The following is a 72,089-nucleotide window of genomic DNA, read 5'->3' as shown; positions in this document are numbered from 1 at the left end:
TTAAAGCATTTGATATTTATTACAGTATCACAAGTTCTATGGCCTAATAGATCACTTCTTGTTATCGACTGGTTTACCAATTAGCTACGCATCTTACATCGATACCCTCCAAACTATTTTGTTGAATCATACTCAAATCAGTCTTCATTAGAGTCCAAACAAATTAACAAATCCATATTAAAATTTTAGGTAACAAGATGCCTCAAAAATATCATTGTCTATTCCACATATCCAAAAGAGCTGCAAGACAAGAATTCTTCAATACATGCAATCTAATCTTCTCACCTCAACCAAAGTTTCAAGATGGTTAACAATAATATTGCTGAAGTATAAACAAGATTTTACTCCATTGAATCATCAAAAAATTTCACAGGTCATTATACATATATCCGCAGCCTTTATCAATTACCCAAACACAATGGTGTCTTCAAAACTAATAATCGAACTAACTAACCGCTAGTCTCACTCCCCAAACTAACGCAAAATACACATCACCGCCTAAAGATCCTAAAATTCACCTTGCAACTTGAAGACCAACTCCATGCACTAACCCAACATTTAATACCACAGAATATTCCCTTGTCATTCCAAAACCATGTCTCTAAATTATCCCCAAAAGTAAGAGCCTTAAAGTTTCGCTGCAAATAAACTAAGAACCCCAAAACTACTAATGATCAAGTCAGTAACACTCCATATTTACTTTAAATGGCACGATAACAACTCTAATCTCATATGTTTACCCACACAAAATTTTCTCCTTCCTAGACTTCCCATAATTCCACAATAGCGATACCGTAATGCATTAAAATTTCAAAGCACCATCAATGCACTCCATAACCTCTCCGTCTAATCACCAAACGTACTATAACAATCCTTTTCCATAGACTCAAACCAACCAAAGTACTCACATGCTGATACAGCCATAACCTAATGCATGCCAATACCAATCAAGCGACCGTACCCTTGCCAAAGCCTATCTATTTTTTGTCAAACCCTCAAAACCGAACAACTAATACTATGTTTAGAAAAAACCCCCACTTTCAACGATCAACTACTCCCACTTTATATCCACCTAGTCATCTAAGTTTATTTATTTATTTTTTTTTGAATTTTTGAATGAAGCGACGAAACACAAGAATCCTAACCATCAACGAGTTCATAGGGTATTCACCTAATAATCATCAAGGAATTCATGGGGTAGTTCCTTAGGCAAGCATAATTATTGACCTTTCCTAATAGAACATAACCAAATCTCTATTAGAATCTTAAGCATAGGAACAAAGGACCGATCAATCAACAACAATTCAAGTATATCCGGGATGTACTGAGTATTACATATAAGAAACTCTTAGCACCCTCACACAGTTAAACTAGCCCATCCTCAATACCAAATTGAAGCAATCCGCTAAGTTACATTCTTAAGTCAATATTCTCCAAGTAACTACCACCAATACTAATTCTTCTAATTCTTCATATTCAACATCGTCATACTCCAACTACATTACGCCACCAACGTACATGTAAAATAAGTGTGATGATCCAAATAACAAATAAAATTACGTATGCCACATTCTCCTCTAATACCCTATCCAAAGTCTACAAAAAAATAAAGTTCCCAGCGAAAGACTATTACCTCAATAATACTATGCGGTACCGATGCGCATCAAATGACAAAAGCTCTTACAAATGGTAGTAGGACTCCAGGGACTCGAACCTCCTTTAAATGGACATGATAGAAAATGAATGCAAAACTTTTTCTCTTTTTTTTTTTTTCAAATCAAGGCTCTGATACCACAATTGTCACACCCCAAAATGGTAAATGACCAGCCATGAACCATGAGACTAACCCATGGAACATGTAGCGTAAAAAGAAAATAAATTAAATGTCAAAGCTTTGAATCACTGAGTAAATTTTATTCAAAATAGTATAAGCTAAAATGGTTTAGACAAAAGCATGGGGTACAAACATCCCACAAACCAAATAATACCAAGTGATCCACCAATAATAAAAAGAATTCAATAACTAACAAATGTTTCAAATGTAGAAGCGATTAATAAAATAAAAATATGACGAGACACCCTAAGGAGGTCAAACTAAAAGAAGTTCCAGAGATACCGCCAAAGTCATTGCCTAAATCCCTGTAGAGACCCGTGTTAATTTTTAATTAACTTTATTATTTTGTAAAAGTTGGAGTTATGAAAAAAGAAAGAAAGAATAATGATGTGGAAGTATATTGGGGTCCTTGTGATATTACTTGGAATTTGTGGGAACCAGCTTAATGTTATGATGGATGAGAGGTTGAGTGTGAATAGCATTATATAGAGATAGGGGTGGAGTACCAGGGAAAGAATCACTTTCCCTTTTCTTTTATTTCCTCACGTGTCTCGCTCTCACCATATCTCTCTCGGCCTCTCACCTTCTCACTCACTTGGATCTTGTTCTCCACCCAAATTCCTTGCAAACCCAAACACCTCTCATCGTTATTAAGTGACCTCGACATGTAGAGTCGTGGGAAGAGCTCAAGAGGAAAGTTCTTGGTGAATTTCAAGCTTGGGGCTAGGGCTTTGTTTGATCTTGGGGTTTTGCTCAAAACCCTCGAGGTAGGGATTTCTAACTACCTCTATATGTTATTGAGAAGATTTCGTGCATAAAAATCGCATTTGATTGTTTCCTTTTTGTGCTTGGATAAGACTCTTGAAATCTGGAAAATTTGTGCAAAAAATCCATAGGTATCGATAGCCCATAGAGAGGTATCGATACCACATGTTCTCCCTGGACTTTACATGACCAGGTATCGATTCCCACGAAAAGGGTATTGATACCAGCTTGCTCATTGGACAGTTTTCTTGTGTTGATATGCAAGGAAAATTATTTGATGTTGGTATTACTTGATTGGCGAGATTAAGGGGTTGGTAAAATACATGAATGATTTGATGTATTTATACGCGCAAAGGATTTGGGACTTTTATATTCTTCTTATGGTGACTGTGGTGATGAGATTGTTTATCCGTGTTTGACCTATAAGTCGAGTTAATTGGCATACTTTAGTATGCGTTGAGATTGGAGAAGTGTTTGATGATGAGGTTGTGCAATTGATGCGATACGAGTGGTGATAATTTAGAATTGGAAAGTAGAAGTTGCTGCAACGCAATGGGTGGTAATGCAGACTGCAATGAAAAGGGTGGTAATGCAGAGCCCCAAATAATGAGTGATGTTGACTGCAACGCAAGAGGTGGTAATACAGATTGCAAGGCAAGGGGTGGTAATGCAGAGTGTCGGAATTATGAGTTCTTGATTTAAAATTATGAAATGATGTCATTGTTCATACCTTGCTAACATGTTATTACTGTCAAACATGCAGTTTATGGTTTATGAAGAGATTTGAAAAAAAAAAAAAAAAAGGAGTATTCATATGAGAAACAATTTACTTTGAATTTGAGTTGGCTTCATAGACTTTCTAATTATTGTGGCTTGTTCTCCTAACATCGGTGTGGTAGCTTGTTCGATATAAGTGTATATTGGATACTTTGTGGTAGGACTTGTATTGTAAGTGGTTTATGAGGGGTATTTGCATGTTAGACTTAAAAGGGGAAATCATAATGTAAGAGGTATTGGGTAGACGATAAACTTGAGACTATTATGAAAGACTTGGGCGCGTGAGAATGTGAGACACTCATGATGGGCTGTCAATGAAATAAAAATGTAATAAAAAGGGATACGACAGAGGATACAAGAGCTAATAAGCTTGAGATTTTTTTCGGATCTAGTTGGGTAGACGTGTGAGTTACTTTGATGTCGTGTTATGGTATTGTATCTACATGTTTATGCCTGCATTACGTTCTCCTTCCGTTGTGAATCGGGTACATTTTTGAAAAGAAGCTAAGTGTTAAAGTGTAGAGACCCGTGTTTAATTTATTTAATTTCAATGTTTACAATTGAGGGAAATAGAAAATATGTTTGAGGGTTTGATGTGCATGAAGTTGGAAATTGTGAGTGTTAAGAGTAATTTGAATAATTGTAGGAATATATAGGAGGGTGAGAGGGTAAAGGATCATTTTTCCTCCTCTCCCTTTCCTAACCCTTTCTCTCCCTCTCTCGGCTCCCTCTCTCTCTCTCTCTCTTACTCTCTCTCTCTCCAAATTTCACCCAAATAACCCAAAAGCTACTCAAAACTACCTCCAATCCTTCACTCCTATGCATATTGTGGCCCGTATTTCGCTGGTTTGAGCTCGGTGGAGGCATATCCCATCCAGTTCCAAGGTTTGGGGCTAGGGCTTGGAGAATCCTTTGATTTTGTTCATCAATCTTGAGGTAGGGAGTTCTAACTTTCAATATATGTTTATGACTTGTTTCCTAGAGCTTGATCCTTGCCATTTGTTGAGGTTGATGTTGTTGAGAAATCCATGAAAACCTGCAGAAAATCTGCTCAAACACCCAGGTATCCTACCCTTGCATTATCAAACCCAGAAAACACATTGGTATCGATACCATTCTTCATGGGTATTGATACCCTTGCATTTGGAAAGCTTCTTAACCCAATGGTATCGATATCATTTTGCTAGGTATCGATACTTGTTGCTTATGAATAATTTTTGCTGTTTGGTTCCCTACATGACCATTTTGGTTACCAATCATTTCCAAACCTACTCAAACACCACCCGAGTGACCCTTATCTTGATTACTTGTATTGGACGACTTCATTGAACGTTTCCATAACTTTAATGCTTGTTTGGACATCATTTCACAAAAATACTTTATGGATCCCGGTATGAACATGATGGTAAAAGGATTTTGAAACTTTACGGACATGACTAGAACATTCAGGACTCATCAATGGGTGAGTGCCTGGCAGAGGACATCGGGGTTCTTTAATTGGCTCGACAGGAGTATATGCTCATATTTGATACTTCAGGACCTCCCAATGGGTAAGGTGCCTAGCAGAGGACATCAGGGTTCCTTACAACTCAAGACACTTGTACGAGACACGATTGGACACATGGTATTTCCAAAGGTTACTCTTTGAGTCATATGGTTGGTTTCGAAAATGAAATATTGAACTATCAATTATTGTTACCGTCCATTCTTTGAATCTTAACATCATTGTTTATTATGAGATCATCCCTACATTTCATGTACATATATTGTTAGATTAGAGTTTCATACTGGGCTAGTGTAGCTCAAACCTTACATCATTTTTAGGTACTAACTCAAGACAGTAGTCGCATGCTTGGGAGTGCTTGGATGTGGAAAATTCTTTTGAAAGCTAACCTTTGAGAAGTTACTTGTTCATCTTTGCATGTCATCTTTTTGGAAGATGTATTAGTAACTTTAATTGTAAATCTTTTGACTATGGACGTTGTAATCCTTAACTCTTTCGATACTCTGTACTTACATTATTTGGGCCGTTGGGCCAATGATGTAATTTTTGAGAAACTTGAATGACAAAGTGCAATTATGGAGGTGAAATGGTAAATTCTTTTGGGGTAATGTACGGATTATTGTGAGGTTTTATTTATGAAAGTCCTTTATATTTATGTTGAAAATCAAGGGCGTGACAACTTGGTATCAGAGCATAGGTGTAGAACACTTGGAGACCCTGGGGAGACATTTCGTCTCATGAGTTCAAAATGTCGCACCTTCTAACACAACTTGTGCATGCTTGTGTGACTAACATTCATGTGACTACTTGGCATTGTATTTTCATCATCGTAGAGTAGTGTAGAGTTGTTAACCCATGTTGGAAAGTTGGGGCTTGACCTCATGGTAATAGTATTGTGGTTAATAGTTTTCTTTTCTTATATCATGTAGTAAAATGCCTCTGAGGACGTGTGATAAATGAGGTGGGGCCGGAAATTGGGGTGGTCGTGGCCGTGGGGTACCTCCTGAGGATGCATCTAAGATCAGGATCTAAGGAGACCCAATAAAATAGTGAACCATCCACTGTAAGAGACACGCTATGTACCATCCCTGCAGCAACCACATGAAGCCTTCCATGCGAAGAAACTTCAAATCTGTTGTGTGGGTGGAGCCTCTTTTTCATTTGAATTTAGAAAAAGCTATCGAAGCTCATTTCAAATTCTTCTCTAGTCAGCATGGGGAGAACCCAAGTGGAAATCTAGGGATTGGGGTCGGTCGAAGTGCAGGAATACCACCCAATTAGACTCAATTTGCTAGGGACCTCGTCGCAGCACGTAAAGCTGCAAATCTTTTAAACCAAGGTCCTAGGGAGAATGTCGAAGATCGAGCCATGGTGGCAATGAGGGAGTTTAGCCATAGGAATCCTCCGGTGTTCGACGGGACTAGTAGCGACCCTTTGGTAGCTGACCACTGGCTAGCTCAAATTCGAAAACTCTTTAGAGCTCTCAATATCATAGAAGACAACATCAGAGTACGTATTATGGCCGTTCAACTAGTTGGGGAGGCTGACGAATGGTGGGAATCCATTCTAGAAAGTAGGAAGGATGCGAGGAGGGCGGCAAGAACCGCGGCTGAAGCAAACGAACCAGATGTTGAAAATTTGACATGGGCTGAGTTTGAGGCGCTCTTTGAGGATCAATACTTTTTGAAAACTTCACGTGAGAATTTGAGGGATCAATTTGAGAAACTGGAGCAGTGTAATATGACTATATCGGAGTACGTGCAAAAGTTTCAATCTTTGTCTCGTTTTGCTATGGAGTTGGTGGCAATGGAGGAGAGGAAATGTCGACGGTTTGAGAAGGGGCTACATAGCATCATGAGGAGAATGGTGATGGTCCAACGCAAGATGAAATTTTTGGAAGTTGTGGAGTGTGCAAGGAGCATTGAGATTCCGATGGAAGCTCAACGACATGCAAGGGCTTGGGAACCGAGGCAACCAGTGGGAAGTTTGAGTTCTTCTTTAGGCAGTTTTAGGAGTCAAAGAAGAAAGAGGCAGAGAGAATCATCTCAGCAACCATCTAACCAATCCAACTTTAAGATGCCTACTTCTTTGGGAACTCGGGGTGCCTCGTCTAGACCTCCGATCGTGTGCTACAAGTGTAATCAACTCGGGCACATCCATACTCAATGCCCGCAACTCATTAAGGCATGCTATAATTGTGGTAAGACGGACCATCTTGCTTGGAGTTGCCCTCAAGGGGGAGAGCATAGTGAGTCGGGCTCTGTACAACAGCCGGGGGCAGGGCATAGTGTTGGCCAGTAGTCCTTTAGAGGTGCTCAGCGGCAACAGCAGCCTCATTTCTGCCAGACTTTGTCGATTTAGAGTTCTGGGGTCGATCGGGGAGCGAGTTTGTCTGCACCTTCTCAAGGTTCCAGTCAGGGAGGAGGTCTTGTGCAGGGTCAAGGTACCCAAGGGCATGTTTTCAATATCAACTCAAATGCTTCACCTTCTGTCTCTCAGGCTCTAGAAGCATCTATTGTAAGGGGTACTTTTCTTCTATTTAACTCTTTTGCTAGAATACTCTTTGATTCTGGAGCATTGCATTCTTTCATTGCTGCGTCATTTGTGTGTGCATTGGAGTTGGACGCCGAGAATCTTGATTCGCTGTTATTTGTCAAGACACCATTAAGGGGAAAGTCCTATCTGAGTCGTATTTGTAGAGATTGTGAGCTCGTTATTTGCAACCATCGCTTTGTCTTTGACTTTATCGTTCTGGACATGTCGGGGTTCAACCTCATTTTAGGAATGGATTGGTTGTCTACATTCCATGCTACGATTGATTGTTTCAAGCGTCGTGTTCGTATATGTCCGCCTGAGGGTGTTTGTTTCGAATTCCATGGGGAGCCTCGAGAACCATTAGCACCTTATCTATGTGGGTCACAGGAAAGATAGTCTATTTACCTTATGTTGGCGAGTTTCACGTTAGATGAAGATATGTCTACACGTGGGGAATTATCTCTAGTGGTTCGCGAGTTTCCCGATGTATTTTTGAAAGAGCTGCCTGGTTTGCCTCCCGAGAGAGAAATCGAGTTCATGATAGACTTGCTTCCAGGCACCACTCCTCTATCAATTCCTACTTATCGTTTTGCGCCTGCCAAACTTAGAGAGTTGAAAGTTCAATTACAGGAGCTAGAAAATTTTGGGTTTATTCGTCCTAGCACATCATCGTGGGGAGCACCGACTTTGTTTGCCCAAAAAAAGGATGGTTCACCTCGTTTGTGCATTGATTATCATAAGCTCAACCGTGTGACCGTTAAGAATAAGTATCCTATGCCAAGCATCGATGACTTGTTTGATCAACTCCGAGGTGCCATTTGCTTTTCCAAAATCGATTTGAGGTCCGGTTATCACCAATTGAGGGTTCGTAGAGAGGATATTCCTAAAACCATTTTCTGTACTCACTATGGTCATTACGAATTCGTTGTGATGCCATTCAGTTTGACAAACGCTCTATCTACTTTTATGGACCTGATGAATCGTATTTTTCGTGCGTACCTCGATCACTTTGTGGTTGTATTCGTTGACGATATTCTTATCAATTCATCCACGGAGGAAGAACACCAAACTCACCTTACCAGTGTTCTTGAACTCTTGAGGGAACACCATTTATATGCCAAGCTTAGTAAATGCGAGTTTTGGTTACCCGAAGTTAAATTTTTGGGTCATGTAGTTTCGAAAGAAGGTGTGTCCGTTGATCCAGGGAAGATAGAATCCATTATGAACTGGCAACGACCGAAGAACGTGTTTGAAATTCGAAGCTTCTTGGGATTGGCCGGGTACTACCGTCGTTTTGTTCTTGACTTTTCTCATCTAGCGGCACCGATGACTAGACTAACTTGCAAGGGGACTCGTTTCGTTTGGAGTGACTCGTGTGAAGCGACTTTTGAGGAATTGAAGAGGAGGTTGACTACCGCACCGGTTTTGATCGTGCCCGAACGTGGGGTTGGCTACTCCATGTATTTGTGATGCATCTAAGGAAGGAATGGGGTGTGTATTGATGCAAGTGGGATGAGTAATAGTGTATGGATCGAGGCAATTAAAAACTCACGAGCAAAACTATCCTACCCATGACTTGGAACTCGCGGCCATCATTTTTGCTTTGAAGAGTTGGCGTCACTACCTTTATGATGAGAAATTTGAAGTCTTTTCCGACCATAAAAGCCTAAAGTATCTCTTTTCTCAAAAGGAACTTAACTTGCATCAACGTCGTTGGATGGAACACCTAGAAGATTATGACTTTGAATTGCATTATCATCCAGGTAAGGCGAACGTCGTGGCAGACATATTAAGCAGGAAACCGACACACTTAGCGAGCCTAGCCATACGTGGGTAGAAGATGATGAACGATTTAGGCTGTTATGCTTCGCACTTTAAGGAACTTCATGAAGGGGTTACATTATGCAATCTCACTGTTCAATCGACCTTATCGGCACGAGTAGTAGAGGCTCAACAAAATGATGGAGAAGCGGAAAAACTTTGTACCAAATTCCTTAGCGGAAATGCTCGAGATGGGTGGATGATTCACACCAACCAAAGTTTATGTTATCAAGGGAAGTTATTCGTACCCGTTTCGTGTCAGGAAGAAATCCTACGAGAGTTTCACCATTCACCGTTAGCCGTCCATCCGGGAGGAACAAAAATGTATCATGACTTGCGTAGACAATTTCGGTGGCTTGGGATGAAGAAAGATGTTGTGATCTTTGTGTCTAAGTGTCTAACATGCCAATAAATAAAAGCCGAACATGAACGACCCGCAGGAGAACTACAATCGTTACCGGTGGCCGAGCAGAAATGGGAAAATATGATGATGGATTTTTTTCACGGGTTACCGAGATCGCCGAGGGGACATGATGCCATTTGGGTTATCGTGGACTTTTTGACCAAGACCGCTCACTTTCTACCTATCCATATTACTGATTCTGTGGAAACACTTAGTCTTTTATACATTCGGGAGATCATTTGACTTCATAGGATTCCTGTATCTATTGTGTCTGACCGAGAACCGAGGTTTACCGCACGTTTTTGGCAAAGTTTGCAAGCCGCTCTGGGCACAAAGCTGTTGTTTAGCACTGCCTATCATCCATAAACCGATGGTCAGTTCAAGCGAACAATTCAGATTTTGGAAGATGTGCTTCAGGCTTGTGTTATGGATTTTCGGGGTAATTGGGAAGACCACCTACCGTTAGTCAAATTCGCGTACAATAATAGCTATCAATCGAGTATCGAGATGGCACCATATGAAGCCTTGTATGGGAGACCATGTCGATCACCCGGGTGTTTGATCGAATTGGGAGAGGCTACGCTAGTGGGGCCGGACATGATCAAAGAGACTACTGAGAGTATGAAATCGATTTGCCAACGACTTTTAGCGGCTCAAGAGAGAACAACCGAACATGTCAAGGTGATTCGCCAAAGGTTGCTAACCGCTCAAAGTCGACAAAAGAGCTATGCCGACCATCGCCATCGCCCATTATCATTCGAAGTGGGAGATCACATGTTTTTGAAAGTATCGCCACATCGAGGCTTATCATGTTTTAGGAAGAAGGGAAAGCTTTCACCGCGTTATATCGGTTTGTTCGATATTATCAAGAAAATCGGGGAGGTTGCTACCATCTAGCTTTGCCACTAAAATTATCGAATGTGCACGATGTGTTTCACGTATCCATGTTGAGGAAGTACGAACCAGATCCATCTCATGTGTTAGAATGATCCGAACTCGAATTGGAAGCTGACGCATCATATGGGGAAGAGCCGATACGTATCCTGGATACGCGTGATCAAGTGTTGAGGGGTAAGACGATACCACTAGTGCGAGTATTGTGGAAAAGTTAGGGTAGCGAGGAGTTGACGTGGGAACGCGAAGATGAGGTTAGGGAGAAATATCCGCACCTTTTTTCAGAATAAGTCGATGTGTGTTTAATATCGAAATTTCGTGCTATTTGACTTGTTGCATATCTATGTGATGCATGACTTAGTTGAGCATGGTTATTCAAATTTCGAGTATGAAATTTCTTTAAGGAGGGTAGAATATAGAGACCCGTGTTTAATTTATTTAACTAGGGGCCGGGGCACACGCGATGCGTGTGCAAGTCGGATTTTGAAAATGAATGCTTTTTTTTTTTTTGTAAGTTGGGAATTCATGCCTTCGTAAAAATATAGGTGTTTCAACTTTCAATGCTTTTTTTTTTTGGTTTGTGAACAAAAATTGAATTTGGGAATCTGTAATTCTCTACAAAAATAAAACTAAAAATAGAAGCCAATACAAATTTTGACCTGACCTCACCGCTGCCTTTCCCCTGTACCATTTTATGTGTAGCATAATTGTTCAAACAATTAGGAAAAAAGAAGGTTGAATTAGGTAATGAAAAAGGAAGAAAGTACTAACAGGTGAGATAAAAGTGACAGGTGAGTCCATTGGTGAGGTAATTGTAAACTGATATAGTATAAATATGGAAACCAACAAAAATTAAAAAAGGAAAGGCCATTATGGTACCTGAGTAGAAGCCGAATTCACATAAGTTGCAGGTATGGAAGCCACGTGAAAGGAAATTTTCTGGCAGAAATTGGGGAGAAGAACAAAGAAAGGTGTGGAGTTGGTGGAGTAAGAGGACATGTAATGGGGTGGCAATTGTTTCGGCATTTTTTTTGGATTTAAAAAAAGGGAGAAGGAGACACCAAAATGGTACTATTCGATTATATATTAGAATAGATAAAATAGAAGCAGTAAAAAATAAAAAAACACACCCTGGTTAGATTTTTTTTCTTTTGTTTTGGCAATTTTAATCTGTTAATTAAATCCTTCTGTGGCAAACCTACTCATCCTAGTTATTCGAAGTTTTGACAAACCTACTCATCATCACTGAATTACGATTGTTTTTGTTAATATAAGTTACTGGGTATTTTTTTTTTCCCTACCAACATAAAAGCAATGAAATGTACAAATGAAAAAAGGAAAAAAATGAGAAAGGGGACTACCTAGCAGTAGCCAACCGTGTGAAAGCAATGTGTTCTTTTGTCTTCTTGTAAGCAAAAGAGGAAGAATCCATTGTTTAGCACTGTGTTTTTTCTTCTTTTGATTGTGGAACCGAGACAGAGGACGATGACAGAGTTAATAGTGACGGTTGTATTTGTAATCTGACAATTTTGAGGGGAACGTGGGTAGGCAGTTCAGGGAAGGGTAAAATTGTTTAGGGTGGGTTTTTTTTTCTTAAATGTCCAAAATATCCTCACAATTAACTGTTTTGTTTTGTGTGTTTTTTTTTTGCTTAAGAGGGTATTTTTGGAAATGAAAAAGCATGACAAAAAAAGGAGACACCAAAGATTGCTCTCCCTTTATATATTAGAATAGATGTCAATGTTTATAATTGAGGAAAATAGAAAATATGTTTGAGGGTTTGATGTGCATGAAGTTAGAAATTGCGAGTGTTAGAGTAATTTGCTTAATTGTGGGTATATATAGGAGGGTGAGAGGGTAGAGGATCATTTTTCCTCCTCGCCCTCTCCCGACCCTCTCTCGGCTCCCTCTCTCTCTTACTCTTTCTAAATTTCACCCAAATAACCCAAAACCTACTCAAAACTACCTCCAATCCTACGCTCCTACGCGTATTGTGGCCCGTATTTCGCTGGTTTGAGCTCGATGGAGGCGTATCCCATTTGGTTCCAAGGTTTGGGGCTAGGGCTTGAAGAATCATTTGATTTTGTTCTTCAATCTTGAGGTAGGTAGTTCTAACTTTCAATAGATGTTTATGACTTGTTTCCTAGAGCTTGAGCCTTGCCATTTGTTGTTGTAGTTGTTGAGGTTGATGTTGTTAGGAAACCCATGAAAATCTGCAGAAAATCTACTCGAATAGCCCAAGTATTGATACCATTCTCCTTAGGTATCAATACCCTTGCATTATCGAACCCAGAAAACACACTGGTATCGATACCATTCATCATGGGTATCGATACCCTTTTGTCTAGAACGCTTCTTAACCCAATGGTATCGATACCATTTTGCTAGGTATCGATATCTGTTGCTTACGGACAGTTTTTGCTATTATGTTCCCTACTTCACCGTTTTGGTTCTCAATCACTTCCAAACCTACTCAAACACCACCCGAGTGACCCTTATCTTGATTACTTGTATTGGACGACTTCATTGAACATTTCCATAACTTTAATGTTCGTTTGGACATGATTTCACAAAAATACTTTATGGATCAAGATTGGGTTTGAACGGTATGAACATGACGGTAAAAGGATTTTGAAACTTTACAGACACGACGAGAACATTCAGGACTCATCGACGGGTGAGTGTCTGGCAGAGGACATTGGGGTTCTTTAATTGGCCCGGCAGGAGCTATATGCTCATATTTGATACTTTAGGACCTCCCAATGGGTAAGGTGTCTGGCACAGGACATCGGGGTCCTTTAATTGGCCCGAAAGGAGCTACGGCTCAAGACACTTGTATGAGACACGATTGGACATGTGGTATTTCCAAAGGTTACTCTTTGAGTCATATGGTTGGCTTCGAAAATGAAATATTGAACTATCGATTACTGTTGTAGGGAGGTATTCCCGAACAGATACATTTAGTTGCCGAACACGTGATGTATAAAAGACACGTGAAAGATTGGACAGGACTTATCGCCGAGCAGTACGTTTAACGGCGATAAGGGCCAAAAATATGAGAAGTCATTGGTGCAAACTAACTGTTTGCCAGATAGAGACATTTCGATTACATTAGACCAAGTTACATGTGAAGTAGCTGGTCCATGCAGACTGTTCGGCTACGATACAGCCAAACGAGGAAAAAGCTCCAATTAAGAGTAAGAGCAAAGGGAGTACTCTAGAAGATTCCACAGTAGTCATGGATGAGATCCCGAGAATATAGGATACGGGAAAGACACCCAATGGGAATGGGATGTTCGGCCAGTTACGGAAAAGAGTCCTAAAAAGACTATGGTAATGAATTGATAAGGAAAAGAGAATCCTTGATATCCGGGGTTTCTTATACGAGATAGGAATCCTAGGGCAACAGGGATGCTTGGGCAGCAAGCATACGCAAATCTATAAATATGAGGTAAACCTAGAGGGAAAAGGTACGCAATACGTTGTATTATTCGATATTTCCAACTGATAATTAGGGTTTCTCTAGTACGTGATACTAACTTTGCCATCGGAAGGCCTTTGCCACGAGAGGCACAAGTGCGTTCACCCCCTGTCTATTTTGCAGATTAGGGTTCCGACGACGAATTAGGATTCCGGTGAAAATGCACGAACAAACCGTTGCAATCCAATTGATCTGAAGCATCAATTGTTTTCATCCCCCTACAATTGGCGCCATCTGTGGGAAACGAACAATTTTTCAGAAAAATAATCATGATGGAAGAAGATCCAGTTACACCGTTTAGTCCAAAGGACCAGTTGGGTGGGGGAAGAGATAAATCCCCACCAGGTGCTCCGAGAAAGCCCACTGGTAGACATGACAGAGATAATTCCAAAGAAAAAGGAGATAAAACTGCTACTGGCTCCACGAGAAGGAGTAAGTCTCATCGAAGAGAAGAGTCAGTCACCCATTCAAGAAGTATACACAATGATAACGATGTCCTCGATAAAAAGAGAAGGGAAATCGAGGAGTACGCTCGTTTGATTAGAAAACGAGAGTACGAGATATAGGAATTGCAGCGGGTACAAGAGCACCCAGAAGATTCTGGACTTTCTCGAAGGAATTCCCAGAAGGACAGACGGACTCTGATAGTCCATAAGCAGGCTCATTCACATGGTAGAAGGAGCAGGAGTCCTAATAAAGGGCGATGCGAAGCTTCTCCACGAAAAAGGAGAAGTAGAAGTAAAAGCAGAACACCTGATAGAAGGGCTTCTTCACGAAAAAAGAGGAGCAGAGATCGAAGTTCCACCCCAGAAGAGGAGGAAACAAGGAAGCATCATCGAGACAGGTACGAGAGGCCTGATGCTTATTGGGTCAAGGCTACGGTTCACAAATTGAAGGAGCTCAAGGATGGGACAGTGATTGCACGAGAAGCAGCACGCAGGGCCCTAAGTAATATTGCAGCCTCCCCCTTTGCAAAGAGGCTACAAGAGGCTAGGTTGCCGAGCAGAGTGAAGCACGGTACATTCTTGCTTTACGAGACAAATACGGATCCCGTGGCTCACATACAGCATTATCAACAAGCTATGTTTATGCATGAGGGGAATGATGCCATCTTATGCAAGATGTTCCCCTCCAGTCTTGGCAAGGTGGCTTTAGCTTGGTTTCATAAACTTGCCCCACGATCCATACGAGGATGGAGGCAGTTGGCTGAGGAATTCACTGCTCGGTTCTTGACAAGCAGAAAAGCCCCAAAGACTTTTGAAAGTCTTTCTACCATGAAACAGGAGGAAAACGAACAGATCAGGGATTATGCAAAGAAGTACTGTGAAACTTTCAACAAGATTGAAAGCTGCAGTGAGGAGTATGCAATTGCCACCTTCAAGACTGGTTTGCCTGTTCGGGGAGAGCTGCATCGCTCATTGAATAAACATCCGGTAGCCACATTGGCTAAATTGATGGAACGGATAGAGCAACACGCCATAATGGAGGATGACATACTCCGTGAAGATGGCAGGACTGTTGCCGAGTAGCCGAAGGCACCTGTCAAAAAGGTGGATAAGCCAGAGCCCAAAACTTATAGAGAGAGAAAGGAGTATGGGCAGGCTAAGAAAGAGCCGTACAAGGATAAGCAAGCTCCTGACCCCAAATCTTTCTTTTCTATCACTACGGTTTGGAAGGAACCAATTTATAGGATTCTTTATCGAATAAAGAATCAGCCATATTTTAAATGGTCCCCCGAGTCTAGGTGGAGACAAGGATGCAAAACGTGCTACGAATCAGCACTGCAGTTACCATAAAGATTGGGGCCATATGACTGAGGATTGTGAGATGTATAAAAGACACCTTGATGATTTGGTCTCTCGAGGCTATCTCAAGGAATTTATCCAGGAGGATCCAAAGGAGAAAGGGAAAGCCATGGAACTGGGATACGAGCAAAATCCTAAAGGAGTAATCCACATGATACATGGGTTGGCCACACCTTATACGAGAAATAAGATTAGGCTGTTATAAAGGCAAGTCAAGCACGATCAGCATGTGATGCGACTGGGAAACAAGAGAGGGCGAGAGAATGATGCGTGCAATGAAAGCATAGCATTCACAGATGATGACCTGGGAGAAGTCCAAATACCCCACAACGATGCTTTAGTCATAACCCTACGAGTTGGGGAATATGACATTGAGAGGATTCTAGTGGACTCAGGAAGTTGTACAGAGGTGATGTACTACGATGCGTTCAAGAAGCTGGGGTTGGCCCAAACAAACTTAGAGCAATCCACAACACCTCTGATTGGGTTCGAGGCAGGAGCAGTCTGGCCTCTTGGAAAGGTAACGCTACCTGCTCAGGCTGGATCAGTGGTGTTGAGGACGAATTTTTTAGTTGTCGATGTTCCTTCTTCTTATAACGCGATTATAGGAAGGACATGGTTGCACAAGATGAGAGCAGTCTCCTCGACTTATCACCAGATGGTGAAATTCCCAGGATCGAATGGGGTTGAGGTACTTAGAGGCAATCAGAAAGTGGCACAACAATGTTTGATTTCTATCATTAAAAAAGCCCCAAAGGCCCATCATGTTCATACATTAGAAGTACCAGATCAACCAACTATCGAGGATGTTGGAAGAAGTCCGGTTGAAAAGGTGGTTGAAGGCTTAGAGAAAATTCAGATCAACGAGACTGATCCTGAAAGATATTTCTTAATCGGGGAATCATTACCAGCAGATGAAAAGGCTGAATCGATAAGATTTCTGAAGGAATATGTTGTATTTGCATGGGTGCCAGAGGAAATGCCCGGAGTGGATGCAGGTGTGATCTGTCACCATTTAAACGTTGATCCTCAGCATAAGCCGATCATTCAGAAAAAGCGGAGGGCAGCCGTGCAGCATGTGGATGCAGTAATTGAAGAGGTTGATCGTTTACTGGAGGCCAAAGCAATACGTGAAGTTTACTACCCAGAGTGGTTATCCAACACCGTTGTGGTGAAGAAAGAGAATGAGAAGTGGCGTGTTTGCGTAGACTTCACAGACCTAAACAAGGCGTGTCCAAAAGATAGTTTTCCTCTTCCAAGGATTGACCAGTTGGTTGACGCAACCGCTGGTTACGAGCGAATGAGTTTTCTCGACGCATATCGAGGATATCATCAGATTGCTATGTTTGGGTCTGATCAAGAGAAGACTTCGTTTATCACACCACGAGGGTTGTACTGCTATAGTGTTATGTCGTTTGGGTTAAAGAATGCTGGTGCAACATACCAAAGACTTGCAACCATCATGTTCAAAAAGCTCCTTGGAAAGACTATGGAAGTTTACATAGATGATATGGTGGTGAAAAGTCAAGATAAACTGGGGCATATAGCTGATTTAAAAGAAGTTTTTGAAATCCTGAGGGAGTACAAACTGAAACTCAACGCCTCAAAATGTGCGTTTGGAGTTCGTTCAGGAAAGTTCCTGGGCCATTTGGTGACCATGAGAGGGATTGAGGCTAACCCCTATCAAATTGCAGCCCTACAAAGGCTTCAAAGTCCCAAAACCACTAAGGAAGTCCAGAGGTTGACTGGAATGGCTGCAGCATTTAATAGATTTATCAGCAGGTCAAGTGACAAATGCAGACCCTTCTTTCAATTATTGAAAAAGAGGGAGGGATTCGAGTGGGGAGTAGAGTGTGAACAGGCCTTCCAGGACCTGAAGAAATATCTGGCAGAGCCCCCACTTTTGTCAACTCCACAGCCAGGTGATTCTCTAATTCTGTATTTAGCCGTTTCCGAGCATGCAGTAAGTGCAGTCCTGTTGAGGGATTTGGGAATCGAACAAATCCCTATTTATTATGTTAGCAAGACGCTACTGGATGTAGAGACAAGATATCTGCCCTTAGAAAAACTTGTCCTGGCACTTAGGACGGCCACAAGGAAACTGCCACACTACTTCCAAAGCCATAGGGTTGTGGTTTACACTGAGTTTCCATTGAAATCACTACTACGAAAAGCAGACTTCTCGGGAAGGATCTCGACGTGGTCCGTCGAGTTAAGTTAGTACAAACTCGATTATCAGCCACGCACGACAATCAAAGGCCAAGTGTTGGCTGATTTTGTGGCAGAGTTTTCTCCCACGGTGGCTCCTCTACCTCCTACGAGAAAGGAACAGGCGACTAAGACATCACCCATGAAGAATCAACCCTCAACCGAACAGGATCCTATGGAATGGAAGTTATTTGTTGATGGATCAGCATGTAATACTGGTTCAGGAATTAGGGTTGTCCTTTTTCCTCCTGAAGGAGTACTGATAGAACTATCTGTCCGGCTTGGTTTTAGTGCATCGAATAATGTGGCTGAGTATGAGGCACTCTTGGCTCGATTAAGGAGTGCAAAAACTCTAAAAGCAGAACGAGTTAGGGTGTATTGTGATTCACAGCTTGTGGTCAATCAACTGTCACTACAACAAAAATCACCTTTTACAGCGTTCGAAAAACGCTATAAAAAGTAATAGATAGCGTTCTCAGGAATGCCTTATTTGCCGATGCTGTGAAATGTCTGGACCTTTTGATAGCGTTCTTTCAATGCTATGAATTCTTAGTCTTTTATAGCGTTTTTTGAACGTTATATATTTGTACTCTGTTATAGCAGTGAAGGAACGCTGTGTGATTCTAGATCTTTAATAGCATTCTTTGTAAGTTATGGTCTCTACCTTAATGATAGCGTTTTTTGAACGTTACATATCACTGTCCTTTTTTTTGTGAGAGTTCAGCTCACTGTGTATGATTGCTTTAAATTTATTTCAACAAATCTAAATGATCCAATTGCCATGAATCCAACAACCATATATTCACCTAATTATGTACAAAATTAACATGGAAATAATAGTATTGCATCCGAATTGAAGTATATTATGTTAACATTGGAAAAAAACCAGTAGCTTCCAAATGCAAAAAGATATAAACATCCACATAGCCCACCTCTCTCATAGAAAAACAAAGAAGAGAAAAGGAAGTGTCAAAAGAAAATTGGTTCAACTAAGTTTCAACCCGCGGTAGCTAGATCACAATCTCCATCTTCATATGACAAAGCAATGATCTTCTCTCTTTTTTCTTTGATTGGCATCGATCTTCTCCTTCTACTTGAAGACCTACAACAAAAGAAAACATTTTTATTTCTATTTAGAAAATCTAAGTTTCTAATCAAATCAACTTTTGCACTTTTGCACTTTTGCAAAAGAAAAGACTAATCTCTTGGTCATAACTAAAGTGCATGAAAAAGTCAAAACTCTTTCAAAATCAGCAAACCTAATGGCAGGCTAAATATCCAAACCACACAAAGCAAAACCTATAGAAATATTTACCCCCTCCCCAATAGATATACTTTTGCCCCTTCTTTTAACTTTGAATCCAAGTCCAGCACTTGCCATACTTCATATAAAAAGACTTTAAATACCATATCATGCTCTAGAAAATAAACCAAGATCTTTCTAACACTTTCAGCAACCAACATACCTTTAGACTCCCGAAATAACAGTTCCAACTTCTATGCACCAAATTCAACACCTAATTTCCCTGTTTCAGCAACTACAACATTATATTCCAGCAAACAAAACCATTTAGCATATAGCATTTAACATCAAATTCTTGAATTCAATTTAAATTTTCAAGCTTCATGTTCTACAGTTCTAACAACAGATTTTCAACAACAAAAAGACATTCCATTAATCATGTTTTCACCAAACAAGGACAATAGACTAGAAAGAGTAACTTCAAAGAGCGTTCAGGTGACATCTAAGAAGAAAAAAGCTATAGCAAAAAATAACTGGTGTTTATTTAACCAGCATACTTTGACACACTCCAAACAGTGCGTGTCTGCTATTATTGCATCTCTATAATAGTATTTTTGCAAAAACGCTATAAAGCTATGTTATTAAAGCCCATATATGTTGAAGTGAGTTGCAATCATTTGGTGCCAATGGAATCAAGTGAAAGGTCTTCACTTGAAAAAAGAAGTAAAACACAACGTAAGGATAATCTCACTTATTAGCCCCACATGTAAGGCTAATATAGCATAACAACTGAGCAGGACAATAGTTAGCTTCACTAATGTTATTCTTAAAAGAACGCTATTAACTAATGCTATTAAAAGGCAGATTTGTTGTAGTGAGTCTAGGCGCAGTGACGTCACGCTACCAAGAGAGAAAAAGGAGTACGTAATCTTATTTTCTAAAACCACCAACCGATATTAAAGCTACTAAAGTATTCCCTTAAAAAAAAAGGGACCATTGTAGTTTATTCCATGCAAGAACAACATTGATGTGATCTATTATCTAAGATGAAGGAGATGTGTCGGTAGTCAAGCGCTAGACAAATGGAAACTTTACATCCAACCTAAAAAATTATGGGAGTACTCTTCATAAAAATTTCGCAAACAAAAGTATATTCCCTTCACAATTATGAAATCGACAAGTCGAACACCCATATCCTTGTTTACCTTGAGTATATTAGGTTGGAGGCCATTCGGACCCATGGAAGAGAACGCTGCCATGAACGGTGCTGGTCTACTGCCCAAGACAGTTTCCGGTGGGATCAACATCGCCGTTGGACTATTACTAGCTCTAATATAGTCGAGAATGGTGACTGAATCGTTAGAAAACACTGCTGTTCCGGGAAGCACATGATCATCAACGGATATCCCTATGCCATTCACAGGATTTTGCAGAACGAAACCAATCCCACCAGCATGTTTCACCTCCAAACCCTTCTCAACATTGAAGGAATACCCACTTAGGCACACGACAATTTTTCCTTCGACGAGAGCTGGGGAGAGAGTTCCATGGAGGCATAGCCTGGAAAATTCAAGTACATGATTAAGGCATTGGAAATTAGTACAAATACTTCTTCATACTATTTTCACTGATGCAAAAAGGAAGAAAATTACCCGGTCTTGTCTTTGGGGGTTGTACTGGGAATTTCTGAGTTTTCGGCATAAACTAGTGGGTACATCTTGCCCAGCTTAAATGGAGTCACCGTCTGCCCCTATGTATGGATCAGGGAAGAAAAATTAGACACCAGGAATCAAATTCGATATATACGTACCTTGTGGTTTCTCTCGGGGTGACCGATAATCCTGTGTGTTATTTAGAGGTCCATAATATGCCTCATATCCCTTTAGAAAGTATCTAGCTCCAATTATTTTCCTGCATAAAGTTAAAATAAAATCTCATTATTTTTCATTTTGAACTATGGGCAGGTATGAAAAACTGTACTTGAAACAATTTTGTTAGGTCTAATGAAAGCACTTTATTCACTGCTACATGCCATAAAGCGAGGTTTTCTTTTCCACTTCAAAAAAGGAAGTTATTTTTCCCTTCTTTTCCTCTTCAGGAAAAGAATTGGTGATCTTTTTATGCGATCGCACATACACCACAATCTAAGAAGGCCACAATGAACAAGAATGCAGGGAGATGTGATGGTAAGGAGTGGTACAATTTTTTCATCTCTTTTCTTTATGCCACCCAAGTACTCAACTGTGTTCGAAACAATAATTCACTTACGAAAAAGTTTTATGCAGGAAACTTGTCTTAAGAGTTTCACAATGTCAGCTTCAAAATTACACAACTCAATGGTGGTGGTTGTGGTTGTGGTTTGAAATGGAAGCACTATAGTCTACAATAGTTCGTATCATTTGCTTCTGTTCTAAAAAACAATACGAAGACCACGTCTGTATAGTGATCTCGTGATGACTTTATGAAATGGTCATAACTAAGAAGCAAGTATACTAAACAAACCAAATCCTAGGTTAATTTTAAAAACACAAATCATGAGGATAACCAAGCTAAAACTCAAGCAAGAAATCGATCTTTGGCATACTCAATTTTTTACTTCCAATTCTTGACAAGTTCGATCCTACTTTCTATGCATGAAAATCTTATTTCGACCGTGTGTCCAACAAAAGAGAACCGTAGAAGCTGTCAGGTCACGAGACATATGACTATGGAACAATGGTTCAGATATCAAGATGACTCATTGTCAATGGGCCATTCTTGGTCAGACAATTAAATAAGGGAACGTAGCAAAACCATGAGAGGAGGATTACCTACCATAGTATATCAATAAAACAATCAAAATGAAAGCATTTAGCCAACTTGATTCTTAGTATGCCACCCAAACCTGATAAAACATGCAAAACCAACAAAATAACGTATGTAAATCAATAAACTCAGACACGTCTCATGATAAAGGAGTGGATGAATACACCTCTCGCTGGCTCCTCAAAAAGGTCGAACACATTTAAAAACATGAATACTTGAATCAAATGCTACAGATTTACAGAGATTGAATATAGGTTTTTCTTTTTGTGTTAACTTCATGGATCTTCCGATGTCACGAAACATGGATGCAATTGATCATCAAAGAATCTATGCAACACACTATGTTGATATGTTCAATAAATGTAATGCACTGATTTTGATAAACGAGCAAAGATATTTCTAAGAGAACTTTTTGTTGTCCTGCTTCTTGGAAATAATTAAAAAAGCAAGGCAAAGGCCATATCAAACTATCAACCTATCCTCTGAAACTAAGACAATTCAACATATATTTAAGAAAGTCATTTCGGTTTTATTGCACTTGATCTGAAAATTATGGCCAAGAGTTTTCTTGCTGTTGATTCCGTTACAAATTAAAATTAGTCAATAATTTTAAACTAGCAATAGAATTGGAAGGATGAAGTAACCGATAGCGCCACAACATTGATAAAGAAATCAATAAGTGTTGCCCCCATCCACCTTCAAACATAGTACTCTTAGATTCACATGTTTCATAAGCAAAAAGCACATACATCTAGAATTTGAAGGCAGATGAACGCGCGTGCATAGAAACGTGGATGCCTGAGCTTCCAGCCTCACTTCTTGTGAAATTGGCAAAAGTAATTAAAAGGGAGGCATCAAACATATAAGTGGACCTTTTAAGTATATGAAAGAGGAAAAAGGGCAAGGGAGATGCTTTCAGTTAGATTAAGAAGTTGGATAAGTGGCCACTATAGCCTAAGGGGTCAACATGAGATTCCATGGGGCAACATAGGTGGCTCGATCATTTCCTAGCAAAGTGCAGACATGTAGGATGAGAGACCTGAGAGAGAATTACAATACAACTTTCCAAAATAGCCTGTTCGCTATCGTTTTGCAGCTTTTGCTTTCTATTGTGTGCGCAATTGTCAAAAAATACAAAAAACTTTATTGGTGGACAGATTTTGAAACTTGTAACAGGAAGAATGTTTCAAAATCGACTTTAGGCAACAATCAAAAAGATGTTTCTGAGTTGTTAAAAAATGAACCTAGTGCCGCTAGAAACTGAATACGACATGAAGACGGAGATAGTAATTTGTTCCCAAAATCAGGATCTGAAATCTACATTTTTGCAATACGGTATTTTCAAATGGCAGCTAAATAGGGACTGCAGATTGGAAAAACGTACTCCCCATTGTACTAAGGTTCAAGACACCGCGCACTTGAACCTTTAGCATCTCAGGTTTTACTAGGATCCATGTATGTAATAATACTACAGAATGAGAGAGCCCTAGGTCAATGTGAACTTGTTTATTGGCAATGCATGTGCATAATTAATAAGGAATAAAGATCAATTAATGAAAGGAATCTGTGAAATTAACCTTAACTCGTAGCTGCAAAGTGAAATCGAGCCTTAACTTGCAGCTGCAAAGCAAAATCGAGCCTTAATCTCGTTGCAGCGAAACGAAATCGAGAGATTAAATGCCGTTAAATGTTAAACCTATATAAAAACCAGATATGAGAATGGGGTAACCCAGTGAAACACATAGGAGAGGAGAGAATGAATCAATTCAAAAGCTCAAATATCTAGAATCACAAACCCCAAATCACAAAAGAAAAAAACCATAATTTGTAACAAACAGTGCAGAATCACAAACCCCCAACCCTAAAATTGATTAACCGTAAATAAATGTCTTTCAAAATCGAAGTGGCTGGGTTTGTGCATGTTCAAAAACTTCTCACTCTACAACTAGGTTTCTGGCTGGGTTTGATTAATCGTACATGATCGAAAGCTTCTCACTCTAAATTCGAAGTGGTTGAGTGTGTGCGATGGTTCTATCTGCTAGTTGATGGGAGAACGATGGTGAGAGAGAGAGAGGAACAAACCCTTTTAGATCATATTATTGGAAAAATAGAGGAAAAGGACCAAACCTTTGGGTGGAACATAGAACGAAGTGGGTTATCGGCTCTTCAACCCCAAAGAAAACGACGATGCCCCTTCTCTCCGAGAAAACGATGTAGATTTTCCGGCGACAGCAGCGTGGAGGGAGGAGGCAGTAGCGGTTGTGATGCCGGAAGGGATCATTTTCGGGAGGTTGTTCGAGGATGTGATTGATAAGCTCAGGGCACCATTCCCAAATCGATCGATTTTGAGGACAGAGTTCAGCTCCAAAGACGGAGCTCTTTTACTGCGCCATGCGTGTTGCAGTTGAAATCTATACAGAGAGAGGGAGAGAGAGAGAGAGAGAGAGAGAGAGAGAGAGAGAGAGAGAGAGAGAGAGAGAGTTTTAGGGCTTGAAATTGAACGCGGAAGAGAGGAAGAAGGGATTTCCCACAAAATCCCCAAATGGGGTTGCCGCCTTCATAGGTGCACGCTATAGTTAAGTTAATGAAACGCTATCAAAAACCTTCCGCTTCCCTACAGTACCGCGTACGCTATCTTAGCCTCAATATGCAACTCTATTATAGCATTTGTGAAAGAACGCTATCATGTTATGCTATAAAAGGCCTTCTTTGTTGTAGTGTGTCCGGGGAATATGAAACCCGAAGCGAAAAGATGGTAGCTTACGTAAAGGCAGCCAAAGACCTGCTTAATACCTTCGAAAGGGTATATATTGAACAGATAAGTTCTGGACAGAATGCTCCTACAGATTCATTAGCTTGGTTGGCTGCAGCTGTACCAACTAAGTTCAAGAGGAAGGTGCCTGTAGAATATCTGAATAAGCCGAGCATTGGGAGGAATGTAGACTTGGTCTTGGACGTGAACCAAGGACCAAGTTGGATGGACCCAATCGTGGAGTTCTTACGAGACAAGATACTCCCTTCTGACAAAAAGGAGGCTCATAAGTTAAGGATTAAATCTGCTAGGTTTTGGCTGTCCCCAGAGGGTAAGTTATACAGAAAATCCTTTACAGGACCGTATTTGCTATGCGTATATCCTGAGATGGTGCAGAAGTTTCTTCATGAAATCCACGAGGGAACATGTGGGAGCCATGCTGGAGGCAGATCCATTGCCCACCGAGCAATTACCCAAGGCTACTGGTGGCCACACATGCAGGAAGATGCAAAGGTGTATGTGAAGATTTGTGAGAAGTGTCAAAAATTCTCACCAATGATTCGAACACCAGCCGAGGATCTGGTGCCTTTGACAAGTCCCTGGCCGTTTGCTCAATGGGGAATGGACATCGTGGGTCCACTACACAAAGCAACTGGGAATCGAAAATTCCTGCTAGTTGCAACAGATTATTTTACTAAGTGGATTAAGGCAGAACCACTGGCCAAAATCACTGAACCCATGATAGAAAGGTTCGTATGGAAGAGCATCATCACTCGCTTTGGGGTCCCTTACTCATTGATCACAGACAATGGATCCCAATTTCAGAAGAAGTTCAAGGCTTTTTGTGTCCAGTATGAAATACGAAATTATTATTCCACCCCAGCCTACCCTCAGAGTAATGGGCAGGCAGAGGCGTCTAATAAAACTATCCTTGACGGGATCAAGAAAAGACTGAACAAAGCTAAAGGGAAGTGGCCTGACGAGTTACCATTAGTGCTGTGGGCTCACCGAACAACGCCTAGGAGGTCTACGGGAGAGACCCCCTATGCATTGGCATATGGAACAGAGGCTGTTATACCTCTGGAAGTTGGTCTTCCGACCAATAGGACCGCACTAGTCGAAAGTGGGGGCAATGACAGGGCCCTTGAAATTGAGCTTGATCTCGCCGAGGAGAGGCGGGAAAGGGCCTTGATCTATCTGGCTTCTTATCAGGAACAGTTGGTGAAGAGCTATAATAGGCACGTTCATCCTCGAGAATTTGGTGTTGGAGACCTCGTATTACGAAAGGTGCTCGGCAACACCAAGGTGGCCAACGAAGGCAAGTTGGGGGCCAACTGGAAAGGCCCGTATCGAGTAACCGAGATTGTAGGCATAGGGGCCTATAAATTGGCAAATTTGGATGGTAATCCAATTCCGAGGCCTTGAAATGTTCATAATCTACGAAAATTCTTTGTTTAGAAGCATTAAGTTCTGTTTTAGATTGCACTACGTACTTGTGTGGGAATTACGAATATAATTCCCTTGTTCTAGTTTTGTTATATTAGTTGCAAGGGGTACGAATAATGCCCTCTTGAGTTTTACAGATTATGAATAAAGTCACTTTTTTTAGTATAATGTTGTGTTCTTGGTATTTGTTTTAAAAATACGAACTACGGGATTGGTTTCCCTTATTCGTATTGGGGAGCAGGGGACAGGCACTTATACATTTAAGTACGTGAAACTTAACAAAGTATGAGTAACTTAACAAGTATGAGAACACTTGTATGTCTTGTTTAAGTACGTGAAACTTAAACACAAGTATGAAACACTTGTGTGATTTTTAAGTACGTGAAACTTAACAAGTATGAAAACACTTGTATGTCTTGTTTAAGTACGTGAAACTCAAACACAAGTATGAAACACTTGTATGGTTTTTAAGTACGTGAAAAGTACAAGTATGAAATACTTGTATGATCTTCAAAACAGTACGAGAAACTTAGAAACATAAAACGATTGTTTCTAAGTATGTGAGAGAGTACAAGAGATGATGTTCACAACATTTGCTAAACACTTATACACAAGCAAAGCATATGATCAAAGTGCGAAATACTTGGATTACTCTATTTGCATCCGAACAGATGCAAAAACAAGGAGAGCTGAGCAGATTATATAGTTGTGCCACAAAGGGCCGAATACCTGTATTATCAAAAGCATTACCATACTAAGAGAAAGTACTGGTACCACGCAGGGTTGAAATACTATGGTCACACAGGACCAGCCACATTGTTTGAGTCAACAAAAACAAAACATATAAATACTTGCCTGCCTTTCAGTCTAGGTTCGGAACTTTTGGGTGAATATCAGTTCCAGCCGAGCTGCCAGCAGCAGCAGCAATCTCCTCTGGAACAAAAGTCTCAACGGTCACTTCCCGAACAGATAAATGCTCGACAACATCTTGCGACTCCACTTGTATCTCTTCATCGGCATCTGTAAAATCGTCGATCTGCTGATCGACATCATCAGTTGGAGAACCATCATGCTCTTGAGGGGCTGCTGCTTGGCGGCTTGGAAGATCATTCTCCACCCAGAGGGGGGAATCTCGGCGACCCCCACCTTCGTTAGACAAGCCTCCTAGCAAGATGCCCAGATCTGGTCTTGAATGGCTGGCATCTTGTAACGACCCTAATTTTGATCTTAATTTTTTTAACAAAATAAAAAAATGTTAATTTATTTAAACTAATAAGTTTACTCAATTATTTATTTTATAATTAGTTTCATTAGTTATTTAAATTTCATAAAAATCAGTGACTACTTTTTGTTCAATATATATACATACACATACATATAAATAATTCTTTTCCCTACCCAAACCTAACACTACGTACCCATCCCAAAATTTTAGGAACCATGTTTCTTTTCTCTCTCTCTCTCTCTCCTTTGGCCGAACCACCTCTATCTCCTACCTTCCCATTTACTCCAATAACTGCCCACCACACCACTCTCTCCTCATTCTCCACTCCCTCCTATACAAGCCTTCCTGACCTCCGAAATTCACAAAACATTTACACCACCACCACTGTAAATAGGTAGAAAAAGAAAGAGAGGAGAGCCAAAGATAAGGTTTCAAAAAAAAATGTGGTTCAGAGGGAGAACGTAAAAGTGGGTTTTCGATCCTACACTTATCCGAGCATCCATTTCGACTGCCCATCTTCTAGAACGACCCCAAGCACCTCCAAACGAATCCTCAATCATCCGAAGTTAGCCCCGGCGTCCTGTTGCTCCGTCGTCATCTCCGATTCTTTCGTAGCTGTCCAAAACTGTCCAAACCGGTTAACCGCTTTTTCGACCGAAACCAAGGTAGGATAATCGCTCTCCTACTTCCCCTAAGTATATTTAGTTCCTGATTAATGTTTTGATGGCCTGGAACGGATGTAGATAACCCCATGCATCAACCTCGCCTAAATTGGAAATCCTCTATTTTCTGTTGAAAGTCTACTGTAGCTTTTATGTTGGTTTTCAAATTTTGCATAATGCAATTACACTCCATCTTCCTGCGTATATTTATATGTTACTATATAATACTATCAATGTGCTGGTGATGTACGTTTGACGTTTCGTTGCGATAACAAGAAACCCAAGCCGAACTGTAAACTTTCAAAAAAGCTTGGAATTGGAACATTACGTCACTGTGAAAAACTAATTAATGTTTGGGCCCAGTATATTGGTTGTTTCCCAGTAGGTTTAGACCGATTTTAGCACTCCATAGCGTATAAAATGAACACAAACGAAGAAAGAGAGTGCGAACCGAGCTCCGAACAAAAATCTGCGTTTATTTATTTTTGCTGGAATGGAAAATTTGATCTGTCCATCTTGTTTGTCTCCTCGGGACGGGTCGGATAATGATATAACAAGCCTTCGTACGATGTCAGGTTAGATCACATGCGTCGATCGAAGTTTTGAGCATGTGAGTTTACCACACTCTATAATTTTTCATTTGGCCTGAGGTTGAAGATGAGGCGACATCACGCCGATGTCACCTCCTGCGTTGAACAGAGGACTTTTTAAAAAGTTTCGGAATAAACTACGGTTTAGTCCTTTAGTTAGTTAATAGTTCAAATTATTTTGATACAATATATATTTTATTACTTTCAACCCCTGAGGTTTAAACTCGTGTTAATTCTAAATTCTTGGATTGAATATAATTTGGATGAACAGTGGGAAATTCGAAACATTAATTCTACTGCCTCCGGACATGTTAAACTTTAAGCATAAACCTTGATTTTGTCATAGTGTTATTTTCTTTCCAGTCTTTCAAATAATCATGTTGTTGTGGAATTGCCTGATTGTTAGATTGGACAACTAGGTTTCACGGGATGGTTACGAGTAGTGACTCACGTAGACGATGTTAAGTAATGGAAAATAATAAAGTGTTGAAAGTGTGAGTTTGTGGATGATGATTTGAGTCATGGTGATGGCAAGGGTAACCAATGGGGCCCAATGTTGAAATGGGTAACCAATGGGGCCTAGTGTTGAGAGATGTTGTGACATTAATGTATAATGTGTCATGGGAAAATTCGCTTCTTTTGTTCAAGAGGGAATAGGTCCCATGAGACAGTTATAGTTAGTGGTAGGGATGTCCGACCCTAATGTACGATGCGTCATGGGATGACTCGATCCTTCTGTTATGGTCTTAAGTGAGAACATGCTAGATACATAATTTAGGTGAACTCACCTAGGATCATGGTACAGGATAAGCAAGAGGAAAGGTGGACCCATGAGACGGTTGTAGTTAGTGGATGTGGGAGGAAAAGGATCTCGTGGAGAGAATCCTTAGATATCATGTAAGTTGATGGATAGTAAAGAAAAAGGATGATGTGCTATTATTTTGTACCTTCTGTATATTGTAAATTTTTATATCGTCGAACTGCTAACTGTAGAGTAAGGGGTTAGTAGGGTTGGGATTATCTACTGAGTTTCAAAACTCATTATGGTGCCGTTGGGCTGGCGTTTTATGCCAGGTAATCAAGAGACCGAAGAGCAGAATCCTCTTCAAGATGATCTGTATCAGGGTGAGGACCTCCCAGCTGAGGAAGGGGAGTTTGTCGAGCCTTGGATACCCTACCCTTAGAAGCTCTGTTAATTTAAAGTATTGTTATTTAAATTTTCAAAAGTGTTATCACATTTGTCAAACTCTGTTTTTATTTCATTGAGTTGTAAGACAGTTAAGTTGTTCTGAATTCAGTATTTGAGATTTTCGCTGCTAAACTCTGTTTAATAAAATTTTATTTCTTAAATCAGTTTTATGGATTATTAAATCAATTAGAAATGATTTAATTAACGTGTCCGAAAATCGGGGCGTTACACATCTGCTCCACATAGCTGGCCGTCGTGGCGTCAAAGCCCTTTTGATAGCCGTCTTCGTATGCAGCCTTTTTTGTGCTATCAATCTCAGCTATAGCTTGGTTAAGATTGTCTTCAGTAGTCTCAAGCTTACTTTTAGCTTCAGAAAGATCTGTTTTGGCCTTATCTCTCTCCCTCTCTAATCTCGAAACTGGTCGGAGCAGCCTCGTGTTGTCATTCAGAAGCCTAATTCTTTTAGCCTCAGCTTCTTGGAATTTTTGGCCCAGTACGACCATTTTTTGGATGAACTGCAGAAATACCAAACATAAGTTAAAATTTTTTAACTATTACAACAAAGATGGGGCTTAAAAAAAGAAGTTTTTGTTACCTTGATTCCAATGACGAGACCAGTGGACACAAGCCGATCAGGGGGAGACGAGGACTCCTTCTGCACGTCAACAGGCAGCAATAGGCCCTGTGCCAAGGCCAGTGCAGTTTTCGAGGAGCTGGCACTGTCCCCAATGTTTATGAGCCGGTCCCCCCTCATGAGTTGAGGGGCCCAGACATCCGGATGAACTTGGATGCTCAGCGCTGGGGTTTCCAGTGGAGCTGAAGTAATTGGAGCTTCAGCATCTCCGGCTTCTTCGCTCCTGGGACGTTTGTCCCGATGAGCGTTAACAGCCTCGAGGGAACTATCTTGTTCCCGAGGAGATGATGATGATGGTGCAGATCCCCCCTATTGCGACGTGATTGTGGGGTGGGGGGGGGGGGGCGCCAGTTGATGCCACCCTGCTGGCAGCACCACGTCTGTGGAGACAGTGAGAAGAGTGCTAAGATCAACTGGTTGATGAGTCATCGTACCTGGTGTTGGGGGAGATCGTGAGTAGCCGGAGGAGGATGACTGACTGGTAATGCAGAGAGGAACGGGTTGTTGTTCGGAGACGACTTGCCTGCGTTCAGATCTTCTGAGTACCACACGTGTCTGAGGAACGCCTTCAGGGATAATAACTTCACCCGGCTGTCCGGCAAGGGTAACACCAGCTTGCAGTCTTGAATTACGTGGTTGGGGAGCAATGGAGGTAGAAGCAGTACTGGTGCTTGGTTGAGCAAGCCTTCTGTCGATGACCCCTCTGTACGAAGGGTCGTATCCTAGCAGCACGTCAGCGTTCCGACCCCGACCTGCTGTTCGGGTACCAGGTTCGCCTGTGTATTTCAAGATCCTGTTGATATCCCCTGTACGGACGTAGCTCGGTTCTCGTCTAGGACGCCTGTTAGCATTTTCAGCTGCAAGATCAAAATTCGAAGTTATAGTTAGACACATAGAACAGCTACGAGAAGGCAGTAAAATAAAGAATTGCAAAGTCAAAAGCAAGAACATACGTGGATAGCCTCATATGTGGGGGCAATGCAAACCCAACACTTGGCCGTCCTCCCCTATTGGCTCGAACGCTCCCGTTACGTAGAGAAAATCAGTCTCGTGGTCACGAGCAGAGTCTGGCAAGTTGAGCACGAAACACTTGTTTGCTTTCCTAACCTTGAAATAATATGTGTTGTAGTCGGGGTTTAGCACGATGCTATACCACCATTAGATGTCCCAAATCCCCAGTTGGGCCCCAAGATCCTATTCAAGGCCACTACTCCCATCACTAACCTAAAGAAATTGGTCGAAACCTGCATTGGTGTGAGTCGATACCAGTTCAGGATTTGACGGAGTAATGGGTGAAGGGGAAATCGAACTCCTCCCTCAACAATGGCCACTATTGGGATATACATTCTATCCCATGAACCTCCGTCTCTATCTGCACCCAGGGGGGCGAGTTCAAGACCAACATTGTCTGGAATATTGTATTCCGTCCTAAATGCCGCCATGGCAGTAGGGGTTTCACATAATTTCCTAAACTTGCTGGGTTTCAAGGGATTCTCACCATCTTCCGCCATAGATATATCCGATTTGAAAAGAAAAATCTGGAAAAAGGGGACGATTGGAGCCCTAGGGAATGGACGAATCAAAGCAAAGAAATCCTAGTACGAGATACAAGAAAGGAATAAAAGTCTTACGATGTTTGCAGCGGCAATAGTAGGAAGTACAACCGAAAGCTTCGAGGCAGCGGTTATGGCGGAAAGGGTGGAAGAATTTTCGTTCAAAACTTAGAGAGAGAAAGACTGAAGATTTGAGTTTTTGGGTCAAAACCCAAAAGAAGCCCATTCAGGGGTTTAAGGGCAAGAAATGGAGACGAAACGTCTTCTCCTACGCCGTTACAAGTTAAAGTAACGGAAAGCAAGCGTCGTTCTGACGCCGTTCGATAGAACGTCAGTTCGAAATTAATGGTAGCGATACAAAACGTGCCACGTGGAGTCATTACCCCGAAATGGTATAATGACAGAGGCGCCAAAAGGCATCAATGAAGTGTTAAAAGCAATGACCGCACGGGATCAGAAGAGTTTGGTCTAAACATTCGTTTCTAAGCTTCATATATTGCCCCCGAACAGTGGCAAGTAAATGAAGCTGGGAGCAATTGTAGGGAGGTATTCCCGAACAGATACATTTAGTTGCCGAACACGTGATGTATAAAAGACACATGAAAGATTGGACAAGACTTATCGCCGAGCAGTACGTTTAATGGCGATAAGGGCCAAAAATATGAGAAGTCATTGGTGCAAACTAACTGTTCGGCAGATAGAGACATTCCGATTGCATTGGACCAAGTTACATGTGTAGTAGCTGGTCCATGCAGACTGTTCGGCTACGATACAGCCAAACGAGGAAAAAGCTCCAATTAAGAGTAAGAGCAAAGGGAGTACTCTGGAAGATTCCAAAGTAGTCATGGATGAGATCCCGAGAATATAGGATACGGGAAAGATACCCAATGGGAATGGGATGTTCGGTCAGTTATGGAAAAGAGTCCTAAAAAGACTAAGGTAATGAATTGATAAGGAAAACGAGAATCCTTGATATCCGGGGTTTCCTATACGAGATAGGAATCCTGGGGCAACAGGGATGCTTGGGCAGCAAGCATACGCAAATCTATAAATATGAGGTAAACCTAAAGGGAAAAGGTATGCAATACGTTGTATTATTCGATATTTCCTACTGATAATTAGGGTTTCACTAGTACGTGATACTAACTTTGCCATCGAAGGGCCTTTGCCACGAGAGGCATAGGTGCGCTCACCCCCTGTCTATTTTGCAGATTAAGGTTCTGACGACGAATTAGGGTTCTGGTGAAAAGGCACGAACAAACCGTTGCAATCCAATTGATCCGAAGCATCAATTATTTTCATCCCCCTACAACTGTTACCGTCCATTCTTTGAATCTTAACATCATTGTTTATTATGAGATCATCCCTACATTTCATGTGCATATATTGTTAGATTAGAGTTTCCTACTGGGCTAGTGTAGCTCAAACCTTACATCATTTTTAGGTACTAACTCAGGACAGTAGTAGCATGCTTGGGAGTGCTTGGATGTGGAAAATTCTTTTGAAAGCTAACCTTTGAGAAGTTACTTGTTCATCTTTGCATGTCATCTTTTTGGAAGATGTATTAGTAACTTTAATTGTAAATCTTTTGACTATGGACGTTGTAATCCTTAACTCTTTCGATACTCCGTACTTACGTTATTTGGGCCGTTGAGCCAATGATGTAATTTACTAAAAACTTAAATGACAAAGTGCAATTATGGAGGTGAAATGTTAAATTCTTTTGGGATAATGTAGAGATTATTGTAAAGTTTTATTTATGAAAGTCCTTTATATTTATGTTGAAAATCGAGGGCGTGACATGAGGAACCCGAGATAATTATTTTATTTTTAAATTTTTTTTAAGTCATTGAAAAGGAAGTGACTATAATGGAAATTGAAGCTAGTGATAGCAAACTGAGATTTCTTAAAAGGATGGCGTGCGTGTGTAAACTCTTTGATTCTAAAATATAACGATACATTGTGGTCCAGTCAATACTTCAAAATGTTGCGGTTCATGTTAAAAAGTTCTTTTGCACATGTCATCTGAATTGTATATAGAGTTAGTGTAGATTTTGCTACTGGGCTAGTTTAACGCAACCCTTCTATCTCTTAGGTGCAACTCTCGGAGCACAACTGAAGTGTTCAAAGTGCATCATTGATCACCTTTTGAACGATTATGCTAAGGAGTCAGTAGTTCATTGATGTAAATCTTATTTTGGGATTTGAAATTGTAATATTGATCCATTTCCTTTTAAAGTGAGAATATGTAACCCTTACCCTTTTGTGACTTTTATGTATAACTTAATGTATTGGTGGTTGGTGAATGGACCTAGTATGTGTTATGAGGTATCTATGTGCGAGAGAATGATATTTTATTGAGTATAATATATTATCGTTTATGTTTAAAATCGAGGACGTGACAATCCGCAACTAGCCTGAAAAAGATGTTGGAATAAATCCGTTAGCTAACGAACTTAGTGAATAGCAAAGCATATATATTAAATACAGTTCTAAAACAGGGATCAAAATAATTTACTATGTCAACATAAATTTGGCATACAAGTGAACAATAAAATAACCAATTAATCCAATAAGCGATTCATCTGATAAATCTTAGCGGTGATCACAATACAACCTCCAACAACAATAGAGAATCACAACCAATATCAATAGAACCAAGTGCCAGAGAATAAATATCTCATAATTGGATCCAATATCGAAACTGTAACGCCCCGAATTTTGGGTACGTTAAATAAAACATTTTATTGAAATAAAAACTGAGTCCGGCTCTTTATTACAACAAAAACATAAAAGAAGTACTTTTATTACAAACGAAAGGGAACTAAGGTTCCTAACTACGGCTCCGCTTGTTCTTCCATCCGGGCTAGCTCTTCGGCTCCAAAGGCCTCCAAGGTGTAAAGTTCACCCTGTTCATCTATGAAATCTGACATATTATACCGGCGTCGCCACCAATATAATAGGCCAGGGTCACCAAAAAGGCAACACCGTGAGCTTAAACGCTCAATAGAATAATCCAAACCCTCTAACCCTTAACTTACAACAATTCAACACATAGTCAAAGAATTTCTCATATCATGCTTATCTAGTCAATTTAACTAACAACAACACATTCGCATTTGATAAACAATCAACGTTGGTGTCCAAGATTTTGAGTTTCTCCTACATGACTCCTCGTAGACCGTGTCAACATTTTCCACATTTCATAAACGTATCTCCTTTTCAAAAACTCATTTTTTTAACACACCCAACCTCGGTTCCGCCGTTTCGGTCTCCCGAGTATCCTCACAATGGTTTCGCCGTCCCGGGCTCCCATTGGCACGCATTGCATTGGCTCCGTAACGCGGATAACCAAGCACACACCCAACCTCGATTCCGCCGTTCCGGACTCCCGAGTATCCTCACAATGGTTCCGCCGTCCCGGTCTCCCATTGGCACACAAAACACACACCACACAATGGGCAAGTCCGGCCACATTGCGGTTTCCAAAACTTTTCACACTTTTCAAAACACGCCATTTCATAAACCACACCCTAGGTGTCATGTGTCTACTTTCTCGATTTCCGTGTCTCGTTTCTCATGCATAGACTCCGCGATGAGACTTTTCGTATACGATATCATTCATTGTAATATTCAATCTAACAAGATCATCCATTTTAAACTACTTGACATGCTTGAATCACTTAATAACGAACATCATGCATTTCATATGTTTCCAACAAAAGATAACATTATCTACTTTAAATAAAGTGATTAAAGTTACTTCGTAATGAACTTATATACAAAACTACTTTATATTTGGGATAGTAGGTAAGGATAACTACTTGGGATGGAAGATAAGGAGATCCTACCTTGCTTCTTGGCGGTAGTAGTCGGTTATGAAGTTTTGGTCGACGGTTTTGGATTTTGGCGGCGTAACAACGTCAGTTTGCTTCGAAAGGAAGAGAGTTGATCTTTTCTCTTCCTAGAAACAACTTCTAACTTAACTAAGCTACTTAAAAAGATCTAAAGGTGGTTTTGGAAGTGGTTTGGGTGGTTTCTCTCAAGAACACTCAAGAACATAAGAAAACAAGAACTTTGGAAACAAGAACTCTTGAAATTTCTAGAGAGAAGTTGGAGCAATGGTTGAAGGTGTGAGTTTGAAGCTTGGAGTGAGCTTCTATTTATAGGCAAAGGCTTCCCTCTCTCTCTCTCTAGCTGAATCCCTCTCTCTCTCTCTCTCTCTCTCTCTCTCTCCTCACCTTTCTTTCACATGTCAAGGTTGATTGAAAGGTTGGAGGCTAATTTAGTAGGCTTGCATGGCTAGTTTGGTCCTTGGATTTGATCTTTGGAAGATATGTTGGAAAGAAGGAGATATTGGTACAAGATTCTTGGTTAAACAATTGAAAGTTGTACAATGGAGGACAATGGGGTTAAGATTTGGCTAGGAAAAGAAATCACCAAAGATTTGAAGTACTTTTGGAAGACTAATGTCAAGTACACATCAAATTCTTCTTCTTCTTCCTTCGTTTTTCCCTCTCCCTCTCTCCCTCTCCCTCTCCCTCTTTCTCTCTCTCGGCCTCTCTCCTCTCTCTCTCCTTCACGGCTCTCTCTCTCTCCTCTCTCCTTTCTCTCTCTCATGTACTAGCTATATACATATATATATATATATATATATATGTATGTACTAATATGTAAGAACACAAATAAATAAAAGGGTACTTTGGTACAAAGGGTCAAATTAGTCTTAAAGGGTCAAGATTCACTCTTTAAACTAATATAAAGGTACGAGTACTTTAATTAATATAATAATGTACTTTTGTACTCCCGGAAATCTTAACAAAACATTAGTTTAATGGGTTAAGTACTTTGTTGGAAGATGAACCTATTACCCAATGGATAATAAAACCCCTAACGGTTATTAACCAAAGGATAATAAGGTACGAGTACTTTAAATACTAAACTAAGTCTTTTTAAAAGACTACATGTCCTTTAGAAATACACATGTGTTTATATATATGTACTTAGCCAAATATAATAAAGGAAAAGCTTTTGTCCAATGGGTAAAGATTACCCTAATGGTTATTGTCCAATGGACCATAGCTACAAGGGTACTTTTATTAGTAAAATAATCGAAAAGTACTTTTAAAGTAATTATAAAAGTTTATTTTTAAACGATCATAGTACTTTCTTCAAATCTTTCAAAAATCCTTTTATTATAAAGAATTGGGTTTCTATTATCCAATGGATAATAGTTCCCCTAACATTTATCGTCCAAAGGATAAAGAATAAAACTAAAACAATAAAAGAAAATAATTAAACAATTTCTAGTTTAGGGTTCAAAAGGTTCAAGATGGGCAAAACGGTCCATCTTTGGTTAGGGAAAAGTAACTAGGTGACTTCCTAGTTTGGTTTCTTCAACAAGCCGGTTGGAAGCTAACTAGACTTGCTAAGTAGGGCTCAAAAGTCAAGAAACGATTCTTGAGGGGCTAAAGTGTAATTAGGGTTTCTAGTCGAGGAACATAATGAAAGGCGTTCGATTGCTTGAAGACAAGCCGTTAAAGAACTAATACGAAAATCATCGAGCGTTTAAGAGAAATTAAGAAATTTTGAATAACAACGAGATTTTTATTGAATGAAAAATCGGAGTTGTTACAACCTATCCCCCTTAAACAATTTCGTCCTCGAAATTAGGTGGACGCTAGGATTCGAACAAATGAGGGTATTTCATCATCATGGTTTCTTCCCTTTCCCATGTGGTTTCTCCAGTTCCTCGGTGCTTCCACAACACTCGTGCCAACTTAATGGTCTTGTTTCGGATAGTCTTCTCACTTCGGTCTTGAATCTCTATCGGTTCTTCTTTGTATGTCGCGTCTTCTTCGATGGTGATGTCTTCCCAATTGAGAACATGAGTGGGTAAGGCTAGATACTTGCGAAGCATGGAAACGTGAAATACGTTATGCACTCTATCCAGCTATGGCGGCAGGGCTAGACGATAAGCAACTTTCCCGATCTTCTCCACGATGTCAAATGGTCCGATGTAGTGCGGAGACAGCTTTCCTTTCTTCCCAAATCTGATGACTCCTTTCTTGGGTCTGATTTTCAGGAACACATGATCTCCCACAGCAAAAGACAAAGGTCGGCTCCTCTTATCCGCATAACTCTTCTGTCGGCTCTGAGCGGTCTGGATCCTTTGCCTGATGGTCTTGACCTTTTCCGTGGTATCCCGTACTATGTCAGGCCCGATCAATCCTGTTTCCCCAGCATCGGTCCAACAGACTGGAGATCGACAGGGTCGACCGTATAGAGCTTCATATGGTGCCATCCCAATGCTTGCTTGATAGCTGTTGTTGTAGGCGAATTCTACCAACGGCAAATGCTGCTCCCAGTTTCCAGAGAAATCCAAGGCGCAGGCTCTCAGCATATCTTCCAGGGTCTGAATAGTCCTCTCCGTTTGTCCGCCGGTTTGTGGATGAAAGGCCGTGCTAAGCCTTACGTCCGTTCCCAATGCTTTCTGCAATCCTTTCCAAAAGTGTGATACAAAACGTGGGTCTGTGTCAGATACTATCGAGATTGGTACTCCATGGAGGCGTACGATTTCTCGAATGTACAACATGCTTAGTTGCTCCACGTTTTCTGTCATCTTGACAGGCAGAAAGTGTGCAGACTTGGTGAGTCGATCTATGATCACCCAGATGGCTGTGTTGGACTTGGCAGATCTTGGCAATCCTGTCACGAAATCCATCGAGATGTGCTCCCACTTCCAGGTTGGTATTGGTAAAGGTTGAAGATCTCCTCCAGGTTTCTGATGCTCGGCCTTGACTTGTTGACACACCAAACAAGTAGACACGAACCGTGCTACATCCTTCTTTATTCCTTCCCACCAGTACGTTCTTCGGAAGTCGTGATACATCTTTGTACCGCCAGGGTGAACTGCGAAGTTCGAATGGTGAGTTTCTCGGAGTACATCTTCTCGAAGGGTTCCAACATCAGGCACGAACACCTTTCCTTTGAATCTCAGGCTGTTGTTCTCCTCAATAGTCCATCCTGGCACCGCCTTTCCTTCTCGGATTCGATGTCGGACGAACTCACAATTCTGCTCAAAGGTTTGGGCTAGTAAGATTTCCTGATGGAGTGCTGGCTCTGCAACTAGAGTGTACAATCGAGCGTTTTCCGCTCGCTGATGACGATCGCAGGTTGAACTCATTAAGGGTGTCCACCATCTCCCATTCCTTGATGGCAGTCTTGACCTTCTGTGCTCTGTCCTTTCGACTCAGAGCGTCGGCTACCACGTTGGCCTTGCCGGGGTGATACTGGGGCGTAAACTTGTAGTCCTCCAAGTATTCCATCCATCGGCGCTACCTCAGATTCAATTCCTTCTGAGTGAACAAGTATTTGAGACTCTTATGGTCGGTAAAAACTTCGAATTGTTCTCCCCACAAATAGTATCGCCAAGATTTGAGGGCGAACACTACTGCGGCCAATTCTAGGTCATGGGTAGGATAATTCTTCTCGTGCGGTCGTAGTTGTCGAGATCCGTAGGCTACGACCTTCCCATTCTACATCAGCACGCATCCTAAACCATCTCTCGAAGCGTCGCAATAAACAATATAATCTACTCCTCGCTCAGGGATGATAAGTACTGGTGCGTTGGTCAGTCTCTTCTTCAACTGTTGGAAAGATTTCTCACATGCTTCATTCCAATCCAGCTTCACTCCTTTCTGAGTCAACTTGGTCATTGGCTTGGCCAAGGTTGAGAAGTCCGGGATAAATCTTCGGTAATACCTCGCCAATCCTAGGAAACTCTTGATTTCAAACACCGAGGTCGGTTGTTTCCAGTTCAGCACCGCTTCGACCTTACCTTCGTCCACTGCAATCCCTTCCTTGGATACTACATGTCCCAATAACTTAACCACTTCTAGCCAAAACTCGCATTTACTTGCCTTGGCATAGAGTTGGTTATCTCGAAGTACTTGTAGTGCTATCCGAAGGTGTTCTTCGTGCTCCTCCTTGTTGGCAGAGTATATCAATATATCATCAATGAACACCACTACAAACTTGTCTAAGTAGGGTTGAAAGATCTTGTTCATGAGACACATGAATACTGCCGGAGCATTGGTCAGCCCGAATGGCATTACTACAAACTCGTAGTGGCCGTATCTGGTACGAAAAGCCGTCTTGGCAATATCCTCGTCTCGAATCCGTAATTGATGATAGCCTGATCGGAGATCGTTTTTAGAGAAACAGGTTGCTCCCCTTAATTGATCAAAAAGGTCATCGATCCTAGGCAACGGATATCGATTCTTGACTGTGACTTGATTCAACCTCCTATAGTCGATACATAATCGCAGCGTCCCTTCTTTGTTTTTCACGAACAGAGCAGGCGCTCCCCATGGTGAAGTACTCGGCCTGATAAATCCTTTGTCCAACAGCTCCTGCAACTGGGTCTTGAGCTCTTTTAGTTCGGCCGGGGCCATTCGGTATGGCGCCATTGAGATTGGTGCCGTTCCTGGTTGAAGCTCTATGGAGAAGTCTATCTCTCTCGGAGGTGGTAAGCCAGGAAGTTCCTCAGGGAAAACATCGGCGTATTCGCACACGATGTGAGGCAATCCTAACTCCATCCTGTCAGTTTCTTCCATTTGGAGACTAGCTAGCCATCCAAATAGTTGATTCTGCCACCTAGATCTTTTCGTTGTCAAACTAGCTGCTTCTCTATCCCCCTTAAAACGGAAACGAGTTCCCTCTGGAGTGTAGGCCGTCACTGTCTTCTGATGACAGTCTATGACTGCTCGGCGAGCCGATAGCCAGTCCATGCCTAGAATTATGTCGAAATCCACCATGTCGATCACTCTGAGATCGCAGGTCAGGCGCAGGTTGGCTACTTCTAACTCGCACCCTCTACACACTAGATTAACAGTTATGCTCCCCCCCGTTGGTGATACTACTTTCGTACTTTTGCTCAGGGGTTCCGTTTCTAGTGCTAGGGCAGTTACACAAGTAGTAGATATGAACGAATGCGATGCTCCAGAATCGAATAAAGCTTGTACACAGGTGCTATATAATAATAGCGTACCTTGGATCACAGAGGGATCCTGCTCTTGCTCCTCAGTCTGTAGGGCAAAGATACGCCCTCCGGTGCCTTGCTGGGTTCCAATGAGCTGTTTTCCCTTATTTTGCCCGTTCTGCTGCTGCAGTGGGCCTCCAGGGTTTTGTTTCACAAAGCTGGCCTGCCCGGGCTGTTGAGTCTTCTGATTCCAAAAGCTCCCATTCTTTTCTTTCTGGGGCTGGGGGCACTCACGCCGGTAGTGACCCATGGCCTGGCAGTTGAAGCACTGGACAGTTGCTCTGTTCTGGCTGCCCCTCTGCGGTTCACCATGCCCGGATGCAGCAGTCTTCCAGGGTTGGTTGTTTTGCGCTGGGGTGAAAGGCTTGGTTGGGTAGGGTCCGCGATTGTTGTTAGGTGGCTGGGGTTGGATAGGCCCGCCAGTGTTGCCCGTTGCCTTCCTCCATCGAGTCTTGAAGTCAGCCTCCTCGCTTTCCAGGCGGAGGGCACACTGAACCACACCATTATAAGTGGTGAAGGCCTGTGCCACTACGGCCCTTCGAGCGGTAGTCAGCCCCCACTCGAATCTTCTTGCCTTCCTGTCTTCGGTTGCCACAGCGGTCGGAGCGTAACGGGACAGCTCTTCAAATTTGGCCGCGTACTGGGTCACGGTCATTGTCCCTTGCTTCAGGTTCATGAATTCCTGCTCCTTGGCGAGGCGAAGGGGTGTAGGGAAGTATTTGTCAAGGAATAGGGTTTCAAACTCGGCGAAGGTCATGGTGGCTATGGCATGGGTGGCCTCCATTAACTCCCACCAGTAACGAGCTTCCCCCTTCAGCTAGTAAGTGGCTAAGGCCACACGGTCTCCGTTTCGGGTGATCTCCAAGGTGTCCAGGATCACCTTGGTTTCTTTCAGCCAGGCTTCAGCCATGGTAGGGTTAGGATCTCCGTTGAAGGTCGGGGGTCGACGCTTGCAAAATTCATTCATTGCCCGGGTTCGGGTCATTGGTCCATCATCACGATTCTGGTTATGGCGGGTAGCGTTCAAGGCAGTTACAAGTGCTTGCATGATCTGAGCTAGTTCGGTGTTAGTGTTAGAGGATTCGCCATTCTCGTATCCTAGTCCACTGCGTCGGTTCACCATCTACGAGTAGAAATTGTAATGGGGCGGTTTAGTCTACTTAAAATTTTTCCTTTTGTAAACGCAATTTTATCGAATAACATGCAACGGTATTTTGACAACAAAAACAAGCTTTTTCATACATAAACAATGATCATGCCAAATAGAGAACACAAGTCTTTTATTTCATAATAAACCAGTACAACATAGAAGGCTTACTAGCCACAACTTCCTACTAAGATTGATTACATCAAAGGGTCCAACTACTACTTAAGCCTTCTTAATTATTCTAGAAAATACTAGGAAACTCCATCCGATAAGCGCCTATGTCGGTTTCGAAAGGTGGTGGTGGCACATCTCCGGGGTTAACGGTTATGTCCATGACTTCGGGTTTCGCTCTTTGGAATGCTGCTTCCTCTTCGTCGGATTTCCAATCCTCGTCATCGGTCGGCGCATCGAAATCTGGTCCGTTCATCGCTTGCTCCCAATCTTCTTCGTCACTGAACTCTTCGGGGTCCTCTTCAGGTTCCTCCATAGGTTCTTCCTCCGGATCTTCCTCGGGATCCTCTTCAGGTTCTCCTGCTACCATGTTGCTGGGTGGGATCATTGGAATTTGGGTGAGGGCTGCTCCTGCATGGTCCTCTCCATTTCCCTCAATCAAGAATTCCACATCGTTGGGAGGTGCTATTTGGACTAGGACGGGCGCTGCTTCGGCATCATCTCCTCCCTCGGGAAGTACGATAGAGCCATGTTCTCGGTAGTAGTCATTGGTGCAGGGAAAGGCATATGGGAAGTAAGGATCTTCTATCAGTTGGTTCGTCATTGACCTTAGGGTACTCGCGAGATGGTGCACTTCGGCTAGTAGGTTGATTTGGTAGGAGCTCAAGTGATTCATCTACAAGGAAAGAATTCTATTAGTCAAGTTTTGAAAGGAAGTTTTTAGTAAAAACTTAGAGAAAACTTTTTAGGTTTCTACGTTCCACATTCGATTCTTGATTTAAGTTATCATCCAATTGTTCGGGAATTCCCAGCTCGGCGGTACTGCCAATTCCCTGCCTTGCTTCAATCCGAAGATTGTTTTGACAGAATTCCACCCAATTTGGGACGGTAAACTTAAATTCAATTCACTTTTGTGCAACGGTCAAACTTATTTTGTGGTTCTACCCATTCTACCCCATGGCCGAGGTTTTGAACCTAAAGCTTTGATACCAAGTTTTAACGCCCCGAATTTTGGGTACATTAAATAAAACATTTTATTGAAATAAAAACTGAGTCCGGCTCTTTATTACAACAAAAACATAAAAGAAGTACTTTTATTACAAACGGAAGGGAACTAAGGTTCCTAACTACGGCTCCGCTTGTTCTTCCATCCGGGCTAGCTCTTCGTCTCCAAAGGCCTCCAAGGTGTAAAGTTTGCCCTATTCATCTATGAAATCTGACATATTATACCGGCGTCGCCACCAATATAATAGGCCAGGGTCACCAAAAAGGCAACACCGTGAGCTTAAACGCTCAATAGAATAATCCAAACCCTCTAACCCTTAACTTACAACAACTCAACACATAGTCAAAGAATTTCTCATATCATGCTTATCTAGTCAATTTAACTAACAACAACACATTCGCATTTGATAAACAATCAACGTTGGTGTCCAAGATTTTGAGTTTCTCCTACATGACTCCTCGTAGACCGTGTCAACATTTTCCACATTTCATAAACGTATCTCCTTTTCAAAAACTCATTTTTTTAACACACCCAACCTCGGTTCCGCCGTTCCGGTCTCCCCAGTATCCTCACAATGGTTCCGCCGTCCCGGGCTCCCATTGGCACGCATTGCATTGGCTCCGTAACGCGGATAACCAAGCACACACCCAACCTTGGTTCCGCCGTTCCGGACTCCTGAGTATCCTCACAATGGTTCCGCCGTCCCGGTCTCCCATTGGCACACAAAACACACACCACACAATGGGCAAGTCCGGCCACATTGCGATTTCCAAAACTTTTCACACTTTTTCAAAACACGCCATTTCATAAACAACACCCTAGGTGTCATGTTTCTACTTTCTCGATTTCCGTGTCTCGTTTCTCATGCATAGACTCCGCGGTGAGACTTTTCATATACGATATCATTCATTGTAATATTCAATCTAACAAGATCATCCATTTTAAACTACTTGACATGCTTGAATCACTTAATAACGAACATCATGCATTTCATATGTTTCCAACAAAAGATAACATTATCTACTTTAAATAAAGTGATTAAAGTTACTTCCTAATGAACTTATATACAAAACTACTTTATATTTGGGATAGTAGGTAAGGATAACTACTTGGGATGGAAGATAAGGAGATCCTACCTTGCTTCTTGGCGGTAGTAGTCGGTTATGAAGTTTTGGTCGACGGTTTTGGATTTTGGCAGCGTAACAATGTCAGTTTGCTTCGAAAGGAAGAGAGTTGATCTTTTCTCTTCCTAGAAACAACTTCTAACTTAACTAAGCTACTTAAAAAGATCTAAAGGTGGTTTTGGAAGTGGTTTGGGTGGTTTCTCTCAAGAACAATCAAGAACATAAGAAAATAAGAACTTTGGAAACAAGAACTCTTGAAATTTCTAGAGAGAAGTTGGAGCAATGGTTGAAGGTGTGAGTTTGAAGCTTGGAGTGAGCTTTTATTTATAGGCAAAGGCTTCCCTCTCTCTCTCTAGCCGAATCCCTCTCTCTCTCTCTCTCCCTCACCTTTCTTTCACATGTCAAGGTTGATTGAAAGGTTGGAGGCTAATTTAGTAGGCTTGCATGGCTAGTTTGGTCCTTGGATTTGATCTTTGGAAGATATGTTGGAAAGAAGGAGACACTGGTACAAGATTCTTGGTTAAACAATTGAAAGTTGTACAATGGAGGACAATGGGGTTAAGATTTGGCTAGGAAAAGAAATCACCAAAGATTTGAAGTACTTTTGGAAGACTAATGTCAAGTACACATCAAATTCTTCTTCTTCTTCCTTCCTCTTTCCCTCTCTCTCTCTCCCTCTCCCTCTTTCTCTCTCTCGGCCTCTCTCCTCTCTCTCTCCCTCACGGCTCTCTCTCTCTCCTCTCTCCTCTCTCTCTCTCATGTACTAGCTATATACATATATATATGTATGTACTAATATGTAAGAACACAAATAAATAAAAGGGTACTTTGGTACAAAGGGTCAAATTAGTCTTAAAGGGTCAAGATTCACTCTTTAAACTAATATAAAGGTACGAGTACTTTAATTAATATAATAATGTACTTTTGTACTCCCGGAAATCTTAGCAAAATATTAGTTTAATGGGTTAAGTACTTTGTTGGAAGATGAACCTATTACCCAATGGATAATAAAACCCCTAATGGTTATTAACCAAAGGATAATAAGGTACGAGTACTTTAAATACTAAACTAAGTCTTTTTAAAAGACTACATGTCCTTTAGAAATACACATGTGTTTATATATATGTACTTAGCCAAATATAATAAAGGAAAAGCTTTTGTCCAATGGGTAAAGATTACCCTAACGGTTATTGTCCAATGGACCATAGCTACAAGGGTACTTTTATTAGTAAAATAATCGAAAAGTACTTTTAAAGTAATTATAAAAGTTTATTTTTAAAAGATCATAGTACTTTCTTCAAATCTTTCAAAAATCCTTTTATTATAAAGAATTGGGTTTCTATTATCCAATGGATAATAGTTCCCCTAACATTTATCGTCCAAAGGATAAAGAATAAAACTAAAACAATAAAAAAAAATAATTAAACAATTTCTAGTTTAGGGTTCAAAAGGTTCAAGATGGGCAAAACGGTCCATCTTTGGTTAGGGAAAAGTAACTAGGTGACTTCCTAGTTTGGTTTCTTCAACAAGCCGGTTGGAAGCTAACTAGACTTGCTAAGTAGGGCTCAAAAGTCAAGAAACGATTCTTGAGGGGCTAAAGTGTAATTAGGGTTTCTAGTCGAGGAACATAATGAAAGGCGTTCGATTGCTTGAAGACAAGCCGTTAAAGAACTAATACGAAAATCATCGAGCGTTTAAGAGAAATTAAGAAATTTTGAATAACAACGAGATTTTTATTGAATGAAAAATCGGAGTTGTTACAGAAACTTAGAGTCACCACGAGTAGGCAGCCCGTAGAACTTTTTCCTAAGAATGATCCGGTCAATAACAACCGTTGAGCAGTAGGGTCACCAACCTAATCTGGTCTCTTCCCAAATGGCCAGAGTCACCCGCACACAGGATTAATTTCCCTAAACTTCCAAAATATATTTCCATCAATATCCACAAAGTTCTCACCAAAAGATTTGTAACGCCTTGAATTTTGGGAACATTAAATAGGGAATTTCATTGAAAAATAAATGGAGTCTGGCTCAATATTATATCATTAACCTTACAAAAGTACTTTTATTCAATAAGGGAGGGAACTAGGGTTCCTATCTACTGCTCCGCTTCTTCTTCCATCCTGGCTAGCTCTTCGGCTCCAAAGGCTTCCAAGGTGTAGAGTTCACCTTATTCATCTATAAGATCTGACACATTATACAGGCGTCGCCATCAATATAATATGTCAGGGTCACCAAAGGTAACACTGTGAGCTACAAAAGCTGAATAGAGTAACCCATACCCTCTAACCCTTACACTTGCGAACAAATGATCATAAATTTAATAATTTCCACATAGTTCATACATATTCGACAAAACAGTCAACAATGACACATCCGCATTCATTATTCAACTAACGTTGGTGTCCATGGTTTTTCGAGTTTCTCCTATGCGACTCCTTGTAGACCGTGTCACTGGTTTCACCTTTCATTAACCAAATCAACATTTTCAAAATCGTCATTTTAACACACCCAACCTCGGTTCTACTGCGCCGGTCTCCCTAGTATCCTCACAATGGTTCCACCGCGCCTGGTTCCCATTGGCACATAAAATCTGCATTGGCTCCTCTCCGCGGATAACGAAGCATATTACCAATGAGGCTACCACGTCCGGCCCCATTGGCAATCTTCACAATGGGCTACCAAGTCCGGCCACATTATGGTTTTCACAATCCACGCAATGGGCTACCAAGTCCGGCCACATTGAGAGTTTTCATTCACACAATGAGCTACCAAGTCCGGCCACGTTGCGGTTTTCGCAATCCACACAATGGCTACCAAGTCCGGCCGCATCGCGGTTTCCACACACACAATGGGCTACCAAATCCGGCCACGTTGCGGTTTCAAACATACTTTGCCATTAACATACCCTAGGTGTCATGTTTCTATTTTCTCAGTTTTTGTGTCTCGTTTTCAAGCAACGACTCTGCGATAGGACTTTTCACATATGTAATCATAAATCATTCACTGTAATCTTGAAACTAAACTAGCAAGATCATCTAACTCTATATTACTAATCATACTCAAATCACCACTTAAAGCATAACGCCACATGTACGGACGCCTTTAGAGTGAAAATCACTTATACTTTATAACAAGACAAGTAACGCAAGCAATTCATGCATACATGCTCATAACCATCCTAAAGATCAAAATACGAATACTTCTATCGACGATAAAGTCTTATCTTTCAAAAAATCGTTCTTTCTTCCTTTGTGGGAAGTTCAAAACAACATATGTTTATTAGAGTAAAAGTTGATTATTCCAACATGCTCATACTTCCATTAGCGAAAACAAGTTTGATAATTATCATGCATTCCAAACCTTATAGGTGAAAAATAACCTTATATACTTAAAGAAAATGGTTAGGGACATTCTACGTATACTTAGAGATAGGGGATAAGGATAATCTACCGTTCTTCTTGGCGGTAGGGCGGCTACGGAAAGGTAAGTCGGCGGTCGAACGGAGTAACTTCCTACGGTAAGCTTCCGGTAGCTTCGAAAGAGAAAGGTTTCTCTCGAAACTTGTTCTTGACTAAACTACTTAAACTTTTTTGGATCGAAAGGGTGGTTGAGTGGTGGTTTAGTGGCGGCCTAGGATGAGTTTCTTGAAGAACACAAGAAGAACTCAAAAACAAGAAGAACAAAGAACAATTGCAAGGATTCTAGAGAGAGAAGTTGAATGGGTGGAGGTGTGTGTGGAATGGCAAAGATGGGGTGCTATTTATAGCCAAACTAACTTCTATTACCCAATGAATAAAATTTTCCCTAGCAAATATTGTCCAATGGTTAAAAGGGTAATTATGAAAGGTATGGTCTTGTCTAATCAAGCTTTTCATGCATGCCAAGACTTGTCAATCCAACTTAGGTGTAAGAATAGATAATTATGAAGATTTTCTAAGACTTAAAGGCAATCCTAGGTAATCATAACCTAGGTTGGTAAGTCTTGCAAGTAAGAAGGAAATGATGGCTAGACTAATGTGTAGTCTTCCCATGTTTAGTCAATCCTAGGCTAGGTTGTAGTCAATTTCTAGGATGATTAAAGGCTTGGATTCTATGCTAGAAATGAACTAGAAATAGGTTGGCAAGTCATAAATAGGCTTAAGGCTAAAGGGGTAGCTTGTGGGAGTGAATAAAGCACACCACACACTCAATCTCTCTCCCTCCCTCTCGGCCTCCCTCTCTCCCTCTCCCTCTGGGCTTCTCTCTCTCTCTCTCTCTCTCTCTCTCTCTCTCTCTAGTACTATGAACATATATATATATATATATATATATATATATATATAAACACACACGCACACACACACACACACATATATGTACATCTAGGAAAGTAAGTCTAAGAGGGGAATTAGGTTCAAGGCTATTCTTCCTAGGCTTGCATGCATGGCAAGGCTAAGTTTGCTTCTTTTGGAAGCAAAATGATGACTTCTTTGGGTAGTAAAATGATGGCATGAGTTGTCTTGTCAAATATATAAACACATTGGCAAATCTAGTTTCCATTATCCAAGGGACAAAAATTCCCCTAACATTTATTATTCAATGGGTAAAGGAATAATGATGATGACTAAGGTTGAAATGACTAGACATGGAGTATAATGATGACCTCTCTAGGTCTAAAAGGTTCAATTTGGGTTGGAGGGGTTCATAAGGCTCAAAAACGGTCAAAAAGGTCCATCTAGGGTTAGGGAATTGTAATTAGGTGGATTGGTAGTTCGGTTTCTCCAACTAATCGGTTAGAAACTAACCCTACTTGCCATGTAGGACTTCTAGCCAAGAAATATAAATTTTAAGGACTAAAATCTAATTATGACGGATTATTACAAATTAAAAGGAATTTTTAAAAGTAAAAACAAGTAATTAAAAAAAAAATTTAACGAAATTTTTATTTACCGAAAATCAGGGTCGTTACAAGATTAGTCGGTCAACAAATGGTTTCACCGATACCGCATGCCAATTTAATATAATCAAATATAAACAATATGTGTCTTCAATTTCAATAGTAAATTTTTCAAAACAACAATTTAATGGACACGAGAAAGTTCGAAGAGTACGTAGCATGCTTAACCACTCACCTGAGTCCAAAGAAAATGCAACCAAGTAACGCAAAACGAGGCTAACCTGACCAAAAATAGAGTATACAAGTGACTAGACTTTGTTCACCCTTCATAGCCACGCACCACACCTCACACAAAATCACCACACGGCTGCCACGCACCGCACCGCCACACTTCAACCTTAACCCAAGTCACCTCCAACACTCCACGGTCCAGTAGAATTAAAAGGAAACAATCGATGTAAGTAAAACTTTGCAAAACCAATACAAACCCTTCAAACTCTCTCCACTGCCCTACACTAGCCAATAAAAATCAAACTCTACTCCAATCCATGTACAACAAAGGGACGAAAATGAAGCAAGAATAAAGAGAACAAGAATTGCTTACCCAATCGATCACCAACGAATTGAACCCTCGACTGCGGCTTCTCTCTCTCACGCAAAGTTTTCTCAGACTTCCTATTTCAAATGTTCTCTCCAGATATAACCCTACTCCGTGTATATATCTCCTTAAAAGTAACTTTACAAAACTACCCACTTAACACATGTTGCACCATAAACTATAGCTAAGCAGTTAAATAGAATTTAAATGGATAAATAGCACAAATTTATTTATAATCCAATTCATCCTAATACAAAAATTTAGAGTTACCATATAGCACCACTATTTTACCCACAATCAATCTCATACTCCAAAGGCTACAATTGTGCAAACAATATCCATAGGGCGCTCAAAAATAATTAATTGGGACCCAACCACAACACCCCAGTAATTTTGGCAATATAGCTAAATAAATAAATAAATAAAATGCTAGGCCATAAGAGTACCTGTTTTCTTATTCTCGACCAAAATCAAGAAGATACCACACTTTTTTTAGGAAAAGTTTCAAAAAAGCACATGAACTTTTAAGAACTTTACAAAAAAACACCTGAATTTTTACTAATGACAAAAAGACACATGAACTTACCTTTCCGTTTAACAAAAAAGCCCCCTGCATCCAATTCCGTCAATTTGTAATGGATGGAGCTAACGGAAGGCATTAACCTTCCTCTTTTTTTACTGTTTACTTCAAAAAATTACTTTTAACTTTTTTAAGTAATAAATAAATATACAATAAAATTCTTTTTTTCCTTACTATTTGTCAAAAATTATTTTAACCCCATTTTTTACTATTTACAAAAATAACCCCTTTTTTCTTTTTTTACTTTCAAATTTTACCTTCCCCCCCACCCCCCTCTCCCTCTTTTTTTTTTTTTCAAAAATTCGACCGCACACCATCGATCAACCCCACAATTAGCAGCCAAAGCCCTAGCACCAATTTCAGAATTTTGAAATTACTTTTTTTGGGGAGATGATTTTCACTCTCCCTTTTTTGATAACTACACTCCCTTTTCTTCTTTTAGCAAAAAAATTCATACACTTTCAATACTAAAAAAAATGAGTTGCTATCAAAAAGAAGAGTGTGAAAATCACTCTCTTTTTTTAAGCTTCATTTTATTTTTTACTTTAAAAATTACTTTTAACTCTTTCTTTTTTAGTAATGAATAAATATGTAATAAAAAATTTTCTTACTATTTTTTAAAAATTACTTTCACCATCGTTTTTTAACTATTTATGAAATTGAAGTTAGGACTTTGGCGGTTGGTTGTATGGGGTTGAATTTCTAAAAAAAAAAGAGAGTAGCGGGCGTGGGGAGGTGGAATTTGAATGTTAAAAAAAGGGAGAGTTAAAGTTATTTTTATAAATTTATTGCCTATTTATTTACTATAAAAAAAGAAAAAGTTGAAAGTAAAAGTAAAAAAAAAGGGGAGGTTTAACTCCATTCGTTACAAATTGACAAAATTGAATGGCGGAAGGTTTTTTGTTAACGAATGTTAAGTTCATGTGTCTTTTTGTTATTAGTTAAACTCCAAATGTTCTTTTATAAAAAATTTGAAAGTTTAGGGACTTTTTAAACAATTTTCCAACTAAAATATCCGAAGATGGAAACCAAAAAAAGTCAATACTTTGGGGATAAAAAAGTTAATAAGCCCATCGTATAGTAGTAATATATACTCCCTCTGTTTCAATTTACAATGTTTTTAATATGTAATATGAATTTTATTTGATAAATTTTAATTAATTTTATTATACAAAATTTTTTAAATTATAAAATATAATATATAAGTATATTTTTGAACGATACGAATTTTATTAATTGTACAAACAATATGGGACAGCTGAGTAGTATAATACATGCGAACCGAACCGAGGAACACTCACCTAGTGTCTCTCACTCATCAACGATCTGGCCTCTTTGAGGAACTCGAACAGAGCTTCGATCAAACACTTTGAAGACAAAAACCGCATCACAATTTCGGAAATCCAAGCGACCAATTGGATTCGCATTTTCGACACTCTAGGGTTTCAACCAGTCACCGTTCGTTTCAATGAAGTTGAAGATCAACAAAGCCTGCGATCTCAGCTCCATCTCCGTTCTTCCTCCTCACACGAGGTTCAATTCCGTCACGAAATCTACACACGTGCACGTATAAGAACGCACACACGTATATATATCTGTCTTTGTGTGGTGACATGTGAGTGTTGTAGCTAACATACGTATGCTGTTTTGGTGCGGTGATGATTTGGAAAGGCGATCGAGCATTGGGCCGAGCGGGCCGGGGTCGTCATCGGTGTTTGGAAGAAGCCAGGCGTCTCAGCTCCGCTCGCAGCCGTCGCAGCATTCGTTTTCGCAGCAGGGAGTTTCGTCTCAGCACGGAATGTTTTCTCAGCTCTCGCAGAATTCTCTCGATGAGATTGTCACGAACGATCAGGTAAACTCTCTCTCTCTCTCTCTCTCTCTAGTTTTTACGCTAGTCATGATTCAGTGACCTTATGATCTGAATTGGAACGTGCTAAAAAAGCAAAGGAAAAAAAATCGAGCTTCTATCACTTGTTTGTTTAGAGCCGTTATTTTGGTCTCTCTTTCTCTCTCTCTCGATCTCGAGCCGTTATTTTGTACATATATGTGTGTGTCAAGGGCTGGAAAGCTCGCGAGCAGCTTGTGGCTCGGCTTTGACTTGTTTAGTGATCAAGCCGAGTTCAACCTCAAGTTGTAGGCTCTTTTGCCTAGCTCGACACTCAAAAGCTTGGCTCGGGTCACAAAAGCTTGGCTAGTTTGTCTAGGCTTGTTAAGTAAATTAGCGGCTTGTTTACAAACGAGCCGAGCTCGAGCTCAAGTTTCTGGCTCATTTACTAGATCAAAAACTACGAAGCTCGGCTCGGCTGGTTTTTGTGTGTGTGCACATTTATAAAAATATGTGAACATGTACATAAAGTACATTTGCATTTATGAAAGCTATGTATCTATCTGTAGTGATGATTCTCCGACTTGTGAGTTGTGATCTGAATTTAAACAGAGTTGAAAATAAATAAATAAAAAATCAACTTTGACACAAATTTTCGTGTAGAGTTGGTGATACTGAGTAATATGCATCTGCATCTGCTACTGGGAAGTACCTGTAATGATTTTTATTCTCGTAAATGACTCGGTACGAGTTTGCTCTCATTTGTTGCTTTTGTTATTCGGCGACTTACTCGTTCATGGTGAGAAGTCTGAAACTCGTCATGTCCCCAGCGGCTTGGTTAGCATTCACCTGGTAAGGCGACTCAAAACCTAGTCACCTTAACTTGTCTATGTGGAAAAAGGAAAAACAAAAAAGGAGTTTGAAACTCTTCAATTTAACCTGGCTTGATTACAAAGAATTACTAAACCTGCCATCATGGTATGTTGCTTAGGACAATTAATTTTTTTTGACAGGGAAAAAAAAATTGTCCTAAGCAACATAGCATGATGGCAACTAGAAGTCTAAAAGTAAGTCAAATGAGGATTTGTAACTTCAACATATGATAAACTTCGAAATTAAATTTGACCATTACATTTATGATTATGATAGATTCTGTAATAAAATAAGATGCAAATGGAGAGGGGGCTTTGAGTGTCTTTTAATTGTGTTACAGTTAGAAGGACGGGTAAAGCTTGCTTGAGAATGAAAGAGACGTCAAGGCTTACTGTCACTCGGAGTTGATCATCTATATTATGTGTGCATGTGCATGTGCATGTGCATGTGTTTTCAACCTGCTCTCTTGTTGCTTGGATGGCCATTTCTAAGTTTCTAGGACAAACAAACAATGTGCACGGCAAGTAAGGCTTTCTCAAATTGTGCTCAGAAAGTACAGTACCAAGATGTTAACAATGATAACAGTAAGATGGAAAACCATTGAGATGTGTTTCTGCAATTTCCAATGACAAGATATTCCTGAAATGTCACTGAAACTCTTTTCTTATCAAAATGGAAAGCTTGCGTGTTTTTTATTCTTGAATGGAATATGCTCTCACAACTATGTGGAACTTGCTCTAAAATGTTGCCTTTTAGCCATATGTTTTCCCCTGTTTCTTTGGTTTGGTTTGATTGTTTGAAGTGTTTTGCATAAATTTGCATCTGTCCACCTCACCAGTTGTACACGTTATACTATGTCCTCCAACTTCTGAAAATAAGAAACACACTAACCAATGAGGTTTGCTGTTTTAATTTTGGTTCTCATTCACGAAAGAGGTTGCGGAACGTTAAGTCCTTGGATAAGTGCCTAGTTTTCCAGCGCTGATAAATTCTAGTAAATACACAAGAAAACTATAAAAAGGAACTTATTTTCAGTTGAGGATTTTCTTTTTGCATTTTCTTAATCATTTCACTGTCTATGTTGCTTGTGTAGAGGATAAGTTCTCAGGAAAGAGAGAATCCAGTGAAGAAGCTTTCTTGCTTGCCCCCTATCAGCTACTCGCTGGAAGAGAGTCAGATGCAAGTCTCGAGATCTTCTAGCAATCTTATGCGCAAGTGGAACTCTAGTTCTGTTCTAGATCACAGAAGTAAGTTTATCCAAGTGCATTTGAACCCCTGATTCTCATTCTCACTAAGGAGATTCAAAAAAAGCACTGTATGTTTAAATTCGGTTTGAAAATTTGAAATTCGATAGTGTCTAATTTTTATTCGTTTCAGCAAAGTTTGTGAGTATCGAACCTTGAGTATGCAGGTCAGACAAGTGAAGAACTTGAACGCAGGATTGGAATGATGGAAACTTCATTGAACAGATTTGGAATGATCATGGACTCTGTTCAGAGTGATATCATGCAAGTAAACAAGGGAACAAAGGAAGCATTGATGGAAAGTAAGTATCTCAACTGCCAAATACTTTGTGGTAAATGAGCTTTTGAGAGGAAATTACCTGATTTTGTAAAAGCCATCGTTCTCTGCAATCAGTTATTTTTTGTCTGACTCTCTTGCCTGAAATTTTCTAGAAAGCATTCGGAGACGTCGATTATGTTTTGTATTCTCAAAACGTCTCAAGTCTCTTGTCCTCAGGGTGTTTAGAACTGAAAACAGTGGGTTAGTTTCCATAGGTTTAGTCATTTATGTGCATTTTCACAATGAAATGCTTGGTTTGGCTTGTCTCGGTGAACATCACTCAGTTTTCTTAAACATCTTTGTGATATATTATGAAGTGTCAAGAAGATGCCCACAGAGAGAGAGAGAGAGAGAGAGAGAGAGAGAGAGAGAGAGAGAGAGAGAGCAATTTAATTAACTGTTCATTCTTGATGCAAACTCAAAAGCTTGTGACTAAATTGTTCACATCATTTCCCTTTCAATTTCAATCAGTTGAAGACGTACGACAGAAGTTAATTGCTAATGGTAATTTGCTGCAGGTAATGGTAAGACCACTATACCTTTCCCCACACGTATTCACTGCAGTTAATGTTTCAGATTTCAAATGATGCCACTTTCTAAAACAACTGTAAAATGATAATCAGGCAAAGGGACAAGAAGATATCAAAACTAATCTAGCAGGTGGCATAAAATCTCTCTCCGATCAAGTCAGCCAGGATACAGATGGAGAGAAGTTACAGGAGATTTCTTCATTTATATTAACTTTACCAGAGCAGATTGACGTCTATTTGCAAAAAATGAAATCTGAACTCTGCAATAAACTCACCCAAGAAATTCAGGTATGCAACCATAGCTCTGGAACAAATGAAACTTATTACTTGGATAATCTCCTTTTCCTATCTTTGACTTGAGGCAGAGGGTGGAATTTCAATTCTTGTGCTGCTAATGATTGCGGGTTTCTGGATTGTTTACTTGTACATAATTCTCACTTGCAGGCAATGGTTTGCAGCTTGAAGGTTCCTAACCAACACCATCTAACTCCCGCTATTCTTTTGGAAGAGGTAGTTTGCTTGTCTCATAGAGCTACTTATCAAATTTGTTATTTTTCAGAAATTCTTCTATATTAGTGTTCTTCATTCTTTTTTTCAAATTGTAGGGTATCAGTTGCCGTTCTGTTCAACAGCAGATGCAACCTCTCAAGGGGTACATTGATAACAAATTGATTTTTTTTTTTCCTGGTTTTTCCCTACTTTTTTTAATGTATTTTTTTCCTCTACCCTCTAGGTGCGTTAATCTCCTGGCAGGTTCAAAGACTGTTTGCTTTACTAGATTATGCTGGTCTCTTTCATTAAGAGGAAACTTTAAACAATGGTCTACAAGTATTTGCATATGTGAAGTCAGAACTAGAAGTTTTGAGCACAATTACTCAAATGCCACTTCATCTAAGATACAACTGATATATAACTGTATTAATTGCATTCATGATCTCCATATGCATACTGTATGTATTGTCAATCACTAACTCAACATCTAGCATCAGTAGAGTTGCTATCATAATTAGATGATATGGCGAAGTCAAAATGTACCAGTTGGCTGTCGTCAGCTCAAGAGATGTATGAAATTTTCTCACTTAGTGAAACCAGTGTATAAAATAATTTTTCTTGGTTGTAGTCTATCCTTCAACCTGTCAGCCTTGGCTAAGATCAAGTAATGTAAAACTTTGTTTTTGCCCCTTAGAGTGCATACAGTGGTTCTTTTATTGGTTTTATAAGAAATAGTTTAGCGTTATTGTTTCCTCTTATCCTTTCAAGCAATTAATTTTTTTTGTTTAAATCCAGCCCTGAAATGCCACCAAGGAGTTGTGGCAAAACAGCACTGCTTCCAAAGATAGAAGTGGGAAGCTGGACCTCTGTCAAAACAGAACAAGCTACTTTTACACACAGGGGTACAAGTAAGAAGCATAAACAGAAGAGAATGTCTCCGATTGAACTGGTAAATCTCATTTCTTTTTCTTTGTTTTTCATATCCATGGTCTCGTAAATGTTTATTTTAAACAAGACATTGACTTATATAACCTGACATTTACCATGAAAACTCCATGGATTTTTGAACTTAAGAGAAAGGAAGAGTCTGAGGTTGCTTCAGGTGCAGACAGTACAATCTTGTTTTCCTTGTTTAAGCCCAAATGAATGTTGGTGATGCAGGAGAGAGAATGGAGAATTCCTATTGAATCAGATGAGGAGATAGACGGAGGGTTTTCCTGCTTGCTTGAAGGAAAGGAAACAGGTAATTGATTCTAGACTAATATAGCAGGCCTTTTTTTCCCAGCTATGTATTGTGTCATGTGCTTGCCTTGTTCAAGTTTTCATTGATCTGTTATCAAGTTCAAATTGATCTGTTATCAATTTGAAACAAGCTACAAGTATTAGTCCATACTCCACATTTAGGCAAGGATAAGAGGCAAAAATGCATACTGAATGGCTTTTGGTTAGGTTGGACATATTTGAACTTAAGGCGTAAACAATCCTGTGCTGATTCTTAACTACTATAATCGTTATTTATAAATTGGGGGAGGAGATCACAGATTCGTATCAAATGTTGAGGAATTGTCTATCAAGTCCTTTGTGCATATGAATGCTTTGTAAAAAAGGTCCAATGTGCATACCAATGCCCATCCTTACACCATACCTTGTGAAAGCGAGGAAGAATGTTTGATGGACAAACATTTAGAAATCTCCTAGTGCCACTAGATTTGGGAGTTATGTTAATCCAGTGCCTAGTGAAATACACGCTTCCAACAATGGTTAGCCGAGTCCGTGTAGCATATGATCCAAGCAAACGAACAACCAGCAACTCGTGAGGCTTAAGTATCAATTTATTTTTGTCAATTTCAACGTTTTTTCCTCTCGTGTATTAGGTTACAGAAATGAGATTAACATAAGCATATGCACTAAAAATTAACCCAACTTTGAAGCACATAAAGAATCTATGAACCCCTCACAGAGACATTTTTCAAAGGGTTCATTTTTTGCTTTTCCTGTGACCATGGAATGTGGTGATGTACTTTCTCAAATGAATTTCTGCTGTTAATTTAAAATTCACTCTCTATTACGCATCATTTGGATGCTACCACTGCTTTAAACCTACCTTCAAATTTGGGAGATGTAGGAAACTACTCAATGGCAGAAGCAAAGGAAGAAACTAAAAGGATTCTGAGGAAAGCTAGGAGGAGAAAGAGGAAACACTCTAACACTATAATTCTAGATTGAAGGTGTAGATTCACTTCACGCTCTAGCACTCCCATTTTTACAATGCTCTTCCACTTTTTCATCTCCAAGGTTGTTGTTCCTTATGTTTGTGACAGAAGAAAATGTTTGGGTTCTTTTGGGTTCCTTATGTTTGTGACAGAAGAAAATGTTTGGGTTCTTTTGGGTGTCCATCGCTCTTATACACCCTGTCCCCACTTCTTTTCATGTGTCTGATGTCTCTCTCCACATGTGACGCAGCATATGAAGGAGGGCGTTGAGAAGCTCGTTTTACATCATTGTGCATTTTCCACTAGCTTAAGCATCTGGGACAGTTGGTCTACATCATACAGTCACAAAATTAGGCCATTAACATCAGTATTTTTGTAAAGTTGGTTACCTATGTCCAATAGTATTGAATTTTTTTGTTTCAGTATTTGCCTATAACTCGGGATCATAACTTACGGGTTGAGGTAGTTCTCATTCGTATCACGCATAGCATTGGATGAAGGAATTCAACAGTCAGCACCCTTGCATGTTCTATTTTAGGTGCAACAATGTATCCCCTATTAAAGACATTAATCATTCATTCGCATATATCGTCACTACTCAATTTCCAATGTGCCTTAGTTTTTCTGGTAGAAAAATGGATTTGTGGAGAGGCTATACTCCACATACCGAAGTACATTATGCGGTTGATTTGAATACTATCATCCCTGCTGCATATCCGCAGGCAAGGGGTGTGTGTGCACCCGCAAAGGCATTTACCAAGGGACTCTTCTTTGAAGTTAAACCAGATTTTTCACTGCTTTCGGAGTCACTTGCTATTGGTAAATTCCATATTTACTGGGTTTTTATTTTTTTAGCTGCAGTTTTTTCTTTCTTTCATTTTCAGCTGGTTCATACTTCATATACAGGGTTGCAACTTGTACATGCTTTAATAATTGGACCGAGATTATGGCTGCATTGGCGCAAAGTCGGAAAGATACCAATAGAAAATGCAAGGCTCATTGAGAAGATTAGGCACTGTCGTGGAAAATGATAAAAACTTGATTTTGTACCCTTGTAAGTTTGTGTCTGGATGATCGATTCGTGGAGAGATTTACGTTGGAAGTGGAAATTGATTTCCCTAATGTTTTTCCGATCTTTTTTGTCCCCTTCACAAGTCAATGATCCTAAACAACCTAAATTTTTCCACAAGTTTTTCTTTGTTTCAATTAACTTCCACTCAACTGGTCGAGAGGGGCTCAACTCAGCACCTTTCGAGGCCAATGGTTCTCCGCGACGCCCATTGGGTATCTAGTCCTATCCATCTTAAGCATGTACAACACAAATCGATTCGAATTTAAATCATGATAAAGTCTATGAATACAATAAGGTAATAACATATCTATGTGGCAATGTTTCATTGGCAACTAAATAGATTGTTACTTCCTCCATTTCCTTTTTAAAGTTCAGTATTCTATTTTGGGCAGTCTCTTAATAAGTATCCATTTTATAAAGTTAGTGGGTAAAAATTGGCACATTTTTCATTTTGCACCTAAAAAGTATATTCTATTTTGAAAAGTTAGTGAGTAAAAGTGTAATGATGATGTCTCCATAGAGGGTAAGTAGGAAAAATGGAGGTAAAAGTTGATGTGAAAGGTATAATGATGATATTTTCTGAATAAGTTGGAGTTACGAAACGGGACACTTAAAAAATGACGGAGGGAGTATTTTTTAACTGTTAATGAGACGCTGCCACATGGGCATATTGCGCATAACGTTGCGCATGTTTGCTCCTAACCTCCTACTCATTCTGCGCAAGTTTATAATAAAAAGTGAATTTACGAATTTTCTACTAGTTTTCCAAATCTAAATGAAAACCAAATTTTAAAATATGGCGAGTTGGAAATATATATGTGGAGAAGGAAATTAATCCCGCGACTCGTGGGTGGGTTCAAGCTTGACCCAAACCAAGGTCTACCAATTTTTAATATTCATACACTACTTTTCTTGATTTACGAATGATTGTATCTTGGAAACTAATTCATGGATATGACGCCATAAAATTCGGGCCCTCTCTGGACTAATGATTCGAAGCTTTTATTACTATCCTTCTTGGTTCCCAAGGCGATAGTATCATCAAAAAGTCGTTAAAATCTGATTTCTCAAAGGGTATTTATTCACTAACCAAATCCAGCTTTAGATGCTGCGTTCCCTTTCCTTTGAACTAATGACCACGTCGGTTGAAACTTCGCTCATTTTATACTGCCATTTTCCACGATCACAAACATCTAGTCTTATTTAGGAGGAGATCAAAACATGAAAGAAGGTCTGTTTCGCCACTAATCACAGGCAAGTGCAATGGTGTCTCAGGTCATTTTGGAGACACCGTAAATTTAGGCATAAAAAAATCATTTACAGTATAACCAAAAACCATTAAATGACATAACATGTTATGTCATTATGGGGATCAGGGGCATAACTTCTTTTATTATTATTATATTAGGTCATAACACTTTTTAAAAAATGACATAACACAATCACTTGAAGGCATAACACTTTTTAAAAATTTATTATGCTATTATTACAAAAATAACATAACATAACCACTCGAAGGCATAACAAAAAATCTTTGGGTTGCATAACCGGTGTGCTATGGTGTCCCCTTTTGGCAGGTAGACACCATAGCATTTGCCTAATCTACATACTCATGCTTGTCAATTGTTTATCGGCAAGGGCCACGCTTCCTCTTTTCTTTTCTTTTTTTTGAAAATTTATATAAATGGTCCTCCTAGTTTCATCCGAGTTTACTTTTCGTCCTCCAAGTATCAATTACAACTCTTTTGACCTTCAAGTTTGGTTTTCATACCAAATTAATCCAATTGATAACTTCTGTTAGCCAAATTAGATGGAAAAATTCAAATTGATGGTAGTTTGGATGTTGCAATTCGTACCAAGTTGATCCAATTGATGATGTCTGCCCTCAATTTGATTTTTTTCGTCCAATTTAGCTGACAGATGTTATCAATTAGAACAACTTAGAACGAAAATCAAACCTTTTTTTTTTGGATCCGAAACATATTTTATTAAAAGCCATAAAAGGCAATTCCAGCGATTCCATTCGAATACAGAGGAAGGGGAACCTACCAACAAACCATCACAGATAAAAAAAAAACATGAAAAGGAGGTGACAAAGGAACAAAACTAGTGATAAGATCCTAGGCACATCTCACCGCCTCAAAGGGTCGGGTCAGAAGGGGCCATCAATTTACCAACTAGCCGCCCCGGCTTGGTGCATGCTCCAAATCAGAGACAAATACACAACCGATGGAACGAGGGGTATTTACAAACAAGGAAGAAAACACGGCCACCGTGGATGGACTCCACTTAGCATGCCGGCCAAACTCTAGCCGAAAGGAAACCACCCGACGCCAACGATGGAGGCACCAATTGGATCTCAAACCGAAGCAATGGAGAATCTTCTCCGGCAAGTTCCCGCTAACACGAGCAGGCTTCGGGCACAAAGAACGAAGTAGAATCCTCTTGGGCTAAAACTCTAATCAAACCGGCTGCACGACGCCGATGATAGTGAACCTCCCCTGCGAATCACCCCCCACAACTGAGACTGGATGATCCAGGCTCCAGGGCCAAGCCCCAAAACCTTATTCTGCCACCACCAAATCTAGAGCAATGACCGTGGTACCTACCATATCAGCTAGGGAAAGACGCAGACGGACAATAATGACAGCCAAACCACCAAGTCCAACACGACACCACCACCAGCAAAACCAGAACCAGCAGCATCTAACTAATTATTTACCCACCACCAAACCCACCAAATATGGGAACCAGACCGGTACAAATACCGAGTTGGGAAGACCAGCCGGTATAATCGAAAAAATCGGTAAAAGGAAGGAAAAAAATCCTAACGCCAACACCGCGTTATTACCTCTATGTCGGCCACTATTCACCAATTTTGAGAGGGAGTGGTAGAGTCCGGTAAAAAATAGGCCCACCGAACGCCAATCAGAAGCTTGAACATCGAAAGCTTGAGCGTCTGGATCTCATAACCTCCTGCCAAAACAAATTAAGAATAGAAACACCAAGAACAGAGAGGAGAAGATGAGGCAGTTGGGAGACAGAGAGAAAAGGGAGGCGAGAGAGAGGGGGGAGGAGGGAGAGGAGAAGGTGGCGGCCCCCTTCCCCAAGGTTGAAATAATTACGGCTGGTTTTAGAGAGAGAGAGAGAGAGAAAGAGAGAGAGAGAGAGAGACAAACTTGAAGGTCAAAAGAGTTGCAATTGATACTTGGAGGACGAAGACTTAGGTAAAACTAGAAGAACCATTTCTATAAATTTCCCTTTTTTCTTTTTTTACCTCTGTTAGTTTTCCTTTCTTTTTTATTTTATTTTTATTTTGAAAGACAAAAATTTATTAATCTTTGAAATTGTTACAAAGATAAAACGAACAAGGACTTGAACGGCATTATATCCCTAAACTAAGAACAATCCTGTGCCCAAAAATCCGAGACCCAAATCCGAGATTGGCAAGAAGTCAACCAAGAAAACACCCATTGGGACAAGTCCACTCCTATAGGGCCAAGCCCAGAACACCTATTAGGCCAAGCCCAGAACCAAAAAGAAAAACCCTAACCCGAGAGGCAACCACCAAACCGCCAACCCTTTTGATCAACCACAGTCACCATACCACCACCGCACCGAAAACTCCTCCAACTGTAGCCACCATGCCATCGAACCACATCTCCAACCAGCAAGATAGTTGAAGCCATCATCCACAGATCGGAGCCTCGACCAAATGGAGAAGAACCGAGCCCAGCGAGATAGCGTGTCACGTCCTCGATTTTCAACATAAATATTAATAACATTAGATAAATAAAATCCTCACTTTAATACAAATAATACCCCAAAAGATCATTTAGTTCCAAAATAGAAAATATAATACAATACAGTTTATTTTACAAAGGTAATATGGTATTCTCGAAAATAGCTTTAAAACAGTGATATCAGCATGCACTCCAAGCACTCTATGACAGTGTCCCTGTGATGTACCTGAAAATGATAGGGTTGAGCAAACACGCGCCCACTAAAAAAATCTATACACAAGTTATACGAAAATATAACGAGTTATGCACCTAGAGTGAGTGAATATCGGCTGATATGCCCAAGGTACATACGACTATCAACAAGCAGCACGCAACGGCCAAAGAATTCTAGACATCCTATATGCAAATACCCATTAGTTCATATGCCACACTAGACGCATCAATGTCCTCACATCAGCCTAAATAAATCAACAACAGGTTCTTTACTGTTTCACCACATCACGTATATCACAATCTTTCTCCTTTTCTTATCATCTGTCATCAAAATCTCTTTTCCATAAATCATTCTCTTTTGTTTTCAAAAAGTTATAGCGAAATATAAGACCTATACTGGTCAAGCTCTGTTGATCCGAGCTTGAATATCGGAGTCCGTTGATTCTGTGCACGAATACCATAAACTGTTGATTTGCTCAAGAATAGCCAGAAGATTTTTAATAAAAATCCTTTTCCTTTTGAAAAAAGTATATTTCATAAAATAAAATAAAAATCAACCTTTCATTCTTTTTCCGTTAATCACATATTATAACAATCAAGGTTTTCTCATGTCTTGCTTGTGGTCCAATCATCTCACCGAACGTCCATGGTGACACCCGTTCATTTGCATCAGCCGGTCATCTCACTGAATGTCAATGGTGATACCCATTCATTCTATCTGCAGATCTTATCAACTCGCCGAATGTCCATGGCGATACCAATAGTGTCCATTCCAGTCTTCTCAGCATATCAGTCTTTAGCCTAATGGTGATACCCGATGTGTTAAATTCTTGTCGTGTCTGTTGTGAAATTTTAAAGTACTCGCAAGCGCACGAATCATATTGTAATATAGTATGGTAAGAGCAAGGTCGAACCCACAAGGACTTGTGTATTTTTTATAGGAAAACTAAATGAACTTAAGCTGATCAAACCCTAACCTAATTGACAAAAGTTGTGATTTGTATTTTTATAAGGGAGATCTCATTTCAGTCAATCACATTCAGGCTGCACTCCTTGAGTTCCAGGCTTTGTCAGGTCTATCTCCTAGTCTTGGGAAGAGTAGCATTTATTTCTCTTGAGTAAACACAAGCTCTAGGTTAGCCATTCTGAATGTCCTAGGGTTCAAGGAAGGCACTCTGCCTGTTAGATATCTTGGAGTGCCTCTTATCTCCACTAAACTTAAAGCCTCTATAGACACCCGAATCTGGACCTTAGAGGTTCTTTAAATGCCCCGATGATGAAATAAAGGAAACAATATCTTCAAGAGCTTGAATGTGGACTCCCGAAGCCCAAAAACCTACAAAACCCAAAAAGCCCAAGAAAAGCCCAGAAGCCCGGGATTGAACTTTTGACACCGCACGGTGCACTTCTACACCACATGGTATAATAAAATTCATTACACCGCACGAGGTCATGAAGTAAACCGCACGAAGTTTTGGGAAAGTTCTGGCTGGCTCAGAAAGCTGTCGGCCACGCTTACTTGAGCCACAGCTTAAAGTCAGCTTGGCCGAGAATAATAGCTGTTCCAGAGGATACCTCCCCCATTTGCATTGATAATCCTTGGCTCTTGCCTATAAATACACCCGTCCTCTCAAGAGAAAGGGGCTCCACTACCTCATTCTTACATACTTCCTCCATCCCCTACACATACTTTCATATTCCTTTGTTTCTTGAAGTCTCTTTTCTTCATCCATGTTTTCCTCAAAGCCTTAAGAAAGTTATCATTAACATTCTCTAGGCACTCCTCTTTCCACTCCAACATTCCCCTCCCCTTTCCTTTTCAAAGCTTAGTGTTCTACTAGCTTTGAAACTTCAATATTCCAAAACACCAAGCTCACAAGACATCAACGCTCATCCACCCTCGCTACACTCATCCAAGTCCATTCAAGCTCAAACTCGTAGGTAAAAGCAAGTTTCCTTGGGTCAAGCGTAGCTTTGGCCCTGAGGGGACTTTCTGTAGTCATTCTTGACCCCCTTTTTGTTAAGAACTAACTCAAAAATCATTTTCAGAAACTAAAACCAGCTACTGTACTGGATCCACTACACCGTGTGGTGTCTTTTTACACCGCACGATGTAGTGCATCACCACATACGGCATTTTGAAAGTCCGTTGTTCTTCTATTTCGACTGTCTTGATCACACTAACTCGCTGTTGGGTCTGTTATTATTGCCTAAATGTTACTCCAAGTATGTTTCAGAAGGAGTCCACATCCAAAGACCACGATTTATCTTCCAAAAAGGAGTTTTCTTGACCATTTAAATGGATCAAGTGCATCAAAAAGGTGTTTTATAAACTATTTTAGACCATAAGCATAAGGCTGCTTTGAATCTACAGTTTGGAAGTGCGGTGTTATTCTGAAACATACTAAGGGTTATGCTTAACGGCATTTTGAGGAATATCGTACAGAATAACTGGTGTGCCATGCGAGGATCTAAATTATGACGGCAGGCCTGATAGTGAGTTATTACACCGCATGGTTTATAAGGACATCGTATGTGATATCTGCATAAACCGCGCAGTGTTATAAATGATCAGGACAGTTTTGGTGTTAACTTGTTATTCTGTTTCTTGCATAGCATTTCCATTATCATTCACTGTACAGCAAGCACCACCAGCACGCCAATGTGAAATACTTAATCCCATGTCCCTTCCCCTCATATTTGTCTATTGAGAAGTTTGGTTCCCTGATTGACATTGAAAGATCTCCCCTTTGAAAATGCTAAGTAGAGACCGATTCTTATCGGGCGAGTGGGATGTTTTTTTTTTTCTAACAAAACCTTACCCATTCGTAACGTGGCCCTCGGACCCAAAATCTCAAGGTTTTTGCTGTGACCAAAAGCCTTTTTCGAACGAATTCTCGGTTCCTCGGATCATCCATCTCAAAAATCCGGATGGCGGCTCTCGAGAGCGCACCAGCAAAGGAGCCCACAGTGGCGACTCTGCTGGGGATGCGAATGATTATTCAAAACTTTGAAACTTCCTTTTATTTTTCAAAGAGTTGAGTAATCTAAGAGGGCCAAACTTGAAAGGCATTTTCAAAGAAGGGAATTTTTTTTTAATGTCTTTTGGAAGATTAAACTCTCGTTATTCTGTACACTTTGTATCACACAGCCTCACTAGTGTATTTTGGAAATCTTGACTGGCTTGTTGGTGATAAGCTCTCCCAAGATACCTAGCACCCCCCGATCGTGATGAGTAATCGTACTGCTTGATTGTTGTCTCATAATACATTTGACAACGGGAGGTACATCTTGGCTCTAGTCCGGGGAACCTTGTTAAACCAAAATCAGCCTTTGCACTTGTACATAACTATAGAACCTTCCCAACTAGGATAGGAACCCATGGTTAGGACTTATGTGATATATCTTGTTTACATGCATATTTCTTGTATGCATACATGACATTCATTCATGCATCGCATCCATGCGGGCTAGGGGATAGGCCTCCAATAAGGTGTTCTATTCACGTTGTTTTTGAAAGGTTGCAGACACCCGATGAAGAGTCGTGCACCTTGGTGCATGTTGTTTAAACCTCATGAGTCCTAAAAGAACATTGAAACCTTGAGAAATCAAAATTTTACTTTGTCCTTGATTGAAGCCTAATCACAATAGGGAATGATTCAGAAACAATGCTGTGACACCATCCCGGTCATAGTATCACATCATTCCAAGTTTAAAATCAAACTTTCAAATAAAGGCTAGTCGAGTACTTAGTCCATTTTGACATCTCTCGGAATTTGTTGTTCTAGCAAAGGATACATTATCAAAAGAATTCTGAGGATTGACGCGACCGAAAAACAAAACCGTTTTTGTCAGTTTAGGAGACTATAAATCCGTGGAGTTTGTGATACCTTCGGTGTTTGCCGTGCCCGAACGGCTCTCTTGGTTCAGAACTAGCCTTAAAAGTGTGTGTACACGGATTCTGATAGTCACATTGCTTTGTCTCGGATGGTCAAGATAAGGAGATTGGCTCTGGTTCCCCTAGGTGGTGGAATTTAACCTGCCTGACAGCACCTACCCGGATTATCGAAAATCTTCTGTACAAACGCCTTTAAGTGAGAATTGGATCACGGTAGGTCCTAGGCTTAGCTTTTAGGAGGCATGAAGATGGTAGAGTAATTTACCATGACTAGTTTTGAGTCGCCCCTTTTTGCTTCATTGCTAGTTCTGAAACATTGGTCGATCGCAAGAAAAGACTGTAGCCAATTGGTTTCGTCTGCTCTGAAGATTGGTTCGCACAGACACCCAGGAAGAAACATAGTTATTTGAGGTTGAAGTACTACAAGAAGGACAACTATCGACATAAATAGTACAAGAATCACCGGCAACAATACCACTTGAGGAACCTGTATCGATGGCTGACCAACCAAATGGGGTGGAAGAACTTAGACAAAACATGGCAAATTTGGATGCCCAACTCAAGTAGTCTATCGCCGACGTCAATGCTCAACTCAAGGCTTCTATCAACACAATGCAGAAAAACATGCTCATGATGATGGAAACTATGCAAGAAATCAGTGATAAGTCGCAAGAAAGGCCTCCTCTACAGCCTGAACAGCCCAAGGAAGAAACATCGATCACGGATCGTAACTTGGCTGCCCTCATTACCAAGATTGGAAAGTTGGAGGAGTTTGTTCGAAAAACTGAGAAGCTTGGAAAAGGGGAGATTGACATGAGCAAACTGTACCTGTTCCCAAATGCCAAGCTGCCGAAAAAATTCAAAGGCATTGACTTTGCAAAGTTTGATGGCACTACTGATCCAAAGGCTCATCTCCAAGGGTATGTCGGTTCCCTCACAATGTGAGGGCTTGAAACAGAAGCCATGACACAACTATTTCACGAGTCTTTGACCGGTCCTGCACTGCAATGGTTTCTTACTCTTGAACCATCTAAGAAAAAGACTTCGGAGGATATTGGGACAGCTTTTGTAGCCCAGTACGATTTCAATGTGGACTTAAAGATGACCACGAGGGAACTAGAAAGCACTAAGATGAGTGACAAAGAAAGCTTTGCTGATTATGTGAAACGTTGCAGAGCCAAGGCCGCGCAGATGCAAAATAAGCCAGATCTAAAGGAACAAATTCGAATTATTACAAAGAACTTGCCAAGCTCCTTCGCACCATACATGGTCCTTTCTCAAGCCGCCCCAAACTTTGAAACTTTCTATGACTCCAGGCTAGCTGTGGAAGAAGCCCTGAGGGACGGTACCATGGAGAAGAAAGAATCAGGGTCAAAGTTCAAAAGGGCATACTCTAGAAACAACAACGTCCTCTTTGGAAATGCCAATCAAGATGGAACCTCTTCTACCAAACCAGCAGAAGTAAACCAAATCTCTAAAAAACCAAAATCTCATAACCGAACCTTTACCCAATTCAGCACCCCTAGATCCACCTTGCTCAAAAAGCTTGTTACGTTTTGGGTTCTAAAAGTGCTCCCACCACCACAAACTATCCCACCAAACCTTAACCAAATTGTTTACTATGAGTTTCACCAGATGCTTGGTCACACCACTGACAACTGCATTCGCCTTCGTCATGAGATTCAAAACCTCATTGACAACAAGGTCATTGAAGCTCCTCCCCCAGATAAGCCAAATACCATCTCAAATCCCTTACCACAGCATATCACACCCTTTTGTATTAACCAAATCACTTTAGCCGATTGGGAGAAATTTGAAGCCGCTAACTTTCAGAGAATTGTTGAACCACCGTTCGAGCCTGGATGGGAGGTTGATTGGCAGAATGTTCATACTAACCCTCTCGATGGACTCTCCTTATTTATGATGTTTAAAGGACAGAACAAGAACTATCATGTCCTTCAAGAAGCTCCCGAATGGGAATGGGACCCAATCCCAGATGCGAATCAGCTTTTGGCCAGAAATGACCCACTGAATATGTTCTCCCTACCCGCAATGTTTGCTGAGGAATACCAACCTGAGATGGCAGCCTACAATTGGCCAGAACTTGCTCCACTTCGCCTAGACTTTTCCCATTTCAATGACTTTGCCATTGATAATCTGTATAGCAACGCGGGCCTAAACCCATGGTACTTGAATTCGGGGCCCCCAGAGCATGAAGAAAAGATAGCTAGTAGCGAGTTTAACCCAATGGACTACATTGTGGATGAAGCCGAATTAGAGCCATCGGTCCATTTTCCTGAGGATATGCTAATGTTGCCATGATGAACTTATGGGAAGACGAGCCAGAGGCTAGACCAAATCCATGGGCAAACTCCAAGATTGTTAACATAAAAGTGGGAGATGAGGAATGGACTATAAACAAGGCAGTGATGGAAGCTAAGTAGTGGACGCCTAAGGACCTTTGGGAAGATTTGGTTATCGCTGATCTGGCCACCAATCTCCGGGATACCACCATTGGGAGCAAGCACAAGGCTCTTGTTAATTTATGGAGTGAGGAATCAAAGTACCGCCAGATTGACCATCTGACTAGGAGTGGCTGTGTCTACCAACCGCTTACCGTCCAAACTGGAGAATCCTCCAACTCTGCAGCTCCCCCAGCCAAAGAGCCATCTAACCCTTTCATTACCCTGACCAAAAACACTTTTCAACCCTTTGCCCCACCAGCCAAAGAGCCTTCCCATCTTGATAAAAACCTCGAAGGAATGATCAAGCAACAACTTGAGCAAATTCAAGCTAAAATGTCTGTTTGGGATGTACTTGCTCATTCCACCCGCCATCGTGAAGGACTCATCCAAGCCCTCTCCCATCTGAAAGTTCCTTCCAATACAACCCCTGATGAACTCGTGGCAGTCATCAAAACCATACCCATCAAGCATGCCATAGCTTTCACTGACTGAGACCTGCCCGCTGAAGGAACGGACCATAATAGGCCACTACATGTCACCCTGAAATGCCACGGTAAATGGGTTCCGATAATCCTGATTGACAATGGTTCAGCAATCAACGTCTGCCCACTATGCGTTGCCTATTGCTTGGGGTACAAAAATAAGGACTTCTCTCCATCAGAAGTCAAGGTCCGAGCATATGACAACACTCGTCGAGATGTAGTCAGGACCCTTATGCTTCCTATGACCTTCGGATCTTACCAAACTGAGGTGGAATTTCACTTGGTAAGCATCCCTGCTTCCTTCAACTTGTTGCTAGGAAGGCCCTGGCTGCGTCGACCGAACATCATGGCTGTACCTTCCACTCTCTATCAGAAGATCCGTTTGGGGCTTAAGATAGGAATGCTCACCATCCATGGGAACTCTAGAATTCGTGCGCCCATTAAGGATAATGCCCTGCTCTTAGAAATTCAACATGGGGAGGAACATATCGCTTTGGGAGGTTTTTCACTAGATACCACAAACTCTGTCTTCTCAGTCCAGATTGACAGTGACTTTGTCATTAGCAACGTCACCATAAAGATAATGAAAAAGATGTCCTACATGCCAGGACTAGGTCTCGGAAAGAATCTGCAAGGACCTTCAAAGTTCGAAATCATTGGAACTCTACTACGTACAACCGACCTTGGCTACAAGCCTTCTGAGGACAAAAGGGAGAAAAAGGGAAACCAGTTGGAGGACTACTTCGTGAAGGAGAAAGCCAAGCAGATCTATCAAGGCCAGCCAGAGCCATTCTGGGGTAAGGAAACCAACACTTTGCTGCCAGGGTTTGAGATATTCGCCAATGATGTTTGGCCGGAAGATGAAGAGAAGGAAATCAAGGCTGTAGTCATAAAGAAAGAATCAATTGATTGGATTGATGTTTTCAACAAGGGAAGTCTGGCGATCATGTTTGAGGAAGGCGAACCAATGGGTACAGTCATTGAAGCTGAAGTGCAGATGTTAGGGCAGAAGGCCCTCAAAGACCCAACTTCGCTCATTATGGATGTCACTAGATAATATAAGAATTGGACTTTCATACCAAGCACGACAATCCATGGGTCTGATTCTGAGTCTGAGTCTGAGTCCTCTGAGTCTTCCCAGTTCTCTGAGTCTGTTGAGTCCAAATCGGTGCCTCTTGGGCCAACTCCTCAGGGTCTGTACTTTGAATTTGAGTCTACTCGTGTGTATGGCGCCCCCGAGGCCTTTGCTGATGATGAAATAAATGAAGTCGATTCCGCCTACTTCTTTGATTTTGAAATAAATTGCGTTGACCCTGATGATGATGAGACGGATTTCGATAGGGATATCCTTAAAGAAATTCGATCCCTAGTCGAAAGGGAAGATGAGAGGCATGCTCAACCTATAAAAAAAGAAGTAATTTTAATAAATCTGAGAGATGAGGAGAATCCTCGGATGGTCCAAATCGGTTCCAAGCTATCTCCAGAGGAGTGTCAAGCTCACGTAGATTTGCTTAAAGAATTTGAAGATGTTTTTGCATGGTCACATGTTGAAATGCCCGGAATCGATCCTGAAATTATGGAACATCGGATTCCTCTTTATCCCGATGCAAAACCTATGAAGCAAAAGCTAAGGCGAATGAGACCCGATTGGGTGCTTAAAATAAAAGAGGAAGTCACTAAATAGATTAACGTTGGATTCCTAATAGTAACTGAGTACCCTCAATGGGTCGCAAATATTGTGCCCGTTCCTAAAAAGGATGGCAAAATTAGTGTTTATGTTGACTTCAAAGATTTAAACAAAGCAAGTCCAAAAGACGATTTTCCGCTACCACACATTGATGTACTAGTCGACAATACCGCTGGGCATGCTTTGCTCTCTTTTATGGATGGCTTTTCGGGATACAATTAGATCCTCATGGCTCCTGAGGATCAGGAGAAAACTAAATTTGTAACAAAATGGGGAACATATTGCTACCAAGTTATGCCCTTTGGATTGAAGAACGTAGGGTCTACCTATCAGCGAGCAGCCATAACCTTGTTACACGAC

The 72,089-nt window shown here is 40.6% G+C and overlaps 2 protein-coding genes across 11 annotated transcripts; one reads left to right on the top strand and one right to left on the bottom strand.

Annotated features, from left to right (window-relative positions):
• Positions 1-18,855: 18,855 nt before the first annotated feature.
• On the bottom strand, positions 18,856-24,539 carry LOC131335874 (subtilisin-like protease SBT1.6). Of its 5 annotated transcripts, XM_058371437.1 has the most exons (6): positions 24,203-24,539; positions 23,653-23,771; positions 22,081-22,154; positions 20,923-21,181; positions 20,476-20,830; positions 18,856-19,129 (listed from the first exon to the last, which is right to left on the bottom strand). In XM_058371437.1, the coding sequence occupies exons 4-6, from the start codon at positions 20,985-20,987 to the stop codon at positions 19,118-19,120; spliced, it is 432 nt and encodes a 143-aa protein (XP_058227420.1). In that variant the 5' UTR covers positions 20,988-21,181; positions 22,081-22,154; positions 23,653-23,771; positions 24,203-24,539; the 3' UTR covers positions 18,856-19,117. The 5 variants fall into 5 exon arrangements, 4 of the variants coding, with proteins under 4 accessions (XP_058227420.1, XP_058227436.1, XP_058227430.1 ...); XR_009202679.1 differs by lacking the exons at positions 23,653-23,771; positions 24,203-24,539 and adding an exon at positions 19,494-19,553 and having other exon boundaries at positions 22,081-23,348; XM_058371453.1 differs by lacking the exon at positions 22,081-22,154.
• A 27,422-nt stretch (positions 24,540-51,961) lies between these two features.
• LOC131333569 (putative recombination initiation defects 3) lies at positions 51,962-59,302 on the top strand. 6 transcript variants are annotated; one of them, XM_058368196.1, is made up of 12 exons: positions 51,963-52,206; positions 52,345-52,525; positions 54,465-54,618; positions 54,783-54,917; positions 55,406-55,458; positions 55,558-55,752; positions 55,909-55,974; positions 56,070-56,116; positions 56,752-56,905; positions 57,118-57,199; positions 58,892-58,988; positions 59,076-59,302. In XM_058368196.1, the coding sequence occupies exons 1-11, from the start codon at positions 52,142-52,144 to the stop codon at positions 58,942-58,944; spliced, it is 1,185 nt and encodes a 394-aa protein (XP_058224179.1). In that variant the 5' UTR covers positions 51,963-52,141; the 3' UTR covers positions 58,945-58,988; positions 59,076-59,302. The 6 variants fall into 6 exon arrangements, with proteins under 6 accessions (XP_058224170.1, XP_058224179.1, XP_058224140.1 ...); XM_058368157.1 differs by lacking the exon at positions 58,892-58,988 and adding an exon at positions 58,076-58,184; XM_058368163.1 differs by lacking the exon at positions 58,892-58,988 and adding an exon at positions 58,076-58,184 and having other exon boundaries at positions 59,031-59,302.
• Positions 59,303-72,089: the final 12,787 nt, after the last annotated feature.

The sequence above is a fragment of the Rhododendron vialii genome, chromosome 1a, assembly GCF_030253575.1.
Source record: "Rhododendron vialii isolate Sample 1 chromosome 1a, ASM3025357v1".
In the NCBI taxonomy this organism is placed as follows: domain Eukaryota; kingdom Viridiplantae; phylum Streptophyta; class Magnoliopsida; order Ericales; family Ericaceae; genus Rhododendron; species Rhododendron vialii.
Note: the sequence above shows the minus strand (reverse complement) of the source record. Positions and strands in the feature narration are given on the sequence as shown.

Bases quoted from the DNA above. Each gene is read 5' to 3' on its own strand.
- LOC131335874 (XM_058371437.1), bottom strand. From the start codon at position 20,987: ATGTACCCACTAGTTTATGCCGAAAACTCAGAAATTCCCAGTACAACC. The intron at 20,831-20,922 runs GTAATTTTCTTC...TGAATTTTCCAG, and splicing joins ACCCCCAAAGACAAGACCGG to GCTATGCCTCCATGGAACTC.
- LOC131333569 (XM_058368157.1), top strand. From the start codon at position 52,142: ATGAAGTTGAAGATCAACAAAGCCTGCGATCTCAGCTCCATCTCCGTT. The intron at 55,459-55,557 runs GTAAGACCACTA...AATGATAATCAG, and splicing joins GTAATTTGCTGCAGGTAATG to GCAAAGGGACAAGAAGATAT. The intron at 56,117-56,751 runs GTACATTGATAA...GTTTAAATCCAG, and splicing joins CAGATGCAACCTCTCAAGGG to CCCTGAAATGCCACCAAGGA.